Source organism: Xenopus laevis, chromosome 8S (genome assembly GCF_017654675.1).
Source record: "Xenopus laevis strain J_2021 chromosome 8S, Xenopus_laevis_v10.1, whole genome shotgun sequence".
In the NCBI taxonomy this organism is placed as follows: Eukaryota; Metazoa; Chordata; class Amphibia; order Anura; family Pipidae; genus Xenopus; species Xenopus laevis.
In genome coordinates this window covers 77633024-77705112 of record NC_054386.1, presented here as the reverse complement: position 1 = coordinate 77705112, position 72089 = coordinate 77633024, and the positions used below count along the sequence as shown (strand labels likewise).

General features: G+C 39.2%; 2 protein-coding genes across 5 annotated transcripts; both read right to left on the bottom strand.

Annotated features, from left to right (window-relative positions):
* Positions 1 to 2071: 2071 nt before the first annotated feature.
* On the bottom strand, positions 2072 to 22444 carry htatsf1.S (HIV-1 Tat specific factor 1 S homeolog). The gene is given in 9 exon segments (NM_001089621.1): positions 2072 to 2746; positions 4126 to 4263; positions 5721 to 5810; positions 14374 to 14476; positions 14690 to 14853; positions 16110 to 16264; positions 16362 to 16409; positions 19282 to 19492; positions 22098 to 22444. Coding segments are annotated over 9 exon segments (1359 nt in total). The 5' UTR covers positions 22266 to 22444; the 3' UTR covers positions 2072 to 2464.
* Positions 22445 to 37221: 14777 nt separating this feature from the next.
* brs3.S (bombesin like receptor 3 S homeolog) lies at positions 37222 to 69387 on the bottom strand. Of its 4 annotated transcripts, XM_041575132.1 has the most exons (6): positions 69223 to 69374; positions 64211 to 64389; positions 59468 to 59814; positions 44083 to 44464; positions 38825 to 39176; positions 37222 to 37806 (listed from the first exon to the last, which is right to left on the bottom strand). In XM_041575132.1, exons 4-6 carry the CDS (start codon positions 44283 to 44285, stop codon positions 37381 to 37383), a joined length of 981 nt encoding a protein of 326 aa, XP_041431066.1. In that variant the 5' UTR covers positions 44286 to 44464; positions 59468 to 59814; positions 64211 to 64389; positions 69223 to 69374; the 3' UTR covers positions 37222 to 37380. The 4 variants fall into 4 exon arrangements, with proteins under 4 accessions (XP_041431066.1, XP_041431065.1, XP_041431064.1 ...); XM_041575131.1 differs by lacking the exon at positions 59468 to 59814 and having other exon boundaries at positions 64211 to 64360; positions 69223 to 69387; XM_041575130.1 differs by lacking the exon at positions 59468 to 59814 and having other exon boundaries at positions 69223 to 69386.
* Between the last annotated feature and the right edge of the window lie 2702 nt (positions 69388 to 72089).

Here is a 72089-nt window from a genome sequence, read left to right as displayed (position 1 = left end):
TGGCAATGAAGAACACTATATTTCATACTTTACCTATTTAGATTAAAGGTTTACCAGATATTAGCTACAGTCATTTCATGCTAATGGAACCAATGAAATATGGTTCCATACATATATAATCAATTATATATCTTGAATCTTGTACCAAAAATGTAATTCAGGCTTCTCTCCCCTTGATAATTAACATTCCAAAAGGTCGGCAAGTAGATTTCAGGAACCCCTCTTAATTATTTGGAGTTTTGTTTATCATTGGCTGAGCTTTCAAAGTAGCAACTTTCTTTTAATATATAACATGCCTTATGGAAACAGTAGTATTTCAGCAGTGACATAAAGTTTATTGGATTAACAGAAAATATTAAAAATTCATCAAAACAAAATTACATAGGTGCATAAATTTGGCCACCCCAACAGATATTACATCAATACTTAGTTGAGCCTTTTGCAAATGTAACAGCCTCTAGACGCCTCCTATAGCCTTTGATGAGTGTCTGGATTCTGGATGGAGGTATTTTTGACCATTCGTCCATACAAAATCTCTCCAGTTCAGTTAAATTTGATGGCTGCCGAGCATGGACAGCCTGCTACAAATCATCCCATAGATTTTCGATGATATTCACGTCGGGGGACTGTGACGGCCATTCCAGAATATTGTACTTCTCCCTCTGCATAAATGCCTTTGTAGATATCCAAGTGTGTTTAGGGTCATTGTCTTGTTGGAATATCCAACCCCTGTGTAACTTCAACTTTGTGACTGATGCTTGAATTATTAACCTGAAAAATTTGTTGATATTGGGTTGGATTCATCCCACCCTCGACTTTAACAAGGGCCCCACTCCCTGAACTAGCCCCACAGCATGATGGAACCTCCACCAAATTTGACAGGAGGTAGCAGGTGTTTTTCTTGGAATGCTCTTCTTCCGCATGCAAAGCACTTTTTGTTATGACCAAATAACTCAATTTTTGTCTAAAAAAAAATAGCTTTTGCATACAAGAGACTCTGTTTGTGACTTGAGTGAAGAAAGGGCTTCTTTCTCATCACCTTGCCATACAGATGTTCTTTGTGCAAATTGAGCTGAATTGTAGAACGATGTACAGATACACCATCTGCAGCAAGATATTCTTGCAGGTCTTTGGAGGTGATCTTTGGGTTGTCTGTAACCACTCACAATCACAATGATTTCATAGGTAGGGCATAAGAAATGTACTTTAAATGGGATAATGATCGGTGGGAGGGTGAGCTATTGGTGGTGGGAGGCTACAGAGTTATCGAATGCAAGGGAATCATAGACCATTAGCCTCATACCCACTCTATTAGGTGCCGCCTATATAGCAGACATGTCCTCATAAAAGCCAATTAGGCTCAATACCGATCGCTATCACAGCGGACCTGGGAGCCGTGTGTTTCACTCATCTAAGAGAAATTCGAGACAAATAGTCGGTTAGTGCAACTGTAAAGGGTCGCTCCTCTCTCTTCCTTTTTTGTTCACCTTTGGTTCCCATTCAGCCTGATAGAGATTCTCAATTAGGAATGGCAAATATGGCAGGATACAGATAGGTAAAGCTGCTTAAGTCTTACTCAATATAATGTACCTAGAGCAAAAGGCGATTCTACTAAATGTCGACTTGGGGTGAATACTTTTGCATTTTTTTTTGCACTTTAAGTTTTGTGTCATAGTAAAAAATAATTTGCATTACTGCATATTGTATAAATCTTAATGAAAAAATGCCAGTTGAATCTATTTTTATTCCAGTTTAGAACACAACAAAATGTGGAAAATACCCCCAGAGCAAGGCACTGTAGATTAGCCTAACCTACTTGATTGAATTTAAGAGATAGATGCGCACAAGGGGAAGCATGCTACAAGTGCTCTCTAGCACATAATCCCGTAAGAAATCTATCTGGGTCTTTGTAAAGAAACTTGCCCTTTATCAAATAATTTAATGGAAATATAGCTGCACCAGAAAAATTTACAACAAACAAAGAGCATTTATTTTTGATGCAACTTTGCTACAAAAAAAGTGAACTAGTTCTTAAAGGTTTGTACATATAATAAAGACACAAAGGCATTCGTTTTTCAGTGCAGAAGCATTTCAGTGAAGCCTACTTTTTTTTTTTCAACAGATATAAACAAAATGATTTAAGTCTAGAACTTGAAAACAGATGTACATATTTGATTCCAGATATGCCTGAAACAACTTCATCTAGTAGGCTGTACAAAAAATCCAGGCCAAACTTTCTTACACACACACAGATTTTTCTAGTTTCATGTACGGCTATGAAATGTTGGAAATAGTTGCGCAAAATCTTTGTGGGTCTGTTCTATTTTTTACCCCCAAACGTCAATGAGCGCTTATTTCGAAGATGTGATGATGAGACGCATATAGACAGGTATCACACTTGGTTCACCCCAACATTACAAATAAAAACCACAAGAAAAAGCTAAAACGCATGCAGCCATTAACATTATGACTGTCCTTTGTTTTTTTCACTCTCTTCATCACTGCTACCAATATCACTATCAGTTGACTGAGCATCATCTTGGGGAAGAGCAGTCTGAACATTTTCTGCCTGATGAACATTGTTTTCCTTGTTAAATTCTGATGTGCTGCCATTGTCATTGTTTTCCACTGACTGTTTATTATTTGAAGGGGTCCCATCACTCTCCGATTTTTTATCCTCACTGCCAACCAGGAAGTTCTCCCAGCCTTTTAACCTTTCTTCTCTTTCTCGAGATGTTTCTTCAATCTGTCATAAGAAACATTTAGTTGTGAGGTGGGTTTTTTTTTATGAAAACCAATTATTTTTTAAAATGGGGAACAGTCGTTAAAATAAAAAAATGGTTCACTTACTTGAAAACTTTTAATGAAGACACTGGTCTATTGATTGTCATGGTAAAAGAAAAATATATTGTGCCTGTGTGTGTGTGCCTGTGTGTGTGTGTGTGTGTGTGTGTGTGTGTGTGCCTCTGTGTGTGTGTGTGTGTGTGTGCCTCTGTGTGTGTGTGTGTGTGTGTGCCTCTGTGTGTGTGTGTGTGTGTGTGCCTCTGTGTGTGTGTGTGTGTGTGCGCCTCTGTGTGTGTGTGTGTGCCTCTGTGTGTGTGTGTGTGTGCCTCTGTGTGTGTGTGTGTGTGCCTCTGTGTGCCTCTGTGTGCCTCTGTGTGTGTCTGTGTGCCTGTGTGCCTGTGTGCCTCTGTGTCTGTGTGCCTCTGTGTGTCTGTGCGCACGCGTGTGTCCTGACCATATACATACTGTTAAATACACCAAACTTGTTTTGTACATTTCTTAATATTGCATGCTTGTAAAACTAACCTACACCATATTTTTATCAAGCATCATAATAATAAAAACAGCACCAAGCAGAAGTAGAGGGCACAGGTCAGAGATCATCAATGTTATAGTATTATCATTATCAAAATATACAAGGGTGACTCACAGAAAACACACAGCAGACACCCATTAGAATAGTGGTCAGCTATAATAGCCAGTTTTCAGCAACACATCAATATATGTAAACAAAAAAATTACTGAAATATACATAAGAAAAGGGAAGGGTTAATGCAGTTGCAGACAGACATATAAATAATGTTGTACTATAAAACCCAGATTTTCAGGTAGCAGACTGTCAATTAAGTCTTCTCTGTACATTTATTGCAAATAAATAAAATCAAGCATCCTTTTTAGTAACCATAAATCATCGGTCATATCAGAGTGTACTGCTTATTGTTACAAGGTCACAAAAAATTGAAAATTTTTCGGAAAAAAATAAGATGGCGGCCGTGAACTCCCGAGGACAGAATCTGCACCAGGGGGTAAGTAAAAAGTTACGGGAGGGGGGGTCTACGTAGGGTAGGGTTTTTTTATGAAACGGGTTGAATTTTCCTTTAAAGGAAAACTATACCCACAAAATGAATACTTAAGTAACAGATCATATTAAGTGACATATTAAAGAATATATATTTAAGTGTATATTACACTTTTACATCTTTTCCCTTGATCCCCATGTTTAGGATATTCTCTGTGCTGCCTCAGAGATCACCTGACTAGTATAGTATAGTTTTCCTTTGAGAGTTTGAAATGTAGATTCAAGTACAACCCAGGAAAACACATACAAGTATTCAATCTTACCTGATAATCAGTTACCCCATCCCATGGTTCCACAGCAAGCTGACGGCCACCAAACCAGCGCCCATTCAGAGCCTGTATGCAAAGGTCGCCTTCGTTTGCTTCTTTGAATGCCACAGAGGCCACTCCATCAGGATGTTGCTAGAGAAAAATAGAAATAACTGACAAGAATGCCTAGCAAAAATGTAGGCTATAACTGATGTCGTTTTTGCAATGGACAGTACCAGGTCAGAGAAACAACCAACCGTTGACAATGAAAAGATTTATGCCATTGCAATCTCCAATAGCTTGTCTTCTTTCAAATATTGGACTTTCCCCTTTCTGGTGTTTGCCAACAGTCGGATTCGGCCGAATCCTTCTGCTCAGCCGAACCGAATCCTAATTTGCATATGCAAATTAGGGGCGGGAGGGAAATTGCATGACTTTTTGTCAGAATACAAGGAAGTAAAAAATGTTTTCCCCTTCCCACCCCTAATTTGCATATGCAAATTAGGGTTGGGTTCGGTATTCGGCCGAATCTTTCACGAAGGATTCGGCCGAACCCAAAAAAGTGGATTCGGTGCATCCCTAATATATATATATATATATATATATATATATATATATATATATATATATATATATATATATATATATATATATATATATATATATATATATATATATATATATATATATACACACACACACCCCCAAACTTAAGTTGCTTGCTGAACCAATTCCTTAAAATCTGTAGCTCAGACGTAAAAATTATTTTAATCACGCGATGCGCACGCAGTTCTTTTTGGCCCATTACGGTCGTAATTTGAATAAGCAAATTAGGTTTTGGATTCGGTTCAGTATTCAGCCTAATCTTTCATGAAGGATTTCACCAAATCCCAAAATAGTGGATTTGGTGCATTCCTACGTCTTTTACACATGTTCTGTTACACAGAAGATCGTATTACTTTGAAAATACATGCACACTGCTAAGAGAATCCTGCCATTTAATGTTGCATACACCGGAAGGGTTGCCATGGAAATCCTTTACACAACAGACCACATTATTCAAAAGACACCTATTTTATATACAAGACAATAAGTTATACAAATGTGTGACGTGATGTGCCTCTTAGGGTCAGGGTGCACTCTCAGATTCGGGGAGATTAGTCGCCCGGCGACAAATTCTCTTCTTCGGGGGGACTAATCTACCCAACTGCCTCCCGTCGGCTAGAATGTAAATCGCCGGCAGGATGGCACTCTGAGCGCTTCATTTTCCGAAGTCGCCAGAAGTTTCCACGGTAAACAAAGCGATCCGAGTACCATCCAGCCGGCGATCTACATTCTAGCCGGAAAAAGGCGAGTTCAGAGAGAATAGTAACCCCGTAAAAGAGGAGATTAGTCACCGGGCAACTAATTTCCCCGAATCTGAGCGCGTGCCCTGAACCTAAAGATCTATGCATGGGTAAAAAAAAAAGATGTTAAAAAGATGTGCTAAAATCAATCCTAGATAAAGCTTGCAGATAGCTATTGTTAGAGCAAGCACAGTAAGATAAAGACTACTTTTAAACTGAGCTTATATCAGAAAAGTAAAATGAAACCAATACCAAACAACTTACATCAAATATCAAGAGTTTCTTCACTTGGCCAAATTTTTCACATTCAGATCTAAGATCTTCTCGGATTTCATTTAATACCAAAGGATCTTCCTGTGAAAAAGGAAATGTTGTATAAACACAAAGAACTATAATTTGGTGTTTATTTAACAGGAAAGTTTTCAAATATGTGCTGTAGCTATGTGATATGATGTATATTCAGTTTAAAGGAATAGTTCAGTGTGAAAATAAAAACTGTGTAAATAGGCTGTGCAAAATAAAAAATGTTTCTAATATAGTTAGTTAGCCAAAAATGTAATGTATAAAGGCTGGAGTGACTGGATGTCTAATAAAACAGCCAGAATCCAACTTCCTGCTTTTCAGCTCTATAACTCTGAGTTAGTCAGCGACTTGAAGGGGGGCCACATGGTACATTTCTGTTCAGTAAGTTTGCAATTGATCCTCAGCATTCAGCTCAGATTCAAAAGCAACAGAAATGACCCCATGTGGCCCCCCCTCAAGTCTCTGATTGGTTACTGCCTGGTAACCAGGGTAACCAGTCAGTGTAAACCAAGAGAGCTGAAAAGCAGGAAGTAGTGTTCTGACTGACATGTTATACATCAAATCACTTCAGCCTTTATACATTGCATTTTTGGCTAACTAACTATATTAGAAACATTTTTTATTTTGCACAGCCTATTTATTTACCCAGTTTTTATTTTTACACTGAACAATTCCTTTAAAGGAATAGGTTTCCCAGAGATGGACGAAATTCTCACACAATATTTCTAAATTCAGAAAGTATAAGGGCAACTGCTAATACCTAGAACTTGTGCTATATCTACTTTAACTGGCCCAATAAGAGTCAGTTGCAAAAGGTGTGTATTTACTTGTATGCTGCCGAATATTAAATTACAACAAAAAAGTCACAATGGCAGTACAGGTATGGGATCCGTTATCCGGAAACAGTTACCCAGGAAGCTCAGAATTACGAATGGCTGTCTCCCATAGACGCCATTTTATCCAAATATTCTAATCTTTAAAAATGATTTCCTTTTTTTCTGTAATAATAAAACAGTAGCTTGTCCTTATTGGAAGCAAACCAGCCTATTGGGTTTATTTAATATTTATATGATTAAAGATCCGTTATCCGGAAAACCCCAGGTAATGAGCATTCTGGATAACAGGTCTCATACCTGTAGTATATATATTTTTTTTTTTTTAATTCACCAAGCAACTGTTGTTTTTTTGTTATTACACTGGAACAAGATGCAGTTTTGAGCTTCTTAGTATGGAAACATAGACTGAATGTAATGAAAGAGGTATGCTAAAAAGTTTACTTAACCTTTAAATTCTATCCAGGGCCTTTGTATTATAAAGAATTATAATATAAAGTGTATCATTCTATAGGTACTGATAAATGCTTTATAAAGAATATTTCTCAGATACAAGAACTACAGGTATGGGACCTGTTATCCAAAATGCTTGGGACCTGGGGTAGACCTTAAGTCTACTAGAAAATTATATAAACATTAAATAAACCCAATAGGCTGGTTTTGCATCAGCTAAGGATTCATTATATCTTAGTTTGGATTAGTAAAGAAGGCGAGGTGCTCTTGACCGCAGGGACGCCAGAAGGCGAGGCGCTCTTGACCGCAGGGACGCCAGAAGGCGAGGTGCTCTTGAACTCAGGGACGCCAGAAGGCGAGGTGCTCTTGAACTCAGGGACGCAAGAAGGCAAGGCTCTCTTGACCAAAGGGACACCAGAAGGACTCTTTGCAAATGCTTACTGTAAATTTGTATAGCATTTTTGGTAGCTGCTTCTAATGAGTGAAGTTTTGTTTACATGATTTGAACAATATATAGTGAATAAAGTACCCCCTTTTGTAAAATATAAGGATATTATAAGTTACCGAGGAGTTTCATGACCATATAAAAACACGAGGCCGAACATGGAACTCCGAGGTAACTTCTAATATCCTCATATTTTGCAACTGGGGGTACTTTATTTATTATAATACACAAGTTTCAGTGAGTCATGTGACAGAAATGACATCAGAACTCACCGTTTATAACTGATGACATCAGAACTCACCGTTTATAAGGCTATAATTTACAGGATATTCATGGCTTTTGTGTATTATATGTATATACATGCACCATGTGCCTCATCATATGGATAACCAAGCTGTACTCAGTGGAATAACCAAATATGGCTGCAGACTATGTCAAAGAAATGTCTAGGATTGGCTAGCACTGATGGCAAACTTCTGCACATTCCAACTATTGGACGTGGGGAGCAAAAGGTTAATAAGGACTGGGTTAGAAGGTTGGAATTAGCTTTTACAAGGAGAGATTTAAGTTGTTCTGTAGATGCCAGTGCTAAAAAAACATACAGAAGAATAAAATGTTTCTTCAGCAGAGAAAACAAAACATTTTTAGTTAGAGAGATTGGAAAGATGACAAATGATAGCAGCATTTAGCTTTTCAGTAAGATAATAAACACTTCTTCAAACTATTTGAAATATTTTTACAAAAAGACTACACACCTTGTTAACCCCTTGCCTCCCAGGTTCTCCTAGCCAGTGGCATGTAAACTGAAATCTGCTTAGGGGAATTTACAGACTGTGTCGCAAACAGAGAACCAAATTATTCTTCGTCATCAAAACCCACAGCTGTAATAAATACCTGACAGATAATTAACTGTTGGCCATAGATACCCAAATACAGGACTGCAATGCAATTCAGCGTTAGGAAATGGAGCACCTACTTCATAATTTCTAATTAGCAGCCCTAGACAACTGGAAGTTAAACAGGCTGCCCTACCCACATTCCTGAGGGTCATAAAAATATAAAATAATCTGGTTGGACTGGTACTTGCAAATCCAGAAATCACTTTGAACTGCCATCACTGAATTTTTTTTAATGAATTAAACAGTTGCAACAATTATTTAAGACCAGTAACCTCATTCATAATTATTTAAGATGAATAATCACAAAAGGTACAGACTATATTAAATGGATGTAATCAATGACCTGGATTCCCTTTGTATATAGTCAGACTGTAGTAAACCTTTAAATGACTGCATATATCACAATTTAATCCAACCAATAAAATCCATTAGCCCGCAGGTCACTAGGATATTTTATCATATCGTACTTTAACCAAATGATAAGTATATCTCTCAAGATCCAGACTTCTAAATCAGAACTGAAAAATAAATGGCTGAAATTTTCTTAATAAACCGGGTCGATCCACCAGCATTACACCAATGGCCAAATTTATCAAAGGTCAAAGTGAAAATTCGAATGAGTTTTTTTTTATTGCCAAAACTGTCAAATTCGACTAGGGAATTGATAAAAATTTGATTCGAGTTTGTAAAAAGTCTAATTTGATTTTCGAGATTTATCATACTCTGGCCCTTCAAGAACTCTAATTCGACTATTCGCCACCTAAAACCTGCCGCATTGCTGTTTTAGACTATGGAAGACATCCTGGGATCAATTTGGAGTTGTTTGCAACTTCCCCGACATCAGAGTTTTTTTGCACAGAAAAAACTCAAATTGAATTTGAAAAAGTCTAATCAAATTTAATTCTAATTCTTTTCAGTTTGCGGGTCGATCCTATACACCCGAAAATTAGATTTTTTTTTTTTTAATAGATTTAGATTGGTCGAATTTCGAGTTCATGGGAGTTTTAGAAAACTCGCATGAACTCAAATTATAGATATATATAGATAAATCTGCCCTCAAGACTACAAAATTATCTTTAGAAACAGCCCGCGGATCTGCCAGATATGACCAGATGGTCAAGCAGTATGGTTGCTCAACCTGGGCCTGTTCCTGGTTGTGGTGAGTTAATACCTGATCTGGGACCCACTATTTTTTTATATCTCCATCTTCATATGGTTAAAATTGCTCACCAACTTCTTCTCAACCAGCCTTTCATCTGCAAGCAAATACAGATAAGAGACCTGTTATCCAGATGGACCTGGGATTTTTGGATAAGGGTTTGGATCTTTCCATAATTTGGATCTCCTTAATTAAGTCTCATAGCCACATCTACTTAAAAAAAAAAACACATTATGTTTGTTTTGCCACCAGTAAGGATTAATTGTAGCTTAGATGGGATCAAATTCAATGTATGGTCTTATGTTTAGAAAGATAAAGGAAATAATTTTTTAAAAGATTATTTGTTTAAAATTGCGTCTAGGGGAGATGGCCTTCCTCTAATTCCCATAGTTTTCTGGATAACAGGTTTCCGGATAATGGATCTTGTACCTATTTATATGTTTATCACAAACACACATCATGCCATGGACACAAAGTCTTGAGCGGGCGGTTGAGGTGTTCAAACTTGTGTGGCTTCCCCCAGATTCTAATTTCTGTGATATGTTTAAGACTAATGCATTATTTAGGGGCAATTCAATTTATATATATCAACTAGAGAAATTAAATTCTTCATACTGCAGTTTTGTTAAAATACAACTTTTTTATTTTTATAGTGTGCAGTGTATAAGTGTACCTACATCTTTATCATATTTGCTTCATAACAACACACTGAGCTAACATTTTATTTAAAGCAGTGATTGCCAAACGTAGAAGGTACTTTGGCCAGTTAGGTACAGATTTGGGTAGAAAGTTGATTTAATCTCCTAGCTAGACCCCAAAAAACAGCTTGAGGGTCAACGAATGAAAAATTTGGGAGTGAATGATTTGCTATTGTACATGCTTTTGGAACTATGGCTAACTACCGGTAATATGACAACATTTTACTCAGGGAAGCACCAGGATAAAAGGCACGAACAACAAGTACATAGAGGTAGGAACTATGTTGCCAACAGCTCTATTGTTAATAGTGTCTTAGGAGGGCTAACTCCCCTGGGCACCCCACAAGGGCAGTGGTATGTAGGAAGAGCAGGAAAGCTTAGTGACATTCCCCTGTTATGTTTGTGGAGAATTGTTGTGCTTATAGTAGCAGTGGGATCTTAGCATACAGGAAGGGACAGTAGCTGTGGGACAGCTTAATCACTATATGGCATTAATAGCACTTTGATACCCGCTTTGGTATTCAGCTCTTGCATTTTAACTCCCAGAACCTTCTAACAGCTGAATCATGAATACCAGTTATCCATTATTTTTTCAAGATGTGTCTAGCATTGCGTGTAACAGTTTAATGTTAATAACACGAGGGAATGTACAACCCCTGCATCTAGGAATATGATTCTGAACTGCAGAATGCTGAAGTTGTATTTTTTCTTTTTTTAACTGATACGCCATCTAGTGGAGAATTTATGTTTGTGACTATTTAGATAAGACACAATTAAAAGGAACAGTATCCCCTTTTGCAAATGCAGATGGGCATACCATCAAAATAATGTTTAAACTGCAATTTCATATTAAAATGATTTCCAAAATAACAGACCACCTGCTTTAATCAGGTAGACAGCCTTGCAGCATGCTTGGTGGAATAAATATGTATTTCATAAGGAGGCTTCCTCTCATTCAAACTTCCACCCTAGGCACAGGCCTTCGAGTATGAGTACAGGTTAACAACTACTAATTGCTAAAAAAAATCTCAGTCCCCTGTGTGTAATGGCAAAAAAAGACCATAAGAGTTCAAAGGGATACTGTTATGGGGAAAACATTTTTTTCAAAATGAATCAGTTAATAGTGCTGCTCCAGCAGAATTCTGCACTGAAATCCATTTCTCATAATTTATATTTAATTTTGAAATCAGACATGGGGCTAGACATTTTGTCAATTTCCCAGCTGCCCAAAGTCATGTGACTTGTGCTCTGATAAACTTCAATCACTCTTTACTGCTGTACTGCAAGTTGGAGTGATATCACCCCCCTCCCTCCCCCCCCAGCAGCCAAAACAAAAGAACAATGGGAAGGTAACCAGATAGCAGCTCCCTAACACAAGATAACAGCTGCCTGGTAGATATAAGAACAACACTCAACAGTAAAAACCCATGTCCCACTGAGACTCCTCCAGTTACATTGAGAAGGAAAAACAGCAGCCTGCCAGAAAGCATTTCTCTCCTAAAGTGCAGGCACAAGTCACATGACTGGGGGCAGCTGGGAAATTGACAAAATGTCTAGCCCCTTGTCAGATTTCAAAATTGAATATAAAAAAATCTGTTTGTTCTTTTGAGAAATGGATTTCAGTGCAGAATTCTGCTGGAGTAGCACTATTAACTGATGCGTTTTGAAAAAAACATGTTTTCTGATGACAGGATCCCTTTAATATACTCTTGTATCTATTACATATTTCACCACAACCGAGCATACTGAAATTGTAAACATAGCCGCTTTCAGCAGGACTTATTTTTGTGGCAATTGTAAAATTGGCCCCTGGGTACGATTGGGTAACCTTCCAATCTTCCATGTCCTCGGTAAGATGACTGAGAGATCGTCAATTTCCGTGTAATTTCGCACATGTGCAGTTGTCGCAAACCGGCAAACTGCTCCAACTGCGCATGCGCCGAAATACCGATCCCCCACTCAGCTTACAGAGGAGCCGGAAGATGAATGTGTGGAACTGCGCTGACAGATACTGCGCAGAGGGGTAAGTATAAAGTATGGAGCATTTCCCCGAGGGGGGGGGGCAGTAAGCCTGGGGGGGGGGGAGGTAGGAAGGGAGGTCTACCTGGGGTGGGGGGTACTCTGTTTTTTACAAATGGGTTTAATTCTCCTTTAATTGTCGTACACAATGGCCAATTTATGCCATAAAGTGCCCTTGTGGGTTCATCTATGTTGTCAAATACCAGGAAAACTTGGGTGAGGATGCTGGTGCCATCAGAAACTATGAGGTGAGATTGAGAAATTTTAGTAAAGAACAAAAAGACAAGAGACATCTATGACTACTTTCGGCACATTTTTTTCACCATCATAACTCTCTGGAGGATTTGATGAGGGTGTTGGGATTGGAAAAAGTATCCTGTGGAAGTCAGCGTGGGAATTTAGAACGGACTTCTGAGAGCCGGTGGATTTTTAGACTGGAAACTGCGGTAAGTCTCTTAAAGTGGCTTAAATGAGGAATTAACTTTCACTGTGTTTTTATGGGTTTTTTTCCTTTCTTTTTTCATTATATATTACATTGATTGTTTGGTTATATTTTCAAACAAATGTGTGTATTTTGGGAGGGCAGTGACTTTGGGTATTCAATTTTGGGTATTCAATCTTGGAAGTTGCTTGCATCTGGTTTAGTTGCCCTTTAGTTTGGTGACGAGTGTATTCAGATGAAGAGTGACCTCCCTTGTTACATATGGAATTTCCGCTGTTATCGTGAGGTTTGAAACTGAAGAGCGTATCTATGTGTATGGTTTTGAAAGGAGGCTTTTGATTAGACATCCGTAGACCATGTCTCGCTTTTGCGGAGAGCCGGGTGCGGCAGTTTATTATATGGCGCAAAAAACTCCTATTTAAGGTTTCTGATAGCTTGTGACACTATCCTCTTTAAAAAAAGCTTTGGGCAAAATGCACATTGGGGCAAGTTCTTAATGGCAGTAAATAGGTGAGGTTCCGGTGATTTTGCGGTGCCAGTGGTTGCTGTAGTAGGCTGTTAACGTAAGTTAACCACTTTGGTAATTATGCTGTATGGCAACTATTATACTTTCTACATAAGCATGCTTTATTGTTCACTTGCACATCTATTTGGGAATCATTTTGAATCCCATTTTAATACCTGGGTACTTTAATAATTGGGGGGATAATTTGGATTTAACCTTCATTTAGATAATATAATAGAGCAACTTTTCACCTCATCACTGCTATCCTGATATTTTTAATACTTGTGTGTTTTTATGGTTTAAATAAATAAATAAAATGTGTTTAAATTTACATTCCCAGTGGTGAGACGCCTTTCTCTGGGATTTTTCTGATATTAATTGTGCATGTCTAAAGTCAGGGGGTGAAATCTTTTTGTAACCTGTGTGCAATGGCCCTGCGTATATCAGGCTATAGTGTGTTATTTTATATTAGTGCAAAGAAGTATTTGGACAAGGAATTATGGCATTCCATAGAGTACCAATAACGTATTAAATAACCCAATAGACTAATTCAGATTAGAAATATCCGTTTACAAACTGGTAATATAAGAAAGAGGGGCATATAAACAATTCTCCATGGTTTAGAAAAGTTCGCACTCAATTTCATTTATATTTTTTTAAATTACATTGTTTTGTTACCTAAGCACAAACACCAAATATGTATTCATTTTATGAATATGAATTCCTGACTTGTATAGATCAAAAATCCATAGTAGTATTCTAGCAAATTTAGATAGCAAGACATCCAAAAATTCATGTCCAACACATATAGGATTGATGTCCAGTACATATAGGATTACCAAATTATGTGGTGTGTAAGATCCAAAAATAAAACCAGTTAAAATAAAGTTTCATAGCTGTCACTTTGGCTACTGTTCAAAATCCTGCATTTTATGAGGGGTAAAGGCAAGAAAAATATGTTGACCAAAAGAAACCATATTTTTTGGGAAGTGCGCATTTTGGATAAGCAAGCCTTTCTACTCCTATATGTAAATCCACTCTACTGAGTGCTGTATGTGTTGCAGTTGGTCTGTGTACCTTTGTTTAATAGTGCAAATTACTATTCACATACCAAGTTATAAGAAAACCATAAAAAAAAAAAAACAAGTATGTTTTCCTTACCTCAAAGTCTTTTGGGTGAAACATATTTTTGATAATTACAACCCTTTCAAATCTCATTCGTGATGCATCATTTGCCTTCTTTTCGGGCCTCCAGTCCAGTTGTCTAAATAAATAAATCAACTGCATATAAGTTTAATGGAAATTAATATCCACCAGATATCCACCTGTATATTATTTACCCATTGTCCAACTATACTCCTATATGCTAAAACAATGTTCTGGCAGTTAAACATTTAATTCTGTATGTTATGAGAGGTTAAATATAGCAATAAGCATCAGTTGGGGGGGGGCAATCAGACTTAATAGAAGTACACACTTTTGCTGCATAGACATCTTCTTCCTGTAGTCTTTGCATTTCTTCTTCTTTTTGGTGGCATCATACGCCCCCTTCAGTTGAAACTTTGCATTTTCCACACGCAACTTGTAACCTCTTATCTCATACTCATCAAGAAGCTTCAAAGCAAGTTCCACAGATTCTCTCTACAGGAATAAGAGAGCATTGTTAACTATATTACATTCTAATGTCCAGTCTAAGGCTATGGGCACACAGGCTGAAGGTTCTTCCTTCTCAGCCTGCAATGTTCTTTTTTTGAATTGCTTCTACTTGTGTGCACTCACACACAGCAGAGGTCAGCCCAAATACGCAAAGGCCAACCTCCATTCCACTGCGTGTGAATGTACACAAGCGGGAGCAATTCAAATGGATGGGGCACAGAGTGGATCCGCCTCTCAGCCTGATGAGAGCAGTGGAACTTTCAGTCCATGAGTCCATAGCAAATGCAGTCTAACTTCTGTGGTACAAAGAGCTGGATTGTTTATGGCCTACGTGGTGGAGGGCTGATAATGGAAGCTAGGGGAAGCTTGACCTCTCCCTGTTTTTAAACCACACCCATGTTACCACAAGAACTTTTAAGCCAATGTCCACAGTAATCGTGGTAGCACACCAAAAAACCAAATGGTTGGTGCTCACTGCAGGTGCATATCACTCATTTTAAGCATTTTAAGTCATATTAAAACATACACTTAAATCCATATGCCGCCGCGCCTCCTCCTCCCCTGTGGATAGCACAGCAACCCCTCCAGCACATAATTAAACACAGGTACCATAGGGGAGGCAGAGTATGGCACACACAGGGAGCATAGGGGGAGAAAGAGTGTGGCGCACAAAGGGAGCATATGGCAGGCAGAGTATGGCACTCTCGGGGAACATAGGGCAGGTAGAGTATGGCAAACAGGGAAGATAGGGCAGGCAGAGTATGGCACACACAGGGAGCAAAGGGCAGGCAGAGTATGGCACACACAGGGAGCATATGGCAGGCAAAGTATGACACACACAGGGAACATAGGGCAGGCAGAGTATGACACACACAGGGGGCATAGGACAGGCAGAGTATGACACACACACAGGGAACATAGGGCACACACAGAGAGTATAGGGCAGACAGACACCAAAACTCTGTTTAGTGTTTGCAAAGTAGATAGATTAGCATTATACAAACCCTTCTCCCTTTTTTGTTAACCATTTGTTAGCCAAAGTCTATTATGTACGGTGTTCTGTACCAGTAAAATAATTATCTACCTTGCAAAAATCAAACATGGAGTAGCTTTAGTTTCCCTGTCTAGTCGAGTAGCTTTAATTTTCATGTTTAGCTCAAGAAATAATAAAGACCTTATGTTAAGTATGGGAGTACAAGGCACATAAGAAAAAAAAACAAAACAAAAAAAAAATAACTTACTTTGAGATAACAACATAGCCCATCCCCTTTCAGGTTTCCTTCTCTGTCTTTGTACAACTTTATTTTATAATCCTCAGAATGTGGATCACGCATTATAATACCACACTTAGACATAATCTCAGCAAATTCTTCATTTGTAGTGTCAGGAGGAAGCCCTACAAAGGACATATATACAAAAAAAATCAGATATTGCAATAAAAATAAAACACTTTTTCTCATCAAGTATGAGCCCATGGTAAAAACGTTTCCTACCTGTCACATAAACATTAGTGTTTCTCTGTTCTTCAACATTAAACCATCCTGTAAAGTAAATGAAAAAACATGCTAATTATTACCAAAACAACTGATACAATTATGCTTCAAACTATGTTTTAGAATAATATTCTCAGTTTTACCCATTATTTTAAACTCCATTTGTTCAAATAAATGTAGATAATAGTGTCACAATAGTATAAATCGTACAAAACAGTAAAAAAAAAAGCATAAATGTTAGAAAATCAAAAGAATGTAGTGGCAATCAATGTTACATTTAAGTATTTTTCTCTATGTGGAAGAACATTAGAAAAAAAAGGGGCATGCCCTTATTTGATATTTCAAAGCCAAACACAGCCTAGCTTTATATAAAATGTTACATTGTTCTATCAATCTGCAACAAAATGTAGATTAATTGTAACTGTGAATTTGATAAAAGACAAGTTAAAGCATCTGAACAAACAAACCTACACCATTATGTAGGGCGACACTTCAAGCTGGACAGAAACTATATGTCTGATCTGAATGCTAAACCATTAAAAATCTGTATCGATAGTCGAAGTACTGTCTCTTTAAAAAAAAAAAAACTTTGACTACCTACTTCGCCACTTAAAACCTACCAAGCACCAATGCTAGCCTATGGGGACCTTCCCCATAGGCTTTCTAAGTAATTTCTGATCGAAGGAAAATTGTTCGATCGATGGATTAAAATCCTTCGATCGAAGGAAAAAATGATCGAACGATTTTTCCTTCGATCGTTCGATTGAACTAAATGCGGTAAATCCTTCGACTTCTTAGTCGAAGGATTTTACTTCGATGGTCGAATATTGAAGGTTAATTAACCCTCGATATTCGACCTATAGTAAATGTGCCCCTAAATCTACTAGAATACCATGTAAACATTAAATAAACCCAACAGGCAGGTTTTGCTTCCAATAAGGATCTTCATTTATTTCGATTTAGATCTTCATTTGGAACAAGTACAAGGTGCTGTTTTATTATTACAGAGAAAAAGGAAATAATTTTTAAATATCCGGATTATTTGATTATAATGGAGTCTATGGGAGACGGTCTTTCCATAATTTGGAGCATTCTGGATAATGGCTTTCCAGATAACAGATCCCATACCTGTATTCAATACCATGCATGTTACTGTATTTGTAAACGTAGCTGCACAACCCAATATTCACACTAAACGCGCAATAGTGGTGCAGACCCCACAGACTGTTGGCACACGTGATACTCTGCAACAAAAGTATTCAAAGGAGCTGCATCAGGTGCACAGATGGTAATAATACATGTTATATATAGCGTTGAGGTTCCTTTAATATTTTGTGTTGCAATTTTAACTACCTGTATGTTTTTGGAGTATGGGAAGAAAGCATTTGAAAAAAATACAGTTCCTTGCAAATAGCACCCTGGCTGGAATTATACCCAGGATCCCAGTACAACGATCACTGAGAATAAATATATTAGGGGACTATATTAAAAAAAATATCTGATACCTTACGCACTGGCAGATCTTTTAAGAAGACACAAGGGCATCCCTCAAGATTAGCAAAAGAGGTCCAATCTCTCCTTGTTTCCCCGCACATTACGGCCCTAAATCCATCACAAAGTAACTGATGCCAAAGCAAAGGTGCTCAGAATATTTGTGCATTGCCCAGACAAACTCAGCTTTGCTTAATTGTATCCTTTCGACAATAAGCTAATCAAAGTGTTTCAGACAATCTCTCCTCAGTCTATAACTATCATGGTTGTCAACTTCGAAAAGCAGAAACGAATGAGCACACAAGGCACATAATGCACTATAAACAACTTTGATGTATCTTTAATATTTAAGATTATGGCTAATGTTTCTAATGATACAGTGGCCATTTAACAAAAGACTCGGCATTGTAACATTCCATTTCATGTGCCTCTTTTTTTTTTTGTAGACAGTGTTTTTTTGTAGAAGGTGCTGCATTATACCTCTGCAGTGTTCCTGGCCATTTCTCTTGCAGTTATTTTATTACGTTTACTTTCATGGTTATACCCTATTCAAACTTCTATTGTAACCGTCAACACCAAGGCCTAGAAAAGGAAAAGGCCAAAAAGGAACCAGTTTTGGGTAAAGATGGAAAGTGGAGTGCAACAACTAGCATCTTTGCCTTGGGTGCAAATACAAAAGGACTTGAAAAAAGCTGAATCACAGCTAAATCACAGTTAAAGATTTGAGGTATGGGTTGCGTTATACAGTGGAACCTCAATTTTAAGTACCCTGATTTTAAGTTTTCCCACATTTTACATTTTTTATTTGTTATCGCACCAATGTACAATGCATTTCAATGATTGCAATTCCCTGATTTTAAATAATGTTTTCCCGGATTTTACATCAAAATTTTGTCTTGGTGTTCCCAAAAATTGCAATTTGTCCTCTGCAAATATTATTATTAGTGAAATAAGGAGGTTTAACCTACCAACAAGATGTATATTTTGCCATGAATGTGCCTGTAAATGGTCAATTCCAATTAGTCTGCCCCTTATACAGTCCTGCACCAATCACTTATTGCTTTATGTTGTGTATGTGACAGAGAAGCCTTGCACATGCCACCCATAGTATAACATTATCGCTGCAATGCTTAACCCTTGTAATTAACAGATTATTGTTTCTCAAAGTAAAACAGACTCCTGTGCTTATATACTTTCAGTACTTGAAGAGAAAATTGCTTTAGCACATTTGCCTGATTTTACATCATTTTTTCCTGGTCCCCTTAAAAACGTAAACTGGGGCTTCCCTGTATCTTATGATTTTAGAGCTGGATAGCAGAGACAAACACAAAAAAGAAAGCATAGCCAGGTTCTTACTTTCTCCACAGACTAAAAAAAGCACTGATGGAAAATACACCACCTGTCTCTATAAGGCTTATGGTTACTTTACCTGGGTCTGCTTTTCTTTTTTCTCCTTTTGCTTTGGGTTCCCCTTGCTCAGTTTGCAGCTTCTGCTCTTCTTTAGGTTTCTTTTTTTCTTGTGCTTCGCTGGAGACTGGCATTTCCTTGGTTTTTGTAGCATCTGTATTAAGAGCATTGTCTGTACCCCCTGTGTCTACACCATAGTTTGCATGGTACATAGCCAAAAAGTCTTCTGTTATCTATTAAAAAACAAAAAGTAAAAAAAATATTGGAAAAATACAGACTATACCACCACTGTACAAAATCACATAAAAGAATAAGCCAGAGACTAGAACTACTGCAACAAAATTCTGGCCCAGTAAAACGAGTGAGTATGGCAAAAAGGCTACACCTCTTTGATTTTAGTGTATCAGTCTGCATTTTTCAAAATGCAACCTAAAGCCTTTAACGTTTTGCACGTTGAATTACACGGATATATTTGCAAAATATGGTTTGGAATAATACAAGCATATAGTCAACTTGCTCTACAGCCACTTATTATTATCTCTGGGTATTAGAACATACAGTACATGCACTGGCGCTGTTTGAAAAATGTATTCCTGTTGGTTCTGTATAGGCAAATATAACAAACAAATGCTGTAAATATTGAAAACAACAAGTAGTGTTTAGGATTTTTTGTATTAGTTAGAATTAGGATCAAAAGACGATGTGCTGACAAAAGAAAGTTAAGCAGTTTGGTCAAATTTAGGGGTTATTGTTATTTATACATCACCAATACATTTACACGGCACTTACACAGCATCAATCACATGAGTTGTTACCCCAGCAGAGTTTACAGTCAGCTCACATTTACACTCAGAAGGATCAATTTAATCAGGGAAAAAGGAAATCAGGAAACTGGAGGACCTGAAGGAAACCTACACAGACATAGATAGGACATACAAATTCCTTGCAGAACACCAGCAGTGCAAGGCAGAATTGCTACCTGCTGAGCAACTGTGTATGTTTAATTAGGTGGGTGTTTGCTATTTTCAGGCATTGCTACATAGAAACTTATATATCAGTTAAGGAGTGGTAACAATAGCGTACTGTAACTGCTTCAGTCACCCAAAGGGCCATATTTATATTCGTAATGGGGACATAAAACCATTATCTGGTGCCCATTTTTGATCCCACACTGATGCAGAAAACCTACTGTCAAACCTTGCAACAGAACGGCTGATGTTGCACTGGATCATAAGGCTAAGGAAAAAGTAAATATTGTACCAAGGCAGCCCAACCGACAGTTTATTAGGTATAACTCGTATACTGTTGGCTTGTACAGAAGGTGGATGTTGAGAACTGTTCCTCAGTAAGCGTTATAAAGAGCAATGGTTTAATCCAGGCAGTAAGTATATTTCATATTCCCTTTAAAATGTGTTTGCAGACAACCCGAAGTTTAGAAACAGGAGCACCAAAAAATTAAAGTGTATTAAAGGGGTTGTTCACCTTCAAAACACTTTTTTTCAATTCAGTTGTTTTTAGATTGTTCTCCACTTTTTTTCAATTACTTTCCTTTATTTTTTTACTGTTTTTCCAAAATCTAAGTTTAAAGTTAAATGTTCCTGTCTCTGGTGTTTGAGTCTGACAGCTCAGTAATTCAGGTGCAGACTCTAAATGGTTACAATTTTGCAACATTTAGTTGATACATTTCTCAGCAGCATCTCTGGAGTATTAGCAACTATTGTATGAATTCTAACAACTGCCTGTAATGAAACCCAGAGATAGAGTCCTGCAGCGGGTCGTGTACCCGCGGGTTATCCGCAAAAACCTGCGGTACCTTGCGGGTTGAGGGGAGAAGTTCTGGGTGCGGGTAAAGACGCTGGTCGGCGGTTCTGCGGGTTTGTGAGTCGGGCCGCGGGCCTTCTCAATAGCGATATTTACTCCTTTTTTCTGGTCACGGCTACTTCCGATGACCTCACTTCCGGTTTACAATGACAGCACTTCCTGATTCTTGATGGTCAGCGGATCACGGGTCCGGGTTGCGGATAAGGTACTTGCGGGTAGGTCGGGTAGCGAGTAAGAATGTTGGTTGCAGGTACGGGTCGGGTACGGGTCCCAAAAAATGGACCCACGCAGGACTCTACCGAGAGATTCTGCTCAACAGGGACAAATATAAGAAATGTATGAACTAAATGTATCCATTTAGAACAGTTTAGAAAATATTAGAAAAACGGTCACAAATAAAAAGTAGAAAGTCATTAAAAAAAAGTTATTTCTGGTGATCTATCTGAATACAACTAGTTGTTTGAAGATGAACAAACCCTTTAAAGTAATTGAAATATAATGTACTGTTGCCCTACACTGAAACACTACTATAGTTTATATAAACAAGCTGTTGTGTGGCCATGGGGGCAGCCATTCAAAGCTGAAAAAAGGCACAGGATACACAGCAGATATCAGATAAGCTCTGTAGTATACAATGGGATTCTCAAGAACGTATCTCTTATCTACTGTGTATCCTGTGCTTGAACGGCTGCCCCCATGGCTACACAGCAGTTTCTTTATATAAACTATAGTAGTGCTTCTGAAGCAAAAACATCAGTTTTACCATAGCTGTGCAACACTACATTATAATGTCATTCCTTTAAAATATTGTAAGTGTTGGTGTTACTGTTCCTTTAAGGCATAAATGCTAAGGTTCATGCAGCACACATGGGTAGTGTGAGGCCTCCAATCTCACATGCTGCCGACAGAGGGACACTGGGAGTTGTAGTACAACATCTGAAAGGCCTTCACTTGCTTGGGAATAATTCAATGTAAGAAACCAGCATTGTATAACGATTTGCACAATCTTCCCCTTACTTTTGGGAACCAGGCCTTCTTCTCCACGTCCCACTCATACTCGGTGCCATCACTAGGGTCCCGGAACGTGTAAGGATCCTGACCATCTCCCGCTTCCCGTTCTCCATACAGCTCCTGAAGTCGTAACTGCTCATAAAAGGCCTCGTTCGATCCCGTGTCGTCACACATTCCCCCGGTTGAAGTGAATCTGCAAAAGCCGACTGAGAACTGAAACAACCCCCAAGCAACAAAACTGTATCTTACAGGAGTATTACAGGATTACTTTCCCCGGTTGCTAGTGCGCGTGCGCAGATGCTTTTCGTAAACGTGCGTGCGCGTAAACTTTGACGGCCGAAAACCAACAGCGCTCCGTGCGTGCGCTTCGGGGTTTTTTCTACGCATGCGTAGACCGCGTCTCAGGGTAACTACAGATGTGCTAATGAGATAAGAGCGGCGACTAACAGGCAGATAAGGAAGGCTTCGTGTATCCAGATAAGGAGTGAGAATCGTAATATGTTGCTCAAAAAGTAATATTTAGAAATTGCACGATGGCTAGTTTAAGTTAAAGGGGTGGTTCACCTTTAAGGTAACTTTTATTATGTCCTAGAACGGCCAGTGCTAAGCAACTTTACAATTGGTTTTCATAATTTATTTTTTTATCGTTATTTGCCTTTTTCTTCTGACTCTGCAGCTTTCAAGTGGGCGTCGCTGACTCCCACTTTTTTTAACCAGATGCATAATATAAAAAGGAAATGTGTAGGGCTAAGTTCCATGGGAGATGTTGTAGGATGTTGTAGGATGGTGTGGGATGCACAAAATGCATCCTACAAGTGGGATGTAGCCACACAGGTTAAAATATAATAGGAGTGATACAAAGATCTGATGGGTAAACCACAAGTAACATTCGCTGTCCGACACGACACACCTGTCTGATGGGAAAGCAACATGCTGCGTCTTCATCAGACTAGATAAAAACTAAAAGTATTGGAAAGTCTTTTTTGCTTATTGAAATATATTGATTGTCGGACATTAACACATGAACAAAAGACCCCTTCCATCTAGGGGATCAGGTCTAGTAGCATCCTACCAAATCTTGTGCTGTTTAATGGCAAGATCAAACCTGACCCACAAAATCTGATCAAAATCTCCTGCATTTACTGTAAACTCTTTTGGGCAGGGTCCTCTTCATCTTCTGCATGTTTTTGCATATATTGTACAATTCTGTGGAATATGTCGGTGTTTATAAATATATGTTAGTAATAATACGGTTATGCATAGGTGTCAAGACCGCCGGGAGCGCGAGGAGTCGCGTCCGCTCCCGGCGGCGAAGAATCCAAAATGGCGGCGCCCAGGCAACCCACGTGGGTTCCGGCGCCGTGACGTCAGCGCGGCGCGGCGGGCGCGCTGACGCTGGCGCAAGGGCGCCAAATTCGAATATAAAAGGACGCCTGAGGCGCCAAGATGGCGCCCGAAAATAGGATTCTGTTCCCTGAGTATTCCTGGGTTCCCTTGCTGTTTCCTCTGCTTATCTGCCTGATTCCTTGTTGTGACCCCTTGCCTGGACCTGGACTTCGCTGATTCTCTGCCTGCCATTGACCCCCTGCCTGGCCTTGGACTTTGTTTGTATTCTGCCTGTCTTTTGACCTGTGCCTGGACTTTGATTATTCTCTTGCCTTACCCCTGGATACCACGACCCTGATTCCTCGTGAGGGGCTTCCTCCTAGATCCAGACTACTCCCCAGAGGGGGCTCCCGGCTCCCTGACATTATTTTCGGGCCATGGATCCTTCTGAGGAAGCCACACCTCATGTCGGACGAGCGCTCCGCGGACTGGCATCCCGCATGGAGGACTACGAAAACCAGCAGGTTCGCATTGGGCAAGCACTCGATGTCCTGCTAGCTCAAGTGCCTTCTGCGCCCTCCACTGCTCCACCTACTGGAGATCCCCCCATGGCGGCAGCCCCTACGAACACAAGCTACCCGACAGGTGAGCCTCGCATTCCACCTCCCCCTCGTTTCAGTGGGGACCCACAAGCCTGCAGGGGATTTGCCACGCAATGCCAAATTCAATTTGAGTTCCAACCCACACAGTTTCCAAGTGAGCGTTCCAAGGTGGGGTATGTGATGTCTCGATTGGAAGGCAAGCCACTGGAGTGGGCAACGTCTCTTTGGGAGAAGAATTCCCCGCTGACTTTTGATGTTAAAGACTTTCTCCAAGCTTTTCGTAAAGTCTTTGATGCTCCAGGTCGGGTTACGAACGCCCCTGGCCGTCTCTTGCAGCTCCGGCAGGGAAGCCGCAGTGTCAATGAGTATGCTATAGACTTCCGAACACTGATGGCGGAGACTTCCTGGTGTGATGACGCTTACAAGGCTGTATACTACCAAGGCCTATCCATCCGCATCAAAGATGATCTCGTCTCCAGAGAGACTCCTGACACCCTGGAAGGGCTGATCGCTCTATCCATTAAGGTGGACACTCGTCTCAGAGAGCACCAGGTGGAGAGAGAGCGCAGCAGACGATTTTCTCCCATGTTGGCCCCTCGCTTTCAAAGGCCGATTCTGCAAACACCCGCTGTTCCTGTGACTCATGTGTCGACGTCTCCCTTGGAGGAACCTATGCAAGTAGGAAAGACTCGCCTCTCCGAGCAGGAAAGACTCCGAAGACGTATGGCAGGTCTCTGTTTATACTGTGGTGGGCATTCCCATTTTGCCAACGCCTGTCCTGCCAAAGCCAAGAGTTTTGTACCCCGAGGTATGTCTCAGGTTTCTCATGTAGGGGGCATCACTCGAGGACCTCAGGAGAAGTATCAAGAAAATTCACGCAGACTTCTCCTTCCTTTGCAGATTCACCTGGCAAGTAAGTCTATCTTCGAAAGGGCCTTCCTCGACTCCGGAGCGGATGGCAATTTCATGGATGCCTTTTTTGCCGAACGCATGAAGATTCCCCTGCTTCCATTGTCTTCACCCCTGCGAATTACCGCCATAGATGACAAACCCCTGGAGTTTGAATTCGTCACAAAGTTCACGGCGGAACTATCTGTACAAGTTGGGGCGCTGCATCAAGAAAAACTTTCATTCTTCATCATCCCCTGTCCTTCTACTCCAGTAATATTGGGTCTTCCGTGGTTACGTCTGCATAACCCCACCATAGACTGGTCCACTGGGCAGATCTCTCGTTGGAGTTTATTTTGCCTGCAACATTGCCTTCCGCCAAAACCCCTCGAGAAGGTGAATGTCTCCTCTGCGGAATTAAAGACTTTGCCCTCCACTTACAAGGGATTTTCCGATGTGTTTTGTAAAAAGTCTGCAGAGTTCCTTCCCCCACATCGCTCCTACGACTGTCCGGTTGAACTCCTGCCAGGAGCTATGCCCCCCAGAGGGCGCACCTACCCTCTCTCTCCTGCAGAGACTACCGCTATGAAGGAGTACATCCAAGAAAATCTCCAGCGGGGGTTTATCCGCCCTTCTACCTCTCCTGCAGGGGCTGGGTTCTTCTTTGTGGAGAAGAAGGACGGAGGCCTTCGGCCTTGTATAGACTATCGGGGTCTGAATAAGATCACCGTGAAGAACAGGTACCCCCTGCCCCTGATTGCTGAGCTCTTTGACCAGCTGAAAGGGGCAAAGATTTTCTCCAAGTTGGATCTCCGGGGGGCCTACAACCTCATTCGCATCCGGGAGGGTGACGAATGGAAGACGGCATTCAACACTCGGGATGGGCACTATGAATATCTCGTTATGCCCTTCGGCCTATGCAATGCCCCTGCCGTCTTCCAGGAGTTTGTTAATGATGTGTTCCGAGATCTCCTAGGAAGGTTCGTAGTCGTATACTTGGACGACATCCTGATCTTTTCCAAGGACCTTGTAAGTCATCGCTCCCAGGTGAAGGAGGTACTCTCTCGTCTGAGGAAGAACTCTCTCTTCGCCAAGTTGGAGAAGTGTGTCTTCGAGGTATCCAAGATCCCCTTCCTAGGATACATTATCTCTCCAGAGGGATTTGAGATGGACCCCGTGAAAGTGTCGGCCATCCAGGAGTGGCCTCTCCCTTTGAGTACCAAGGCAATCCAGAGATTCATCGGATTTGCTAATTATTATCGACAGTTCATCCGGGGGTTCTCTTCCCGCATTGCACCTATTCTAGCCCTCATCCGGAAAGGGGGTAAACCCAGCCTGTGGCCTCCATCTGCCATAGAAGCTTTTCAGTCCTTGAAAGAGGCCTTCACTTCCGCTCCTGTTCTCCGACATCCCAATCCTGCACTACCCTTCTGCATCGAAGTTGATGCTTCTGAAGTCGGAGCCGGAGCTATCCTGTCTCAGAGACACTCCACTGATGGGAAATTGCACCCCTGTGCGTTTTTCTCCAAGAAGTTCTCATCCGCAGAGCAGAACTATGATGTCGGGAATCGGGAACTCTTGGCAGTCAAGCTTGCCCTTGAAGAATGGCGTCACCTCCTGGAGGGCTCTGAAATTCCTGTCCAGATTTTCACAGATCACAAGAATCTGGAGTTTATACAGTCCCTCAAGAGGCTAAATCCCAGGCAAGCCAGGTGGGCCCTTTTCTTTTCCCGATTTAACTTTGTTTTGACCTATCGCCCAGGTTCCAAGAATCTGAAGGCCGACGCCTTGTCTCGTAGCTTCACTCCGGTGGACCGTGACCCTGAGAGGCAAGAACCAATCATTCCACCAGTCAAGATCATTGCCTCTCTGTATCCCCAATTTGCCGACCAGATTCTGGCTGGGCAGTCCTTGGCTCCTCAAGATACTCCGATTGGCATGGCCTTCGTCCCTCCAGAACTTCGCCTGGCCATCCTACAACAAACCCACTGCTCCAGGCAAGCTGGACATCCTGGTCCGGCCAAGACCCTTGAACTCTTGAGGCGCCTAGTCTGGTGGCCTGATATCCGCAAGGATGTAAAGGACTTTGTGGCTGCTTGTAATGTCTGCGCCACTTCTAAGCCTAGCCATTCCCGCCCCAGCGGGTTGTTACAGCCTTTGCCGGTTCCCTCTCGTCCATGGACGCACCTCTCTATGGACTTTATTGTCGAACTTCCTCCCTCCGGTGGGAATACTGTGATCTGGGTTGTTATTGACCGCTTCAGCAAAATGGCCCATTTCATTCCTTTGAAGAAGTTACCCTCTGCGGTGGAATTATCCCAACTCTTTATTAAGTACATCTTCCGCCTGCATGGTTTCCCGGTGGAGATCGTCTCCGACAGAGGCACCCAGTTTACCGCCAAGTTCTGGCGTTCCCTATGTAAAGATTTGGGAATAACACTTCAATTTTCGTCTGCCTACCACCCGCAGACGAATGGGGCAGCTGAACGTGTGAACCAAGCCTTAGAACAGTTCCTGAGGAACCACGTGTCTCTTTGCCAGGACGATTGGTCTGACCTCCTCCCGTGGGCGGAGTTTGCTCATAATAATGCATGTCATTCCTCCACAGGAAGGTCTCCGTTTATGGTGGTGTATGGACAGCACCCTCAAGCCTTTCCTCAGGACTTCGTGTTGTCGGACGTCCCGGCTGCAGATGATCTGGCAGCCCATATGCTTGCTATTTGGGCTGCAACCAAGTCTAATCTGGAGAAGAGTGCTCTAGTCCACAAGACTTTCGCGGATCGCCGTAGAAGGCCCTCTCCTCCCTACAAGGTGGGTGATAGTGTCTGGCTCTCTTCCAGGAATATTCGCTTGAAGGTGCCATCTCCCAAGTTGGGTCCGAAGTTCCTGGGTCCATTCCCCATCTTGGAGATAATTAACCCCGTAGCCATCAGACTTCAACTCCCACCAGAGATGAGAATCCCCAACGTGTTCCACGTTTCCCTGGTGAAGCCCACCATCTCTAACCGTTTCTCTGATGTCCAATCTCCTCCTCCTGCCATCTCTGTGGAGGGTCAACAAGAATTCGAGGTGGAGAGAATCCTTGATTCCAGAATCTCCAGAGGGTCCCTTCAGTACCTCATCCATTGGAAGGGCTTTGGCCCCGAAGAATGCTCTTGGGAGGGACACCGTGATGTGCATGCTCCTCGTTTGGTAAGAGACTTCCACTCCAAGTTTCCCCAGAAACCAAGTCCCGGTGGTCCTGAGGCCCCCCGTGAGGGGGGGGGTACTGTCAAGACCGCCGGGAGCGCGAGGAGTCGCGTCCGCTCCCGGCGGCGAAGAATCCAAAATGGCGGCGCCCAGGCAACCCACGTGGGTTCCGACGCCGGCGCCGTGACGTCAGCGCGGCGCGACTGTCGCGGGCGCGCTGGTGCAAGGGCGCCAAATTCGAATATAAAAGGACGCCTGAGGCGCCAAGATGGCGCCCGAAAATAGGATTCTGTTCCCTGAGTATTCCTGGGTTCCCTTGCTGTTTCCTCTGCTTATCTGCCTGATTCCTTGTTGTGACCCCTTGCCTGGACCTGGACTTCGCTGATTCTCTGCCTGCCATTGACCCCCTGCCTGGCCTTGGACTTTGTTTGTATTCTGCCTGTCTTTTGACCTGTGCCTGGACTTTGATTATTCTCTTGCCTTACCCCTGGATACCACGACCCTGATTCCTCGTGAGGGGCTTCCTCCTAGATCCGGACTACTCCCCAGAGGGGGCTCCCGGCTCCCTGACAATAGGGTTGCCACATGTCTGGTATTGACCTGGACAGCCCGGGTTTCAGAAGGGCTGCCCAGGTCGAGAAAGTCTACCCGGTTTCCCAAATAAGGAAAAATGGGTAGGATCCCACTTGATTGATATGGCCCCGCCCATGATGTATTTTGCCCTACCCTATGACATCACTGACCCGCCCCTGTGATGTCACAGTCCCGTCCCCTCTCCAGATGGTGAGCCACAGAAAGGTGGCAACTTTAGTTATGAACCTGTTGTGCAAAATGCTCAGGACCTGGGTTTTCTGGATAAGGGATCTGTAATTTGGATCGCCATGCTTTAAGTCTGCTAAAAAAAATTATTTAAACCTAAAATAAACACAATAGGTGTGCCTTCAATAACTATTAATTACATTTTAGCAGCAATTACAAGCTACTATTTTATTATTATAGAGAAAAAAGAACCCTCAACACAATGCTTCCCATTAATGTCATCTATAAACCTGTACAGTGCATTCAGGTCAGGTGTATGATTCAACATTAATAACCATGATAATAGCAGACGGCTTTCCTCTAGACAGGTTAGAATTCTAGAGATACATGCCAAAATAAGGTGCTCTGAAATATGGCTGATGACGTAGATTTTTGTAATAATTTTTGTAAATCCCATTGATTACACTTTCTGCTCCTTCAATAGGAGAATGTATTTTAAAATACTCAGAATAATGGGAAATGCCTTAAGCATAGTAGTCATGTTGGTTTTGTATGTTTTTATACAATCATCTTCTATAAGCAAACAAAAAGGACAGCTTTCCTCATACCAGTAGCACTGATCTGTCTCACCTCTTCTGACAGATTGCTTTTTACCACTCTGTAGCGTAAAAAAGGTTCTAAAGGTGGCCATACACGGAGAGATCCGCTCGTTTGGCGATGTTGCCAAATGAGCGGATCTCTCCCCGATTTGCCCACCTTGAGCTGGGCAATATCGGGCTGATCCGATCGTGGGCCCTAAGGCCCAACGATCGGATCCTAACGGTGGCTTTAAGGGCGGTGGGATCGCGGGACTGCATCAACGAACAGACTTTCGGCCACATCACGATCGGGGAAGCCCATCGATTGGCCCCATACACGGGCCAATAAGCTGCCGACTCGGTTGGTTTGGAAATGTGAAATAGTGCTCATAGCAGCAGTGCTGTTCTTGTTTAGGAGTTATAGCCAACTGCCACTATAAAATAAGATCTTTGCTGCAACTAAAAGTTGTGTTACTATATGGGTTCCTACTTCAGATAGTTTGGATGGCCAGCACGACTCTACACATTTTGCTTCTTTAGGGCAGTTTTAGTCTTCTATTTCAAAGGAACCTTTCTACTCATGTCTATGTCAGTTGTCTTTTAGTCTGTATTGATATTGTAGTTCCTCTCTAAAGTCTTTCACTTACCTTATTTCTGCAATAAATGGTGTTTGTATTGGAATTGATATTATGCATAGTTCACTTTCTGAATATACTTCTGTGTAGATTTGTTTCCCTGAATGGCAGTAAATAGTGATGGGCGAATTTGTCCGTTTCACTTCGCCTGCGGAGAAACGTGGGAATTCAGCGCATATTTGCACCTGGCGAATAAATTCGCCAATCACTAGCAGTAAAATTAATTTGCTTCACTCTAACGCAGGTGTCTGCTTATATTTTTTTATCTCTTGTCATTTTAAGACATGTTTAAACCCTGGATGAGGAAAGGAGTGACAATATATGTTAGGTACCCCCCAGTGAATCCACTGCTGCATTTTTCCCTGGGTTGGTGACCATTTTAGATAAAAACATGCACCAGCCTGAGGAAAAACGAAATGCACTGCAGTTCCACAATCCTTTCCATCCTTCTCCTTATGACCATGGGATATCTCTCAAAACCCAGGTCTTTACTACATACCTATATGTCTTTTCCCTTTGTTCGGATTCTTGCTTTTCCACTTCTAACCTTATTTAAATTGCCACTCTTCATATCTTCCTTTTCACTTGTTCTTTCTATGGTTCTGTTGTCACCCCCACTCACAACTTGTTTTCTTCTTCCTATGCCCTTTTATGTGTCATTCTGTAGTACTAACTTTCTTCACAACCATGATATAGTGGACCTATGCAATCTTATTTTTAACCAGCACACTCTTCTGAAACAGCTCAATGTAGAATTACAAATGATCTTCAGGTTGCCCAATCTAAAGGTTACTTCTCTATTGTAATCTTTCTAGACTTGTCATCTGCATTTGATTCCATTGAAAATTCTCTTCTTATGTAAATTCTGTATTTCCTTCGTATTTGTAATAAAAGTATATCCTACTATTACTTATCTATCCCATTCTTCTGTATTTTATGATAATAAAACCTCACTCAAGGGCATCCCTTACTCATGTAATCATTTTAACACCAAAACCTAGCCGTACTTTTCTCTTTACTAATACTTAAAATCAGTGTCAGACTGGGGTGTCCATGTCCCACAGGGGCTACAACATGAAGGGCCCTCCATGCCATACCACAGGGACCAGACCTAGGTCAGTGTTTTTTCCCCATATACTGCTTGGGGATAAACCAATCCCTACAATATTGCTCATATACCTTGGGCTTCGCCCTTTTGATTTAAGTTTCAGTTCTCAATGGCATCGCTTGTAGTACTAATTTGTTGGAAATGTTAGGGTCCACTGATCTTACTAAAATTTCATCTTATTAGTCACTACAAGCAAAAACTGACCCCTTTACAATAGTCTGTAAAAAATGTTATTTATAAAAATAAATGTTATTTTGCTACTTCTCTGTAAAACCAGATCAATATAATAATTAGGGTAGGTTTTGTGGTGTGTTTCTTTCTTATGGTCCATATTTTTCCACTATCATGATCCTCTGCCTGCTCTACTTCTTTCAGTGTTAATCCTATTTACCATAAATGCTGCTTGTCACACATTAGATAATGTCCTTAACCTCCATCAGTCTAGCCTTAGAGAAAACTTTATCTTGGACACTCTGGGTCTTTCTTTATCTCTTATATGCAGCCTTTTAGAATTTATGACATCTGCTACTTCAGTGGGTGTATCCTGGTTTTCTATATTTGCAGAAAAAATCTAATTGTTTGTTTTGATATTTATTTGTATATTTTAACTTTATTAAACAATAATGTTGGATTAATATCAGTTTCCTTATTACATGTATAATCCCCCTTTACTTGCTTTATCTCTATTAAAAGGAACTGACACATGTTTTTTATGTCAGGCATCTCATTATATACTTACAACATAATAAACAGAAACCATAAGGTGCAGTATGTAAAATTAGTAGACATTATTTGTCTGTACATTTAAATACAGGTATGGGATCTGTTATCCGTAAACCTGTTATCCAGAAAATGACAAATTACGAAATTAACATCTCCCATACACTCCATTATAATCAAATAATCCAAATTTTTAAAAATGATTCCCTTTTTCTCTGCAATAGTAAAACAGTACTGTATCCAAACTAAGATATAAGTAATACTTTTTGGAAGCAGAACCAGCCTATTGGGTTTATTAAATGTCTACATGATTTTATAGTAGGGTTAACTACCGGGTGTCAGTGTCCCACAGGGGCTACAACATGAAGGGCCCTCCACGCCATAGCACAGGGAAGATCCAAATAATGAAAAGATCCGTTATTCAAAAAAACCCAGGTCCTGAGCATTCTGGATAACAGGTCCCATACCTGTATAATGTGCTCCTACTCTACACAGGTAACATCTCTGTTTTGTTAATGTAAGGTTTTTAAGCAGGCTGCTTGGCTAAGAACTGCCATGCAGAGACATAGAAGGCTTTACTGCCTACTAGTAAGTTTAATATGCAAAGCTTTTGGTGTTTAAAGTTGTTGAATCACATTTGTAATTTATGTTCATTTAATTTATGTTCATGTTTCATGTAACACTGTGACCTGACTGATTCCAGACCCCTGGCTATTTACAACCTACTCTAATTCATTTTATTTTCTCTACAATTGATCTCTATCTAGCTGTAACTTCCTAATTTATTGCCATTGAATATGATCTTACAGTATATCTGCTGTGCCTTTCCAGCTTTCATTTGTACTTTGCCTGACGAAGGGGTCTTGGTGCTCCGAATACTTGCAATGGATTTTTATAGTCATTCAATATAGGTATCACTTCTTCAATACTTTTTGTATTTGTTTTTGGTTTTTTATTTGTTACTGATATGTGTTTGAATGTTATTCCATTTCAGATTACAATTTCTGGTGTAGAGGACAAATGGGTCTTTGGCCCCTCTATAAAACAACTACATTGTAGATATGATGAAAAGTAGTACTGTTTTAACCAGCTAGTGGTAGTCAGCAAGGATTTATTGCAGAGCACTAGTATAAATGTGTCACAATGTCTAAGAAATGCTATTATACGTCCACCTATTATATTGTTTGAGGGACTTAATATGTATATACTTGAAACAGAGAATTTACACCGGTTTGATGTAGTCCCCTGTGAAACGCAAGTATGTGTAGACTGGTTTTTGTATGGGACCGAAGATGACTACATGCTCTGTGGGTTGTGTGGATGTTACCTCAGATACAGGAATGCCAGGTAGTTACCTGGTTGCACCAAACCCTCATAGTAATAGTCATAGCAAGGATTCCCCCAATTGGACAGGGTTTTGTACCAACCCTCTGCTTCTGTTGGGGAAGGCTACAGTGAACAATAGATGCAGTTTAAGTCAGTTGTTTATTTTATTCTGTGTAGGAAGCCAAGATTTCCACCTTGAATAAATATTTTGTAATAATCGTGCCATGCTGGGGTGTTGAGCATGAGCAAAGTGTTCATTTCATTAAGGGAATTCAGGAAGCATAACAAATACTGATTTACAAACATAAGTGCCAATAACAACCAATAAGCAATTACAGTATAATTGACCTGTTAGTTTATCACCAATATACCACATCAATTTGGCTAGGTTAGAGAAATATATTTATTGTATTAAGCACTGCATAGCATCACTGTAGAAGAAAAAATAACAACCATTTATTTAACAACATTTTGATGCATTTTGTGCAATTGTTGGATTTATAGCTCACAACAGTCACTGATCAAGCCCAAAATGGCACTATTTGGGATGCACCAAAAAAAGGATTTGGCCGAATCCTTCTGCCTGTCTGAACTGAATCCTAATTTGCAAATGCAAATTAGTGGCGGGAGGGAAATCACGTGACTTTTTGTCACAAAACAAGTAAAAATTGTTTTCCCCTTCCCACCCCTAATTTGCATATGCATATTCAGTTTGGTGTTCGGCTGAATCTTTTGCAAAGGATTCGGGGGGTTCGGCCGAATCCAAAATAGTGGATTCGGTGCATCCCTAGGCACTATACAGGCAAGTAATAAAATATGTTTAATAAAGCGAGATGCTGTTATTACAGTTACTGAATACGCTGCAAATGACTGCATGCTGGATGTGGCACAGATCCATTTCATTTTCCCATTCACATCCATAATAAAAAAATGAAGAACGGTCAACAGACATTAGGCCTCACAGGGCAGGGTACAAAGAAAAAAAATGGTCAGATGTTTTTTACAGGTTTGCACCCTGCCCTGCACTTTGCAGAAACACCTCAGATTTTTTTGTGCTGCAAAGATTCATCATACCAAAAATCACATGTCAAAACGTTGGGCTTGCAAGGACCTCCTTAGCAAACGTAGTCTGGATTAATCAGATCAATCAATTCATTTTAGGCACAATCAAATTATATAGACTAAAAATAATAGGTTGCAATTTAGAAATCCTTAATATATTTTTCTTTGCTTAAAATAGGGTTTCCTTTTTTGTACTACAGGTATGGACCTGTTATCCAGAATGCTTGGGACCTGGGGTTTTCCGGATAACGGATCTTTCCATAATTTGGATCTTCATACCTTAAATTTACTAGTATATCATTTAAACATTACCGTAAATAACCCCAATAGGCTGGTTTTGCTTCCTATAAGAATTCATTATATCTTAGTAATTATATCAAGTACAAGCTACTGTTTTATTATTACAGAGAAAAAGGAAATCATTTTTAAAAATTTGTATTATTTGGGTAAAATGGAGTCTAAGGGAGATGGCCTTTCCGTAACTCAGAGCTTTCTGGATAATGGGTTTCTGGATAACGGATCCGATACCTGTACTAGAAAAAAGTTAGCGTTGAGGTAGAGTTGGTGGGCTGAATATGTATTTGCTGGCAGTATCATACATTTTGCTTTAAATATTTAGGGGCCCATTTACTTAGCTCGAGTGAAGGAATAGAGGAAAAATAGTTCGAATTTCGAATGTTTTTTTTGGATACTTTGACCATCAAATGGGCTACTTCGACCATCGACTACGACCTTCGACTTCGAATCGAACGATTCAAACTAAAAATCGTTTGACTATTCGACCATTTGATAGTCGAAGTACTGTCTCTTTAAAAAATTCTTCGACCCCCTAGTTCGCCACCTAAAACCTACCGAGGCCAATGTTAGCCTATGGGGAAGGTCCCCATAGGCTTCCTAACAATTTTCTGATCGAAGGAATATCGTTCGATTCGAAGGATTTAATCGTTCGATCAAACGATTATTCCTTCGATAGTTCGATCATAGGAATATCGCTAAATCCTTCGACTTCGATATTCGAAGTCGAAGGATTTTACTTCGACAGTCGAATATCGAGGGTTAATTAACCCTCGATATTCGACCATAGGTAAATGTGCCCCTAAATGGTCAATTTGAGTCACTTAAAAACAACAACAATATATTTTTATGTTGCTGAGAAGTTCTTAATTTTCCAGTATTTACAAATGAAAATAGTCTAGTCAGCAAGCATACAGGACCATGAATATGTGTTCAATAGAGTTCTTTGTAAGTCTGTACAAGGGGGAAGCAATATGTTACACGGACATATTAATACATACTGTATAAATTATATATTGCACATTCTCATAAATATTAGAAAGGGAACTGATTGGAAACATTAGGCCAATGCAGAATTCTAAAGCAATTTTTTTTTCACCTAAAAGTGTTTGTGTTTACAGACATGCAAAATCCATTATAATCTATGGCAAAATGTTAGCAAGTTTTCCAGCATTCTATATTGATTTGAATAGGGTTTTTGCATCAGAGTAAGGTGGGGGTTTTTTTTGGTTTTTTTTTTGCTAATAATACTAAATCGTGAAAAACACTTCCTTCCAGCTGGTGTGTAGATGTAGAATAGATAATATTTACATATTATTCATTTTCCTAAAATAAAGCACTGTCCTGCTATTTAACCAAACTTTATAACTTTTGTGTCAGATTAACTCATCCGTTATCTGCAGTGATCTTACAGACATATCTGGTGTAAATGCTTATTGCCCATTTTCTGCAGTGATCTTACAGGCATGTCTAGGGTTTACCTATACCTCCCACTTTTCCTGTCTTTCACAGGACAGTCCCGAATTTGACAGCTCAACCTGCAGTCCCAGATTGTTATTAAAATGTCCCAACTTTCACTTTGATCTTCTGCACTGGACAGCAAGAAAAAGATACAACGTTTCTAAAACATAATTGGGTTATATGTGGCAGGTGCACTTAGATACTTTTGTTACAATTTAAGATAAGCACAGAAGCAAACTTAACAATTTAAGATAAGCAGGTCTCTTGGGGAAACTGTGACTTGCAACTTAAGGGCAGAGACACAAGTAGAGATTCAGTCGCCCGGCGACAAATTCTCTTTTCTTCGGGTGACTAATCTCCCCAAACTGCCTTCCTGCAGGCTAGAATCGAAATCGCTGGCGGGATGGCACTCGGAGCGGTTCATTTTCCAAAGTTGCCTCACAAGGAAACTGCGGGCAACGTCGGAAAACGAAGCGAGCCGAGTGCCATTCCGCTGGCGATTTAGATTCTAGCCGGCAGGAAGGCATTGCGTGGAAATTAGTCGCCCAAAGAAGAATCGATTTGTCGCTGGGCGACTAATCTTCCCAAATCTCCACGTGTGTCGCTGCCCTAAAGGGCAATTCACCTTCATTAGCAAAACTGTAATAACACATAAAATCTACAGAAATGTTTTTAAACTTTCATAACCTACCAAATTTTGTAAAATTAACATGGTAATTAGGGTGTGTGGCTCCATGCAGCAAATCTTTTTTTCCCTCTTTCTGTTTCCAAAATGTTTGGAGATATGTTTATACCATTTTCATCCATTTTCTGTAGCATGTATGGGATTAATGCAATTCTTGGATTCCATTGCCTGCTAGCATATCTTGATCTTGATCTTACTAAATTATCAGCTCTAACGTTTTCATTAGACAACTGCATTGTGGAATTGGGGAATAAGTTGCCCTATTAAATAAAGTTGGCTTTTCAACAGACACTAGAAATCTTTTGGAAATCTAAAAAATGTGTGCTTAATGTGGGTATTATCTGTTTTTCTGTAAAGGTGGCCATAGACGAAAAGATCCGCTCGTTTGGCGACATCGCCAAACGAGCCGATCTTTCCCCGATATGCCATGGCTATATCGGGGGTAATCTGAACGATCGGCCCTACGGCCGAACGATCAGATTACGATGAGAGCGCAATGGGCTCCGCCGGACAAAAAAATTTAGTTTCTGACTCTCCGCACACAATCTGAAAATCGTACGAATCCTCGATTCGTACGATAGGATCTTTGCGTCTATGGCCACCTTAACAGATAATACTCCTTATAGAGAAAGAGTTAACACACTTGATATGATGAGTTATCTGCTATCGTTTAGACTAACGCTATCATTCTCTTTTTTCATGTCATAACCACTCAGTAAAGTAAAACTAATTTCAGACATCTGTATATTGCCCTTAGTAGCTGCAATCCCAGTTGTTGTACTGCTGTGGGTTGGGCTTGTTTGAGACTGGGGAGGCTGCTCTGGGCAGCAATAAACTTGCTTTTTAAAATGCTGCCTAAAGCTCCTGCTAAGCCAATAAAGTGCAAAGGGGTTGACACAAGAATTGCTAAAAGCCAAAATCCGTGCAAAAATCGTGGCTGACAGGTGAAGCATGGATGAATTCACTGCTGAGTGATATGTAAAGGATCGGTACAAGTAGAGAATATGGTTAGGAAGCCAGCAAAATGCAAAGAGAGCCACCAACACAAGCACAGTCTTTGCCACTCTTTTTCGCGATTCAATCTAGGAAGAAAGAGAGAAAAATCAGGTATTTCTAAATTAGGAGGAAACTTCTCATGTCTAATATAAGCCTGATTTCCCATAACTGAGTGAATTTCCAACAGATGCACCAACTCCTGGCTAGAAGCTTACTTATCTTTTTACTTTTGGTGTGTTCTGGCTCTTCTTTGCTCAGTTTTACACTCCTGTCACAATGAGTTATAGCCCTGAGCAAAGAAGTATCAAGAGATGCCTCCTGCATCAGTAAATTAAGCTTCTGGTATTCGGTCTGGCAAGACACTCTTGTTGCAAACTCATGATATTAGCAATGTGCCTGTCTTTATCACGTTCCCCCCACATTTCAATAATCCTTGTTTAAAACAAAAATGTGACTGTGAATCTAGGCAACAAAACAATAGAAGTGAATCCTAATGAAACTGTCCCCATAAAACTGACTTCAAAATTATTGAACCCCTTTTAGATTAATCCTGGTAAAGTTGATTTAGGGGGTTATTTATCAAAGTCCGAATTTATCTCAATATCAAATCCACTCTGATTTTTTACGCTTATTTATTATTACATTTTGCTGAAAATTTGCTTTGCGGTAAAATAGATCACGATTCCTTCAGATTTTTTGATACGATTTTCACAATTTTTGGGGTATTACATCAAAAAATCATTCGGAATTCTCCCATTGACTTATATGCAACCTCGACAGGTCTGAGATGCCGGATTTTCAGATTCTGACTTTTCCTTGGGGTTTAATAAATTCCGAAAAATTCGTGATTTTTTTAAAAGTCCGATTTTATTTAAAGAAAATCACAAATTTTTCGTGACTTTTGCATTCGGAGTTTAGTAAATAACCCCCTATGTGTGCAAAGAACATGTTTTTTCCAAATCTCCTGAAAATCTCCTGATTTATAAATCATTTCTCAACCTTTTTGATCATAAGTTAGTTTGCACCCCAACTATAACTCGTGTTGTTGCCGTTTGTTTTTTATCCAGTTATCAGCCGCGTATGAATGGAATGAGCATGACCAACCTGTTTACGGGCATGGGTGTGTTCTTCAGCTGGCATGTTGAACGTACTTCTGTATAGAGTTTTCGCTATAAGTATGTAATATGCCGAGATAATAGACAAGGGAATAATATAGAACACTAAGAAGCACATCAGCGAATGTGTCTCTTGCAGTAGCTTTTCAGAAACAGGATAAGGGGCACATGTTTTGAAGGACATATTCTTGTCAGGGCTGGTGAATTCATACAAATCCGAAAACACTGCCTCAGGGGCAGCAAGTAGCATGGAGATAATCCAAACACAAACAGCTTTGCCGCACGTCTTCAAAACAGCATCTGATGTCTGCAGTTCCAGTGGCTTCACAATTGCTTTATACCTGTGCACAAAATCAATGGGTTAATGTGAGTATTCACTTCTATAAAATACACAGAATGTGAAGGATAATGAGTATATTGATCAATAGTAAAAAATAACTCCACTGGGGCAGGGACTGATGAGAATTATGTATAATCTCTGTAAAGCCGATTTGGAATATGTTGGTGTTATAAAATAAAGTTATAATAATAATATAGAGTACTGAATGAACAATGACAATAGACAGATGCAGCAGCGGTGCTGAGAGAGAACAGTGTCTTTGTGCTCGGAGACAGAAAGATGGTTAACTCCTTCCGATCCCCACTCGAAAGCAAAGTGCATGTTGTAAGCATAGCAGGGAAGAGGGCTCATTTACAATTATATATGATAAATCATGTGCTCTTGCTTATAGCAACTAATCTATAAGTAGTTTTGATTAGTTACTACTAGTACCGTATATACCCGAGTATAAGCCGAGTTTTTTCAGCATCCAAAATGTGCTGAAAAAGTCTACCTCGGCTTATACTCGGGTCAGGGGTACCGGACCCAAGTAGCTGAGATTGCAGTCACTTTTAATCATTCCTATACCAACAGTTCACTTGGGGAGAGACTGCAATATCCCACAATGCCCTCTGTTGGTTATATGAAAGAATAACAGTGCGCCCTCTGTTGGTTATATGAAAGAATAACAGTGACTGCAATATCGCACAGCGCCCTCTGTTGGTTATATGAAAGAATAACAGTGACTGCAATATCGCACAGCGCCATCTGTTGGTTATATGAAAGAATAACAGTGACTGCAATATCACACAGCGCCATCTGTTGGTTATATGAAAGAATAACAGTGACTGCAATATCACACAGCACCCTCTGTTGGTTATATGAAAGAATAACAGTGACTGCAATATCACACAGCACCCTCTGTTGGTTATATGAAAGAATAACAGTGACTGCAATATCACACAGCGCCCTCTGTTGGTTATATGAAAGAATAACAGTGACTGCAATATCACACAGCACCCTCTGTTGGTTATATGAAAGAATAACAGTGACTGCAATATCACACAGCGCCCTCTGTTGGTTATACGAAAGATTAACAGTGATGGCAATATCACACAGCACCCTCTGCACATGGTAGTGGGACAGTGGGACAATGCACACAGTAATCCGTTTGGCAATTCTCTGTCACCATCAACTTTGCAAAGAAGTCCGGTTGATCGCTGGGGGGGTCGCTTTGGCAGAATGTGCGCTGCTGGGAGACAGGGCTGTAGTTGTGTCTAGGCTTATACTAGAGTCAATAAATTAGGTAACTCGGCTTATACTCGGGTCGGCTTATACTCGAGTATATACGGGAGTAAAAATAAAGTAAATAAAATAAAAGATCTTACTGGTTGCTATGTGTAATTGTAAATTAGCCCGAACCCTTTTTTGAAACTGCATACAAAACCAAGCTGAAACCGTCCGAAATCAAGATCTGATCCTAGAGGGAGGTGCTCTAATCAAAAAAGGAAAATTATGAAAATAATTAACAAGGCTATACACGCCGGTGCTGTTATTTTTCATTTAAGGCCACAAACTGTGTACAAATAAAGCTTTGTGTGTGTAGCTACTTCCAAAAGTTACCTTCAACCTCTAGAGTTAATTTATTCAGAAACTCATAAAGCACTCAATAATTATTTTTCAACAATTTCATGACATCCCTAAATACATTAAAGGGGTGGTTCACCTTCAAACAACTAGTTGTTTTCAGATGGATCACCAGAAATAAAGATTTTTTCCACGTACTTTCTATGTGTTACTGGTTTTTCTAATATTGAAGTGTAAAGTGTCATTTTACACCTTCTGAAGCAGCTCTGAGAGGGGGGGGGGCGACCCTGTAAACTTTGAAACTCTGAGTTTCATTACAGGCAGCTGTTGGAATTTATACAATAGTTGCTAATATTCCAAAAGATGCTGCTGAGAAATGTATCAACTCAAAATTGTTTAAAGTCTGCACCTGAAATACTGAGCTGCCAGACTCAAACACCAGAGACAAGAACATTCAACTTTAAACTAAGATTTTGGTAAAATAGTAAAAAAGAAATAAAAAAATCTTTATTTCTGGGGAACAACTGAATTAAAAAAAGTGTTTGGAAGGTGAACAACACCTTTAAGGAGGTTATTTACTAAAATCCAAATTTTTCTCATTATTTAATTAAAAAAAAGTCTGCCCAAACTTATTTATCATTAAAAAAAACTCAACAGAATTAGTTAGGAAAAAAACTCAAAAAATTCGAGTTTTGTGGAAAAAAAACTATTTTATGCCTGAAACACTAACATTTTTGTGATATTTCTCTAAACCCATAATTTTTTTAGATTTTTGGACAAAACTCAGGACAGACCATGATATCTTCAAATTCGAAATGGGACATTTGGCATTGACTTTTACAGGACTTTGACAGGTTGATAGAGTATTTTCGCTTTTGGATTTTTAGCAGCCTCGGGGTATAATAAATCTCAGAAAAAAAAATTTGCACTAAAATTTCAAGCTATCTACTTAAAAAAACATTTTTTTTTTATTCTGACTTTAATAAATAACCCCCTAAATCTCAGAAGTCTAAGAATCTGTTAGGGGCAGATATGCTAAGCTCGAGTGAATAGTTTGAATGCAAAAATATTCGAATTTTGAAGTATTTTTTTTGGTACTTCGACCATCAAACTGGTCAAATCGAATGATTCGAACGATTCAAAGTAAAAATCGTTCGACTATTCGATAATCGAAGTACTGTCTCTTTAAAAAAAACTTAGACTTCATACTTCGCCACATTAAAGCTACCGAAGTACAATGTTAGTCTATGGGGACCTTCCAGAGCACTTTTCTAAGTTTTTTTTTGATCGAATAAAAATCATTCGATCGATCGCTTAAAATCATTACAATCGTTCGATTCTAAGGATTTTATCATTCGATCGAACGATTTTTATTCGATCGTTCGATCAAATGTTTTGCGCTAAAATCCTCAAATAAGAAGGATATTACTTTGAGGGTTTTTTAACCCTCAAAATTCGACTCTTGATAAATCTGCCCCTTAGTGTTAGAATACAACACTATTCTCATATATCATTAACAATTTTATACTGAATTAAACGCAGTATGCTCACTACAAAATACCTTAAGGACAGTGTAGTACACATGAATAGTTTTTTTTAACCCCACATTATATAAATCAACAATTAACGTATACAAAGATTTCCAATATTTTCCTATATATCCCCCCTGCTACACTCGTGTATAAACTGACATGTATGCTGTGTAAGAGACTGCCCCATGGCTTTACGCAGATGTCAAATAAAGCTTTATGTAAGGTTGGGACCCTCCTTGTAAAATGTGTTAATTTAATAGAGGGACACAGTCTACATTTATTCAGGTGACTAATTTCAGGTACTTAATATTAAACCCAGATTAGTGCAGTTTGGTGATTTGCCTGTAGGGAGCAGTCCTGAAACTCCACCACTGGAGCAGAGACCTCCCTTGCTATCTTTGGTCCAGGCATTTCTTTACATCAGTCTTATGCCAGTGGACTGGCTTGTTTGTTACAGCATGTGGTTCCAGTTCCCAGCTATCTGCACCCTTCTTGGTACAGTAACTGAAGTGCATTGACTACCTTGCCCATAGAGTTTAGAAAGGATAAAATACTACTTTTTAATGTATTAATGGGGACCTGTCGCAAAAATGAAATTATAATATAAGATTCCTCACACTGAAGTAAGAAACTTTCTAAATACAATCAATTAAATATTCTGCAGTGTTTCTGAAATAATTAAGCTTATATTCTCTATTCCTCTCTCGGCATCTGTTTCTCTTCATTTTGTCCTCATGCAGCAGTTGGGTGTCAGATGAATGATCCAATATATCTTATAGGGGGCTTCCTTTCCTAGCAGATGAATTAGAGTTCACTCAAATAATGATTCTAGTACAAAATCCAACAAAATAACTGCCATTTTCACAAATCCTGCATGTAGAGAGACATGATGTCTGGGGATTTTAATAGTGAGCTCTAATACATCTTCTAGGCAAAAGGAGCCTCCTATAAGATATATTGGATCATTCATCTGACACCCAACCCAACTCCTGAATGAAGACAGAGACAGATGCTGAGAGAGGAAAAGTGAAGATAAACTTGATTATAGACTTGATAGACTTGAGATGGTACAGAATTTATAATTCATTGTAGAAAGTTTCTTATTTCAGTATGCTGAAGCTAATATTACATTTTCTCGATAGTTCCCCTTTAGGGTCAGGCCACACGAGCAGGTTCGGGGAGATTAGTCGCCCAGCGACAAATCGCCTCTTCTTCGGGGCGACAATCTCCCCGAACTGCCTGCCCCCGCTGGCTAAAATGAAAATTGCCTGTGGCAATTCACACGCGGCACTTCATTTTCCAAAGTCGCCAGAAATTTCCTTGTGAGGCAACTTCAGACAACTTAGGAAAACGAAGAATTGCCACGGGCGATTTTCATTTTAGATAGCAGATAGCAGGGGAAAGGCAGTTTGGGGAGATTGTCGCCCCAAAGAAGAGGCGATTTGTCGCTGGGTGACTAATCTCCCCAAATCTGCTCGTGTGACCTGTCCCTTAAGTGAAACACAACATAGGAATGAATGGAGTGCATCTGACAACAGGTGTGGGATCTAAAATTTGAAACAGCATGCCTCAAGCCCACTAAAAACACTGAAAATGAAAAAAAAAAACAAAAGGATTGTTTTGCCTTCAATATTGATGTAAAAGGAACATTGTCTTTATTACAGATAAAAAAGATTAGGAAATAAGGCATTGTCTTATTTTTAAAGTTTCCATATTAGTACATGTCATACATTTCCAAAAGCAGAATAATGAGTCATTAATATTAAACATGATAATAACAAGTGTATTCCCTATAGAATATTCTCCCACCTGTCAGCACTGAGGACCGTCAAAGTGAAGACTGACACTCCAACCGAAGTCAGCTGTATGAAGGATAAAATCTTGCATCCCATTCTCCCAAACAGCCATGTATCTACCATGTAACGAGAAGCATCCACTGGAACACATGTCAACAGAAGCAGCAGGTCTCCAAAAGCAAGGCTGGTGATAAAAATATTAGGAACCGTCTGCATGGATTTGATTTTAAAAAATACTTTGATAAGTATGGTGTTCCCAAGGAGACCGACTGAAATGATCACGGCGTATGTGACAGAAATTGTTGCCAATACTTCAAGCCTGGGGGATAAATCTGCACTTTCTTCCTGGTACAAAGCATCGCTCCCATTTGAGAGTCGGAGATGAGCGGCGTTTCCTGTAGCAGATGACAATGTCTTGTTTAGGGTTAAATAACCTTCAGACATTTTTTTTTATGTAGATGTAATTCTCAAAATGTGTTCCTTTTAGCAACAAATGGATGTGCTGCTGCCTACCCGTAAGTCCTGCCTTACAGTCTCACGCATAGTTGTGGAGTTGTTCCCTCTATGCAAACTCCCTGCTTGCAGCTTCAAGGATCAATGCAGGGGAGGTGCTGAATATTTGTATTCACTTCGTTTGTATTCAAGTAAGAGAATCTTGGCAAATGTACTGTTTACATCATGCCTACACTACAGTAGATTTATCAAGGGTCGAATTTCGAGGGATTAAATCCCTCGAAATTCGACTGGGGAATAGAATTGAATAGGGAATTCGGGCGAATTTACACACTGGCGAATGGGCGAATATTCGCCCGGCGAATAGTCGAGCGATCGAATATTCGATCAAAGGATTTTCATTCGATCGAATGCCTTTTTATTCGATCTAAAACGTAGAAAAAAAAGCCTATGGGACTTTCCCATAGGCTTTTAAAGCAATTCGGTAGGTTTAATCTGGCGAAGTAGGCAGTCGAATGATTTTTAAAAGAGACAGTACTTCAACTATCGAATGGGCGAATAGTCAAACCCTTTTTTCACTCGATCTATTCGAATCATTCTACTCAGGCGATTTTACGCCAATTCGATAGTCGAGGAGCACAAAAACTCCTCGAAATTCGAGTTTTTTTCCCTCTATTCCGAGCTTAGTAAATGTGCCCCTACGTCTTTATTTCAGGGTGTTGGTCAATACATCATATTGTCCTGATTTAACAAATCAGCAGAATACTTTATCTTTGTGTGACTACAAACTATACATTTTTATTTACTAAAACCATTGATCAATTTTTATTACTAGGGGAGAGGATGAATGCATTTTATGTAACTGTTTAGTGTGCTTGTTAATGTATATTAACAAATTATTGAAATATTGCAGGTGTTATCCATATAAATTACATTAGTGAAAGAAACTGCATATCACCATAATTATAATACAAAAAAAAACACATATTTGTATCATTACCAAATACTGGTTTAAAATCGGTTATCTGGAAACCTGATATCCAGAAAGCTCCGAATTGCAGGCCGTCTCCCACAGACTCCACTATAATCAAATAATCGATATTTTTAAAAATGAATTCTATCTTTTTTTATGTAATAATAAAACAGTAGCTTGTACTTGATCCAAACCAAGATATAATTAATCCTTATTGGAAGCAAAACCAGCCTTTTGGGTTTATTTAATGTTTACATAATGTTCTAGTAGACTTACGGTATGGAAAGATCCATTATCCGGAAAAAACAGCAGGTCCCGAGGATTCAGGATAATATGTCAACATTTTAAAGAATCGATGTATTTGTTATACTGGTATAGGATATGTTATTGTTATCCACAAAGCTTCAAATTATGGGACTCCATAGACTCCATTTTAATAAAATAATTTTAATTTTTAAAAATGATTTCCTTTTTCTCTGTAATAAAACAGTACTTAGTACTTGATCCCAACTAAGATATAATTAATGCATTTTGCAGGCAAAACAATCTTTTTTTTAGTAGACTATGGGGCAGATTTACATAGGGTCAAATATCAAAAGGTAATTAACCCTCAATATTCGACTTCATTTCAATGATTTTTCTTCGACCTTCCCCATAGGCTAACATGGCACCTCGGTAGGTTTTAGGTGGCGAAGTAGGGGGTCGAAGTTTTTTTTAAAGAGACAGTACTTCGACTATCGAATGGTCGAATAGTAGAGCGATTTTTAGTTCGAATCGTTCGATTAGAAGTCGAAGTTGTAGTCGAAGGTCGAAGTAGCCAAAAAAATCATTCGAAATTCAAAGTTTTTTTTATTCTATTCCTTCATTGGAGCTAAGTAAATGGGCCCCTTAAAGTATGCACCCTTATCCAGAAAACCCTAGGTCCTGAACATTCTAAATAACAGGTCCCTTATCTGTACTTTTGTCTGTGAAGCTTTGAGAAAAAATGATTTTGTAGTACCACACAATATACTTTCAAACTTTGGCCTCACTACCTCCACAGAAGTCATTATTATATGCATGTAATTATTATCGGCATGCAGAATGATAATAAGTATTTCGCTGACCATGCAATTTACAGCCATTTTGTAAGTAGTCTTAACTTTATGGGGGAAATTCACTAACAGGCGAAAATTCGCCAGCGACTGCTTCGCCAGGCACAACTTCGCACAGAGAACGCAAATTCATTAAGTTGCGAAGTTTCATCAACGGCACCCAACGCTTGCAAAGTTGCGCTAGCATTACTACACCAGGCATAGTGAAGTTACACTAGCGTTAGATAATTTGCATACGGCGGGAAGTTACATTTCAATGGACGTATATGTTGCAGCAAATACATTACACTACACAAGCCCAGGGAACCTTAATAAAAGAAAATAGAGTTGTTATATTGCCCTACACATAAGCCCACAGTATAGTTTATGTGCCATATGTTAGCAAATGTAGGGGGGGATGAGGGTACCCAAAAAAAAATTACGATCTTTTTCAGCCTATCACCCTGTAAAACGGAAAAGACGCCAGCGTTTTTTGGGGCTTGGAAAAAATTTCAACTTGTTTGGACCAAGTTCTATCTACTCTATTGCACTTCGCCTGGTCTTAGGTGACGAAGGCAAGTCTGGTGATAGAGGTAACGTTCAGTAAAATCAAAAATTTTGTGAATTTGCGTAGTAACGCTCTTTCGCCAGAGCGAAATTTCGCCTGGTGTTAAGAGTGCGAAGTTGCGCCAGAGTCTATCGCCTTCGCCAGCGTGATTACGCCAGCGCCCGTTAGTAAATCGACAAATTCCCGAAATGACGTCACACTGGCGAATTTTCACCAGCGTTAGCCACTTCGCCCTTTAGTAAATTTGCCCCTATATGTTTTCTGCATCTCGTTTGGTACCTGGTTGATAGCATCCCTCTTGCCGTAACAACCATGCAGCAGTTTGCAAGGGTTAAAAACATTGAATATAAAGGGGCAGATTTATCAAAGGTCAAGGTGAATTTTCAAATGAAAAAAAATCGAATTTCGAGCTATTTTTTGTGTACTTCGACTAAGGTATAGTCCAAATTCGATTCGAATTTGAAAAAAATGTAAAAAACTGTACTGCCTCTTTAAAAATTCGAATTCGATCATTCGCCATCTAAAACCTGACGAATTGCTGTTTTAGCCTATGGGGGACCTCCTAGAACCTATTTGGACCAAGTCCTATCTACTCTATTGCACTTCGCCTGGTCTTAGGTGACGAAGGCAAGTCTGGTGATAGAGGTAACGTTCAGTAAAATCAAAAATTTTGTGAATTTGCGTAGTAACGCTCTTTCGCCAGAGCGAAATTTCGCCTGGCGTTAAGAGTGCGAAGTTGCGCCAGAGTCTATCGCCTTCGCCAGCGTGATTACGCCAGCGCCTGTTAGTAAATCGACAATGTCCCAAAATGACGTCACACTGGCGAATTTTCACCAGCGTTAGCCACTTCGCCCTTTAGTAAATTTGCCCCTATATGTTTTCTGCATCTCATTTGGTACCTGGTTGATAGCATCCCTCTTGCCGTAACAACCATGCAGCAGTTTGCAAGGGTTAGAAACATTGAATATAAAGGGGCAGATTTATCAAAGGTCAAGGTGAATTTTCAAATGAAAAAAAATCTAATTTCGAGCTATTTTTTGTGTACTTCGACTAAGGTATAGTCCAAATTCGATTCGAATTTGAAAAAAATGTAAAAAAATGTACTGCCTCTTTAAAAATTCGAATTCGATCATTCGCCATCTAAAACCTGACGAATTGCTGTTTTAGCTTATGGGGGACCTCCTAGAAACTATTTGGAGTCAATTGGTGGACTTTTGGGGAAAAACTTTGAATTGAATTTGATCGAGTGTGCTATTCCTTCAATTCATACAATTCGAATACAGGTTTATTCGATTGAAAATGGACCTATTCGACCAAAAAAAACCTTTGACTTGATTTCGGTTGGTCTTTTTGAATTCAGATTTCGACGTTTTTTCAATTTGAAATTCAACTATTGATAAATATGCCCCAAATTGTTTATTTCTTGTATTCCATTGCTCATAATGTCCTTGTGCCTGCTATTGTAACTGAGGGGCAAGTAGTACTCACAGGCACAATAAAGTCCTGAATTTTACACCTGTCAACTAAAAGATGTTGAATGCTTATGCTCACATGATGCCGGATGTGACACATATGGGGTGACTTTTTCTGGGCACAGTTACACTGCAATTTTTTGGGGGAAAAATCCACTGCATTATGGATAAAATATAGGTATATTTGCACTTTACTGTATTGGCTAAATGAGCCAATACTTCAAGCTGGAGCAGTGATGTAAACTAATTTAGTTATATTTAAATGTGCTAAAGTCATTTTAGCAGCATGAGTGGTCGCAGCAGAAGGGTTTAAATTGAATTGAGTGGTGAAAAGGAGAAAAGCGAGAGATGAGTAAATGAGTCAATACTTCATGCTGGGGCAGGGATGCAAACTAATTTAGTTGTATTTTAATGTGCTAAAGTCGTATTAACACACGGACAGCCTCAGAGGAAGGGTTTAAAGTGGACCTGTCACCCAAAAAAAATTATTCAAAATCCTATTTTATCATATTAGTCAAGCAAAATGAACTTTAATTACACTATATAAGTTATTTGAATCTTGTTCCTTCAGTCTGGGAATTTAAAATTATAGCATGCAGACACTGTTATTAAGTCTTGCATCATCTCAAAATTTTGTCTGTACACCAGAAAGGGGGACCCGATGTTCACCCCCATGCCCTGGCTACACAATTAAACGAGAAGAATTAAAAGAGAATGAGGAATGTGTGGAGAGCAGTGACATCTAGGAAGTGCTGAATAGAAAGTGAAAGTAATTGTCTGCCCCGCCTCTAGGCATAGAGGAGGGGCAGACAATATTTGATTGACAGCTGAGATATTCAAATGAGTGTACTACAGCTATGAATGCTTTAATAAAAAATAGAAATTGGATTTCATGTTTCATTTGAAAAGGACTTTTATTATACAGATTTTTGTGTCTGGATGACAGGTCCATTTTAAAGCTGAAGTGAGTGGTGAAAAGGAGAAAGCAAGATGTTAGAAAAAAGAAAAAACAGTACAGGGGAATATACTGTATGGACATTAGCATTTTTAAGGGAAATGTCTAATGATTTAAACCTGCTCTGAATGTGTGCAATGAAAGTGGACAAAGTTAATTAAAGGTCCAAGACAGCAATCTTAAATTGTGGCTGTAAAATAATTTATTGGAAAGGGGATTTCAAATCAGGGGTGGACTGGGGGGCCCACCAGGGCTGCCGTCTCAGGGGCCCCCTGCTGCAACTGCAAACTCCCCTATGAGAGACGGGGGTTTTTTCCCAGTCTGGCCCTGGGGGTTACTAATGGGCAGAAGAACTATAATGACTTTAGTTTTACTTTGGTTAAATTTTAGATAAGTAGAGGATACCAAAGAAGATACTTATAAAATGCAGTAGAAACATCAGGGCATGGAGGGTAAGACGAGTATATGCAAATAGTTGTACAGTTCCAATTAGACTGCAAAATCTATTGACCAGGGACCTCTGTTTCTCTTTATTGACTATTAGTTGTATGTATCTGCAGGTTCAATGTATTCCCTTATTTATCGTACAGCACTGAAATGAATGGGCCTATGGAACATAAATGTACTTATATGGACCAATGTCTGAGACCAGTCTTTTTTGTACTTTCTTCCCTCTTTTGTGTTGGACACAGAAGCTGTGCTCAGTTGTATTTGGATACAGGATTTGTAGGTGGATTAATATTTCCAGATGATACTATATTGGTAGCACAAGCTCTGAACTCCCTGTAATACTAGTCTCTGTACGTCTCTGTACTTTTGCTAGGTAAAATCATGACTATTAATTTCTTTCTGTTTAATAATCAATGCTACCTACATTAAGGAAGGTGGGAAATACTGATATCCAGTAAATGATCAAGTAGGTGCTACTTTTGAGCCAATATGTGGATTAAGTACCAATGCTCTGGCATGGCTCTGATGATGTAAATTAGTGTTTAAGTTACATCCTAATGCAGAATATTGGCTTCACAGACTTCTGGTTAAAGCTGAAAATAATTTTTTGATTAATATATTGAGGCGAACCATGGTGTCTTGCGAACAAAAACTTTTTGAAAAGAATGGCAGATACTACTGGATAAAGCCCACCTCTAATTAAAGGTATTTCATTGGGCAGTTCCTCCAGGGATGTAGGAATTGCTCAACTTTTTTTATTGAGAAATCACAGGATTTGTAAAGCAGATTTAGACAAAAATTGTACTCTATGGTTTTATGAGGCTTTCACTAAGTTTGTGTTCGGAGCGGTGGTAATGTTCTATATTGCAGACACAAAGCAAAGTCAAAGCAGAGTTTTGATAAATACTGGACAGTGTTTTGGCTGAAAAAGTACAGGTATGGTCATCCCCCAAGTATGTTGTCTAGATGAATGAAAAATGTATAACGATTGGCTAGTTTGTCGCCATTATTCATATGGAAAGGTTGTATTGCACAGCTGGCTAAATAAAATAAGAATAAGCTAAAATGTATTCAACAGGATGAACAATGTAAAGATAGCCAATATACATGACAAATTAATGAAAACAAAAAGTGGAAAAGAATACAAATTAAAAGTGTTAAAAATACTCTAACTAATTCCCTAATAGCTAAGTAGTACAGCTGAGGGCATATGCAAATGTAAAAAAGTCTGTTTGGGACAAAGGAAGATAATGTTAAATTTCTATTTCATAAAAACCTGAACTGGGAACAGAAGCACCTTAAGGTTTAAATAAAAGAATGAAATATTGGTATATATAAATATATGTGAAAAATTAGAAATTCCAGCTGTTATAAATTAGTAGCCTTTAAAGGGGAAGGAAACCTAGTTGGCGCAAAAACCCTCCCCCCCTTCCTTCCCCTTTAAAGAGATACTGACATCAGAAAATAATAATTTTGCCATATAAGTATTTGCCTGATGTTTTTAAAGTTGCTGTACGTGTTAGCCAGTAAAAATTTTATAGGGCAACAAAAGTGGTATAAAGGTGATACCTTTATTGGCTAACTAATATAATCATAGCAACCTTTCAGAACATTTTAGTTCACTTTTCAAGCTGATTACAATGAAGCTGTGGTTTTCTCTGGTATATATACAACATTCAGCTCATAGGTCAAATGACCAACAGTTGAAATTAGGGCTGAATTATTGGAGTGTAGAATCAAAGGAATTCCATATGATCTCTTAGTCCATATCCAGACATGTTGGTATTTCTGACCTGGTGCAGGCCTTTCTTAGTCCACATAATTAGCCATAAATCCAAGGCCCAGGTTTAGAGAATTGAAAGTTTCCATTAATTTGTATTCCCATACTTTTCTATCATTACCTGTTTTAAAATTGCCCTTAAGAACCAAAATTCTTAAATCCTTTATGGAGTGATGAGGGTCATTGAAATGATTTCCTATTGGTGTGTCCAGTTTTTTATTGGTTACAGTGAAAAGTGAATCGGGGCTTGAAAAAGGAACTAAAATGTCCTGATGCTTTTACATTACCTTTCTTACCCCCATGGTTCTTTATGAGGGGGGCTGCCATACTTGTGCAGCAGGAGTCCGTTAGCATTAGAAACTCACAGGTTAAGAATGGACAGTCAAGTTGGCAAAACAGTCAGGTTTAGGAACTTCAAGGGGCATATTTATCAAGGGTCGAATTTTGAATTTGAAAAAGTTCGAAATTTGAATTGAAAAAGACCAACCGAAATTAAGTTGGAGTTTTTTTTTTGGCCACATAGGTCAGTTCTCGTTCGAATAGGTCCTTATTCAGCCAAATTTGAATCCTACGAATCTAAGTAATATCGCATTAGATCGAATTAGAACGTTTTCCCCCCAAAAAACTTCGATATAAAGCATAAAATGGCCAATTGTTATTGAGATATATAAACCTGCATGTAGTATTTGTTATAACCTGATACTAATAATGGGAATGCACATTCCAAAATAAAAATTATTGTTTTCATTAATTTGTATTCAACACTTTAACAGGTGTCATTATACTATTTAACTTGTGCATATAAAAAAAGTCGTCTCGTGATTTTACATACCGTTCTTTTGCGGGTGGGTTGTTTTTTTTTTTTTTTTGGTGTGGGGTATGGAGTAATATGTGGCTTACATTTGTGTGATAGAATAAAGCACAATGGCAACAACAAATCTATATAATCAAATCTTAAATGCAGTTATACTTACACAGAATTATAACTTACACAGAAACAAACAAGCTATATAAGATAAAAAAAACAAAGAATAGTTTTATTGTAAAGGTAATTTTTTTTATAATGTTTGTTCTTTGCTAAATATATTTTTATAACACGCAGTTGAAATGTGTTAATAAAGCATATGCTACGCTGTGTAGGAGAGCAAACCATATGCTGGAAGTAGTAGTAAAGCAACATCTTGAGAGCCACAAAATGCAGATTCCTGCCCTCCTTTAATGCACAGCGTGTGGGATTCATTTTGTCTTCCGAACAGTCTATGAATCTAACATTAAAATGACACCCACACTTCAGGATTAAGCTCCGCTAGTGTCGTTTGTCCACCCACACATGCTCAGTCGGTTTATATATGAGCAATACATATATGATGCAATTATTACAGTGTACTTTGTTGTTTCCGTTGAGATTTCAGAACCCCAACCTGTGACTATGCCCCGGATGTAACCATCAGTTGGAACACTGATCCATTAGCTGTGTGTGAGAACAAAGAAATGCCCCCCCAAACACAGTACAAATTAATTAAATAGAAAATTATACATGAAATAGGGTTTTCAAAACCATTTTCACCAGGTCTGGACTGGGAGTCAAAATAGGCCCTGCCATTCCAAATACACAGAGGCCCAAACAGCCCCCTACCAGCCCACTTAATGGTAACTTTCTATGGAACCATACAGCAACCCCTCTGGCATGTGCCAGAACCCACAGATTGCGAGTCTGGGCCTGATTATCAGAAATTACATGGGACAATTATTATTTTTACTTTAGAGTGATGAATAGAGGGGAAAAAGAGCTGTTTGTAAACCAGTGGCAATGTAATTATAGTTACCAGATATCAACTATTTAGCCTGCTGAGGAAACTCAATTGACTTTGGGCAGTAGAACATTGGGAGTTTTTGATTTCCTAATGATGTAAGTGGGAAGCTCCTTGGGTCACCCCTGAACTTTGATTCTCTGCAAAAAATGCTAAACATTGCATTGATTTTAATGAGCTTGACATTTGCTCCCTACAAAAAAACGTGTTGCTGTAGTTTGCGGCAGGGTCAGCTTCATCCCATCCACCTTCTTTCCTAACCTTGCAGAGCACCAAAAATAGTGTTTTCAGTGCTCACTTACTGGGTTTGCAGGGAAACAGATCAATGAAACTCGGAAACAGTGTCAGTGAGGAGAAGTGGTAAGGGAGGAGTAAAGCTCATAACTGTCAGACAGAATTTGGAAAGGGAAGTCATTTCCGGCGATCTGTGATAGCTGTGTAGGTGAGGTTCCATGTGAATAAATGTTAAAAGGAATAACTTTAGACAAATCGATAAAGCAAAATGATTTAGGAATAATGGTAGATAGTTAGACTTGTCTGTAGTATTGACTTGACATAATTTAAAATGCCTTTAAAATATTAGCAAACATAAAGGGGCATTTGGGGTTTAGGGTATTTAAACATAATAAACACACTGTAACTCATTGGCTATGCCAGATATTGAATATGGGGTGTATTTTGTGCTTATATACAAAAACACATAGAAGAAATGAAAAAAATGACAACCAAACTGGAAAAAACACTTGACAGAAGGTAATTGAAAGGATGAAGTCAAGAAATAATTATTTCCCCCCTAGAATTGGCACTATGTGTGGTTTCTTTTGATCAGTTGCTAAGATCCATTACCAGACAGATGGGTAAATATTCATTGTTTCTGCAGCATTGTTCAGCCTCAAAAGTATTTTATATCCATACCTGCAAACATTGCAGGGGATGTAATACCATTCAAATGAGCAAAATATATGTAGTTTTCCAACATACTTCAACCTAATCCTTGAACATTTTCTATATTTGGAATTCAACACTGCGTGCATAATTAAGGGCAGGACTTCACGGGCGATTTTGCAGCGATCCAACGGACTGCACAAAATCGCAGGCGTCACGTTGGATGCGACGGAAACAAGGTAAGTAATTCAATTGTCGCATCGTGTCGCATCAACAATGCGGCACGATCCGACACTGCCATTACTTACCTTGTTTCCATTGCATCCGACGTGACGCCTGCGATTTTGTGCAGTGCGTTGGATCGCTGCAAAATCGCCCGTGAAGTCCTGAAATTTATATACCGTATATACTCGCGTATAAGCCGAGATTTTCAGCACCCAAAATATGCTTGAAAATCCTACCTCGGCTTATACGCGGGTCAGCTGCCTTACCGGTAAATTTGTAGCGATGAATCCCCCTCCCAGCCGCGAAGAAAGAGCAACAGCGCAAGTGTCATCTAGGCGTAATAAGGCAAACCCCGCCTCTGCCTGCCCCACATGACAGCTTTGTTGAACTGCGCTTGCGCGTCTCCTCCTCCATTCCGTGATTCGCGAGTGCGCGCACCGTCTTCTCTAGTCCCGTGCGCCGTTGAGTGATCCTCCTGGGCCAAAGCCCTAACACCTTCCCCCGGAGGAGCCATGGCTGAGCAGACGTACTCCTGGTAAGTGAGGCTGCGGGTGAGGAGGATGAGGGGGGAGGGAACAGGCCAGTTGAGACGCGCTGTGTTTGTTATGGGCACTTGCAGGGATGCCATGTTTGCGGCCCTCCATCTGTTGTCCAGCTATCACTTTCACCAGCGCATTCACGGCTCCTGCATGTTGTAGTGAGGCATCCCAGCCGCACGCTGACGTCATCAGCTCAGCGCCGGCTGCAGGAAGCAGTATCCCCGGCTCTCCCCTTCTTATACACGAGTACCGTATATACGGTATATCTCTCAGTCTGAATTGAACTTGAACTTGTTAAGGGTTATTTTAAGGGTTATTTCCTGCTTCGTTTGCTCATTTCTCGGGCCAGGTAATACATTTCAGTGATGCAGTGATCATGGCTTGATTTTTAACATTAAACCGACTGTTTGATATTTCTGAGACTTTTCTGAGTTGTGTCTAGGCTTATACGCGAGTCAATACGTTTTTCTGGTTTTCATAGGTAAAATTAGGTACCTCGGCTTATACGCGGGTCGGCTTATACACGAGTATATACGGTACTCCATAGCTGATTAGCAATTCAGTGCTGAAACACTCCAATAAAGGGCACAAAGTTTGTCCAGGTATGCTAACCAGTAGCAATGAACAATATTAGACAGGTGACCAGTAATACCAGTTGATTGATTGCTTTTGGTGATTAAATCAGTAGCAACCAATCAATTAGAGTCACAATACATTTGACTAAAGATTGTCCAGTAAAGGTTTGCTTATGAACCACTGCATTATGCTGTTTAGGCTCAAAATACGAAGTTAATTTATGGGAAAGCATTTCACAATAAACCAAGATGGTGCTTCATAGGTATATTTTCTCTTTAAACCATTCCCATTTTTACAAATAGCACAATAGATGTAACCAGTCACTTATGATAATACTCCTACTCCTACTCCTGGGTTCGCTTCTGTTCTTTTAACAAAGCTGCGCACAATAACTTGACAGAATGTCAGGATAAATGCAGTGTAATAGGAGAGTGCATCTGAACAAAAAAAAGAAACTAAGAAAATTATACATCTTCTTTCAGAATGACAAGCTAAACAATGCTGCATTTGAAAAACATAGGGGCACATTTACTATTGGTCGAATATCGAGGGTTGATTAACCCTCGATATTCGACCGTCTAAGTAAAATCCTTCGAATATCGAAGTCGAAGGATTTACCGCATTTGGTTCGATCGAACGATCGAAGGAAAAATCCTTCGAATTGAACGATTCGAAGGATTTTAATTCATCGATCGAACGATTTTCCTTAAATAAAAAAAATACTTAGAAAGCTTATGGGGACCTTCACCATAGGCTAACATTGGTGCTCGGTAGGTTTTAGGTAGCGAAGTAGGTGGTCGAAGTTTTTTTTTAAAGAGACAGTACTTCGACTATCGAATAGTCGAACGATTTTTAGTTCGAATCGTTCGATTAGAAGTCGTAGTCGAAGGTTGAAGTAGCCAATTCGATGTTCGAAGTAGCCAAAAAAAACGTCGAAATTTTTTTCCTTCTAATCCTTCACTCGAGCTAATTAACCCTCGATATTCGACTGGGAATTAAAATCTTTCGACTTTGAATATCGAAGTCGAAGGATTTTAGCGCAAATAGTATAATCGAAGGATTATTCCTTAGATCGAACGATAAAATCCTTCGAATCAAACGATTCGAAGGATTTAAATCCAACGATCGAAGGAATATCCTTCGATCAAAAAAAATTAGGCAAGCCTATGGGGACCTTCCCCATAGGCTAACATTGAGTTTGGTAGCTTTTCGATGGCGAACTAGGGGGTCGAAGTTTTTTTGTAAAGAGACAGTACTTCGACTATCGAATAGTCGAATAGTCGAACGATTCAAAGTCGTAGTCGAAGGTCGTAGTAGCCCATTCGATGGTCGAAGTAGCCCAAAAAACACTTCGAAATTTTAAGTTTTTTTACTTCGAATCCTTCACTCGAAGTTAGTGAATCGGCCCCAAAATGTGTAGCCTCATAGAGCTTTCAGTTTTTTGTAAACCCCCATTTGAAAGCTGAAAAGAATCAGAAGAAGGCAAATAAAAAAAAAATCAAGACCAATTGTAAAGTTGCTTAGAATTGGCAATTCTATAAATTAAGTTAACTTAAAGGTGAACTACCCCTTTACGCTTTTATATGAATGTAAGAACTTTTTGGGTTATGCTACTTTATATGTAGCACCAATTTATTGCCGTCAAGTTACATGTTTTCACTCGTTTACAATCTGCTACATGTGTTGGTTCACACGGTGTCTATGCAGTGATGATGACAGTTGGTATATGTCAATGTTTTTCTGATACTTATTTATCTACTCTAGAACAGATGTCCTTGGGAGGATCTGGCAGAGAGACAAATTCTTCTGTGCAAAAACAACTAAGTGCTACTAAAGATGGGAATTCACAAATGTTGCCATAGCAGCAGAAATTGTAAATGTTCACTGCTTTAAAATATTCAAAAGTGTGGAAAGTGGGCTATTGAAATTATTCGTTATATAATCTAAAATTCAGCTGGTTTGCTGTGTCATTTAATTTATGCACCTGAGGAAGGCTAATGGGCTGAAACATGTAGGGGCACATTTACTTAGCTCGAGTGAAGGAATAGAATAAAAAATACTTCAAATTTCGAATGGTTTTTTCTTGGCTACTTCGACCATTGAACTGGCTACTTCGAATTCGAATTGGACGATTCAAACTAAAAATCGTGTGACTATTCGACCATTCGATAGTTGAAGTACTTTCTCTTTAAAAAAACTTCGACCACCTACTTCGCCACCTAAAACCCACCGAGCATCATTGTTAGCCTATGGGGAACGTCTCCATAGGCTTTCTAACATATTTCTAATCAAAGGAAAAACGTTTGATCGACGGATTAAAATCGAAGGATTTTACTTTGACGGTCGAATATCAAGGGTCATGCGACCCGTAGTGCATGACATTCCTGCAATAATTGACTTTTAATTTACTATGATGTCATAAGACACGTTATGCTCTCCAGTTATTATCTTCTTCTATTTAGAATCTTATGCAATACACATGGTGGTTGCCACCTGTTGAGAAGCACTAAACACAAACATATACTTGAACAAAAGGACAATTTCTCACTGTATTGATAATCTGAATTCAAGTATTCCTTTTAGATTTCAAATGAGGGAACCATGCCTTGTCTTCACTCCAACTGAAGAAGTATTCAGATCACGGCAGTTTTACTTGTGCCGTATTTTATGTCTCATAATGGACCTAATGTGACTTTCCTGTAACATACCACCATATAACATTAAAAATCACAAGCTCTCCATCATAGTTTTTATATAATGGAAGAATGGCCAGCATTGCATCACAGTAGTTAGCACTACTGCCTTGTAGTGCTGGGTCCTAGCTTCAATTCCTTCAAGAAGTTTGTTCTCCCTGTACTTGCATGGGTTTTTCTACAAGCACTCCAGTTTTTTTCCACATTCCAACATAAAGACAGGGTAACTGGTTTCTGGTTAAACTGACAATAGTGTGTGTGAATGTGATAGGGACCTATGACTATAAACTCCCGGGAATGATATGAATGATACATAGGGGGTTATTTATCAAGGCCTAATATCAAACTTTGAGCAACTCCGAATTCCCGAATGGACCTTATTTATGAAGAAAAAAGCCCGAAAAATAGGGTTGGGCAAACTTCTGAGCTTTCCCCGAAAATTGTTCGAAGTTTTCCTGCAAAAACAAAGATTTTTTCAGAGTTTTCTGAGTCTTTTGCGCCGAAACCCTGAAATCATCGGATATCGGTACGAACATCAGCGCAGACACTGGAACCTTCCCCATTGACTTATACAGGACCTCGAGAACTTTTAGATGCCAGTGTTTTGGATTCTGAGTTTTTAGGACTTTAATAAATCTCGAAAAAAAATTATTTTATTTTTTTTGCTCTGAAAACTACAAATTATTTGAGGTTTGGATATACGGAGCTTGATAAATAACCCCCATAATGTCTGTAATGTGCTATGCTATAAGCTGGTACCATATGAATAAAAAATATTAATTTGCCAATGCAATATCAAACTCTAGACTTTATATTATATCTGCACAAAATCCAGATGACTTAATTTACAAGTATATATTTTTCATATATCATAAGAAAGCATTATACCTACTGACTGTAGGGGTACCTTAGCCCTCTTACACTAAAGTAGTAGTAACTCTTTACCGTGAGTTTAATATGACCCATTCCACTATGGGAAAATGGCTCCTTTCCTTACAAAGAGCTCCAGGAGTAGTTAGACCCTGCTAGGTTCCAATTCTGATAACTGCAGAAAAAGCAAATGTGATTCCACTCTGTTAGATCCTGGGTTTTAGTACACATCAGAGGTCTCAGGATACAAAAATGAAAAGCTTATTTTAAAAAAAAAAGCTTGTTATTCATAATGCAAGAAATTAAAAAAAAACATTTTCATTGTGCGTTGAAATCCAAAAATGACAGTATCCTTCTCGTATTATAGGTTATGGTTGCTTGATTTTGAGAATCCAAATAAGGACCGTTCATTAATATTCCACCTACATAAAACAAACAATAGTTGCAATTATCAAGTGTTCTTCGATCAAACGATGTACTAATACTGAACAATGAATTTTAAAGGGAATTTTAAAGTGTATATAGAGGATATTACCCCTCCCAAATTTATAGGCTATATAATTTTCCTAGTTTTTTTTCCTAGTTCCTAATCAATGACTGAGTAAACTTACTTGCATTCGACTACAGGCCAGTGCTCCTCTTCTTTTTTTTTTTTTTTTTTTTCAAAGTGTTTTTATTAGTTTTCAAAGCATGTTTTACATATTTTAAACAATTAGCACATCCAAGCATGGATGTACAATAATTTTTTGGTGTTAAAAGGACATGCATATAAAGAAGAAAAAAAGAGAAATAATAAAAGAAGGAAAAGAAAATGAATTCAAAGTTAACATAACAATATATTCCTATGTATAATGTCACAATGTATAAAATCAAGTCTCGAGATCAGTTCAGAGTATTGATAAGAGGAGAGAAAAATTCAACAGACTAGGCTTGATTACCTTAGGTAAGATGTCAAAAGTCTATCAGTACGGTGATTCCTGGGGGGCGAGTGTGTAGGTGGTCCAGTTCCGTGCAGCATGTTTTGAATATGATTATTTGTTTCAAGTAGGAGCGAGTTGCCCCGTAGAATTTCTGTGTCATACCACGTCGTATTCATGAAGGTGTAGGTGGTTAAATATCTGAGTGGTATGGGGAGACTGCCAATGTAAGTGATCCATGTGGAGAAAAATTTTCCGGCTTGTTGCTCTTTTTTTGTCGTGGCTTCAAGCCAGTCCATATGAAATATGTGGTGTAATTTCTGTTTCATAAGTGTGATTGATGGGGCCTCCACAGATAACCATTGGTGTAGAATTGTCTTCCGAGATGCCGCCGCCAACCTAGCCGCCAAATGTCTCTCCCCTTTATTTAAATTCGGGTAATGGTGAACAGTGCTAAACAAGGCCCAATCTATAGTAGGTTGAATCGGTTTGTTCACAATTTGTGTCCAATAAGCGGTTACTTCCAGCCAAAAGAATTGTATTCGAGGACATGACCAGAGCATGTGGAAAAGATCTGCCTTAGGGGCCGTGCATCTAGTGCACCCGTCTGAGGGGAGGGTTCCCATCTTAAATTGTTTTTCAGGTGTTAGTTAGGAACTATAAAGCCATTTCTTGATATCTGCTGCTAGGCAGTAACTGAGTTATGCGTATGTGAGATTTTAAGATTTCGGCGGTAGGAATTTGTGGCGTAAGAGTTGTCCATTTCAGATAGAGGGATTTGTCAGAGTCTAAGTTTATGTTAGTCCATAGCAGGTGGTATATGCATGCAGTCGAGCGTATGGTAGTTTTCTCTTTCAAAAGATTGTCAATTACGTTACTATCGGCAGTGTCTTTAATTTTGTGGATCGTATTTCTAGCGAAATGTAAGATTTGCATACTAAGAAATATGTGAGAGTTTGTATCTGGAAATTTATCTTTTAGTTCCACTGGGGAGAGTAGGTTTCGGTTGTTGTTGGTAAGGTGTCGTACTGTATCTAATCCTGCATCTCGCCAACCGTATAGAACCGGATTTGATAGTCCCATAGGGAAGTCCTTGTTTCCTAGCCATGTCAGATATGGCGAATGGCATGGGGGCAGTCGATGTCTTGTACGTAGGGATTGCCAAGTTTTGTATGTGTCTATAAACAACGGGTTATCTTTTAGAGAATGGGGAATCGCTGAGAGTGGGGAGTGGAGAAGGTAATTTAAAGTGAGGCCCTCTGTTTGGGACTGGTCTAGATCTGTATCGGCAAACCAATTCCTATGTGTTAACCAATCTCCTGCATATCTAAGTAGTGCTGCTTCATTGTATTCCTTAACATTTGGCAGATTGACTCCCCCTAAGTGTTTTGGTTGTTGTAGTTTAAATATGCTGATTCTGGAGCGTTTATTCTGCCAAATAAAGGTGCGAAATATATGATTGATACGTTTTAAATCAGTTGGTTTGATGCGATATGGTAACATTTGCAATGTATACAGTAGTTTGGGGAACAGAATCATTTTAATAAAGTGGATTCTACCCAAAAAAGTTAAATTAATATGCTTCCACTGTTGTGTGTCTTGCTGTATCTTATCTATAATCGATCGAATGTTCAATTTATAGGTGTCTTTGTGGTGTTTAGGTATTTTTATGCCTAAGTATGTTATGTAATGTTGAGCTTTTTTAAAGGGAAAATCAGTGGGCCAAGTATGTAATGAGGTATCGTGGAGTTGGAGAGCCTCAGATTTTCCTGTATTGATTCGAAAGCCTGCTATGCGTCCAAATCTGTGTATGATCGACAAAATGGTTGGGATTTCCGTGTGAGGGTCTTGTATAAAAAGCACTCCTCTTCTTTAAAAACACATCCAAGCCAACCCTATCCTACCCTCATCCAAATCCATGTTGCTGCCCACATTGATTTATATTCCCATGTCTGACCTACCCATGTCTGATGTCATCAGAAGTTACTATTCCCTGGAGAAAGGAGATGGAGATGGAAGGGCAGCTCTTAGCTGCACAATACATCAGGCTGGTATGTTTTTCAAAGAGCAGAGCTAAGAGCACTGAACCAGAGTAAACCTTGTTCTGCATTAAGATCCCACCAAACTGTGGTTGCAATAGGATTTTTCTCTTAGTATTTAATCAATGGATAATTTTTTTAAATAATCATGATATTTTCTACTTAATATGGGTGATCAGTTTAGAAAGGATGGCCTTGAAACCTAATACAGATTGAATCATAATTTTAGATATATCTTTAAGTAGGTTAGTTAAGTGGCCAGTTTATTTTGTATGTGTCCATCATGTGGCCTGCAGCTCAACTATTTGCCATGTACATTTATATTTTATGGTAACCAGATTTACAGTATGCCCATCCATTTAAAACCAAACACCAATAATAAAAACTTTTATTAGGGATAATTCTAAATCTGTGTATTCTGCATTTTGCCCCAGAGGACATTTGTCAGATTTTAAGTGCCGACTTATAGGGGCAGATTTATCAAGGGTCGAATTGAAAATTCGAAGTAAAAAAAATTAGAATTTCGAGCTATTTTTATGTACTTTGACTAGGGAATACTCCAAATTCGAATCGCAATTAGAAAATTAGAATATCACAATTTATCATGTACTGTCTCTTTAGAACTTTGACCATTCGCCATCTAAAACCTGCCGAATTGCTGTTTTAGCCTATGGGGGACCTCCTAGAACCTATTTGGAGTCAATTGGTTGACTTTGAATTTGAATTCGATCGAATAGGGTCTTACTTCGATTCCAACGATCGAATACAGCCTATTCACCCGCAGTAAAAACCTTTTATATATTTAATACATTTCGGTTGGTCTTTTTTTATTCGAATTTTGAAGTTATGGGAGTTCAAAAAAACTCCCATTACTTCAAAATTTGACCCTTGATAAATCTGCCCCTTAAACAGGTGAAAATGAAAAATCTGGAAGTTATAGTAATAGTTCCCCATGTTTGGTCTAAATTGCAGCCCAAATTACTATGGCTAATACTTGACATATTTGGGCAACAAGTTAGTTTTATTTCAATCAGAAATTTTTACTTTCTCTGAGCTCAGACTACAATTTTCTGAGGGGAGCTTTATTTCGTGTTATAATGGCATTATTCTTATCAGCAGAACTATTTGTTAAAAGAGAACTAAAGCTTAAAGCTATGGGCACACAGGCTGCTGCGTATTTTTGCAGGCTGAGAGAAGGAGATCTGCTCCACTGATTTGAATCCAATCAGTCTGTGTGCATTTACACACAGCAGAGCTGAAGCTGAGGTCAGTGTTTGGGCTGACATCAGCCAGGATCATTGCTGCTATTGAGAAGCTGAAATGTTCGATATATTCAATATGTTTAATATATAAAGTATGGCATTTTTAGCCATATTAGTTTTTAGGGTTTAGTTCTCCTTTAAGGTATTTTATTAATGCCAAAGCATTGTCTACTGTTATTTACAGTAGCTACCCAACCCCCACCTCTCACCTCTTAGGTTCTCTCCGAGCACCAGAATAAGAAACATATGCCAATATTAATCATCACACAAAGTTAACAAAAAACTAAAATGAAATGTAGGATATGCACTAAGGCTGAGGATACAGAGGACATACGGAACAAAACACAAGCTAAAAGAAGCAGACCCTACACCCTGTGTGCTCTCAGCCTAAACTCTAAAATACAGTATATGTAAGTTTGTTTACAAGCAGAACTGCTGATATATTTTTCATATGATAGGTATTTTATTAACTAATTTTGAGAATAATGTTATTTTTTAAAGGATGCCCAGCTGTGGCTAGATATAACTCCCCATATTCCTCAAGCTTACAATATTCCTCATGTCACCCACCCCACTCCAGCTATATGCAGTTCAGCTTACCATTTCCAGTACTGGTTCCATCTTTGAAACCCGAGAGGCTGCATGCGTTAGATGTAGAAGCAGATGCTGTAGACATGGTTGACTGGAATGAATCTGATGGCAATTTGTTTGCTCGGCCTATTTCGCTTCAATTCTTCATTACTCAGTGTGCTCCAATTTGAAATGTAATACAAAAATAACTAGTAAGAAAGTAGTATAGAGTTCATTAGAAAATTGAAAATCATTGTCCTATAGAATGACCTTCAAAAGGCCCATAAAACTCTTTTATGCTGTCACTATATAAACCGGATCTATACAGTGTGGACTTGTGGCCTTCATCATGTTGTATGAAGGTATAGAGACTAGCAATTTCAACACTGGCAAGAATTATAGTACATTCTTGTAGTCATATCTATGGAACCAACATTCAACAACAATTCTTATTGAGCAACCCTATTTTTCCATGAAATCACCTGTCTCTTTTGTATGACTTGACCTGTGACACCAATGGATGTCCATCAGTGTTGCCACTGGGCAAAATACCAAATTGGTACCAATTGCAGGGCAACCTGGTGAAAAGACAGGCTCCTCAATAATCTTCATAAAATAGCAGAATTTGATTAAAAGGGGCTTGGCCAGGTTCTCACTGCTAATGCTATCAGTATATGCCCAGTAGACAAACCAAACTATTCTCTGCTGTATATCAACTGTGGTATTTCTATCTAACTGTATACTGACAATTCTTCAGTTGTGACCTTATTTCAACAAAGTCAAAGGCAGTGTCATAATTACTATGCATTCACCTGCAGGGTTAATTGTAACTGACGTATTACTACTCCACTGTAATGTCATCCTGGTGAGCTTAAGTCCCCTACGGGAAACATATTCTTCTTAAAGGGAAAGTAAAGTCTAAAATAGAATAAGGCTAGAAATGCTGCATTTTGTGTACTAAACATAAACATGAACTTACTGCACCAGAAGCCTAATAAAACAAATGATTTATGCTTTCAAAGTTGCCACAGGGGGTCACCATCTTGTAACTTTGTTTAACATCTTTGCAAGGCCAAGACTGTGCACTTGTTCAGTGTGGTCTGGGCTGCTTAGAGATCGTCATAAATTATCAAATCAGCACAAGTCAAATAATATCTGCCAGAAGCTGATACAGCAGACTGCACTGGGTCCTGTGTTGTCATGTAATCTAATGTGGATTTTACAGTTTTGGTATTGTTTAATACAAACTTTCTCCAACTCTGCAGAACCAGTGGTTGCAGCAAAATAATCCTCCAAATACAATCCCAGTTTATCTGTTTAAATCTGGCTCCATTATCTTTGTCCCTGCAGCTGGAGTTGGAAACAGTAAAGGGGATGTAAAGGCAAAAATAAAATCCAATACAAATCTCTACACAATCCCCGACTGCTGGGAAACAAACAAAGCTGCGTGAGTTCTGCATGGCTGGGAAGTAAGGCGGGGGCTCCCCCTGCTGTTCATAAGTATGATTGTTTTTCTGCCCAGCAGTTATGTACCGTCTGACAATTCCTATCCACAGCAGTAAATGAAGGGAGAATTTCACTGCATACAGTCAGGTTTCTTATGAAAACTGTAGAAATGTTTAGATCAAAGTATATTGGAGATAGGTTTCTTTTTCATTAAAGAAAGTAAAAATGGGATTTTATTTTTTTGCCTTTACATACCCTTTAATAAAATGCTAATTAGCACAGCTATCATTAGTCAGGTGCTTTATGGCATAGGACAGGCAAAATACTTGGAATGGACACTTGAAACTCTCGTGCTAAACTATAATTCTTGCTTGTTACAGTGTCACTTTGCACGGATAATAATAACTGGCACCATTAAGCAAAACACATTACCCAAGTATTGTGCCAAGTTTATCTTCTGTGAGGTTCATAAATTCAGACTTAAATCTATGGAAGAATAACTTTTTTTACTACAATTTTTATATAGGAAGAACATACATAGACAGAAATGCAACAAACATTGCTATTTTTTTCATTTACAAAAATATTGTAAGCAGTTTAAAGATTTATATAGCGACATTATGACATCTGATAAACATTCCAGTTGCCACACCAGGTTGGGAAAGTGATTTGCTGGTCTGAATGGGCAGTTATATGTTAAAAAAAAACAATAGCCACTCACAGATCCCACAGACAGGCAAAGTAAAGGAGCTGCAGACGTTATTTTAGGCAAACAATAGATGTACACAATGCCTTAAGCATTTTGCGCACTTAGGCACTTACAGTGCCTACATGCGTGAAACGCATAAGGCTTTGTGCACCATCTATTATTTTCCTAAAATAAAGCCATCAGTTTCCATGGTTGATATCTCTACCTTGAGCTGTAGGTCTGGGGCATAAACTTTTATAAACAAAAGTTTTAAATTTCAGAGCCTTCTGCAGAAATTCTTATGGGAGGGGGTAATGTCTGGTTTATGGCCAATTTATGCAGGTTTGGACTTCTTTCTACAGAAGGTGAATGAAACCAGATGTGCAGCATTGTTGACTGGCAAGTCCCCTTTTGTTATTGAAGTCCAGCATACATTGTAGTGGGAGGACTTATCGGTCTCAGGCTGGCTCCAACGGGCATCACCTCCACTGTGATCCCAACAGTCGAACGTAGAAACAGGTTTAAGCAAAAAACGGAGCACAGGGGAAGCCAAAATCTGTGAATTAAAAAGTGAGATTTATTGCATAATCTTTCAAAGTCCACATGCCTCAAACATCCAGTGGGCTGCATGCTTAACGCATTTCGTGGCTACCTGTCACTTCCTCAGAGCTTCTGAGGAAGTGGCAGGTAGCCACGAAACGCATTAAGCGTGCAGCCAAAGGGATGTTTGAGGCATGCAAACTTTTAAAGATTATGCAATAAATTTCACTTTTTTTATTCATGGATTTTGGCTTCCCCGGTGCTCCCTTTTGTTATTGAGCCATAGAATCTTAACATTATAAATGTATACATTATATATCAACAATTTTACAAATGAAATATAAAAAGAAAAGCAGACTTGAACGTTTCAGCAGAGCTACTGCATATGGCTATGGCTATGCTATGGTAAAAGCACAGAAATGTGTGTCAGGAAGGATACATAACTCAATGACACCACATGTCAAGTATTTTCAAAATAAAAAACCTCTGACTGCATAATAATACACAAAGGACCATTCAGAGGGACTAAGAGATGCACAAAAAACCATAGACGAAAAGAGGAAACACTATTTATGAAAGAAACATTTATCAAGAACACAGATTGTAATTCCAACTCAATGGTTACACATTCACAATCAATCCCCAACTTGTTGTTCACTGTAGCCTGAAACAGATCTGTTAGGAAAGCATTTTACAAACATCTTCCACTGAGACCGATGAGATTGATGACCAGTATGTGTAAAGGTTTTTTGAATATATAGATACTTTATAAATAAATGATGATAATAAGAACATCAATAATAACATTGTGATAACAAAAATTCTGTATTCATATATATTCGCTGTAGATGAACAAACCTAACTAGTGATGGGTGAATTTGTAGAGTTTTGCTTCGCTGAAAAATTAGCAAATTTCCCGCGAAATTCGCAAAACGGTGAAAAATTTGCGAAACAACATGTTTTTTTGACGCGGCATCCTTTTTTTTGACGCCAGCGCAAATTAGCTGGCGAAAATGCTCACAGCGGTTTTGCAAATTTATTCACCGGCAGGAATTAGCCGGTGGAGAATCACGGGAATTCTCCGCAAATTCGCGTCTGGCGAATAAATTCGCCCAGCACTAAACCTAACAAATCAGATATATATACAGTATGTTCATCAAATCTTTCTATACAAATGTTTATTTTTACGCATTATAATATATCTCCACATACTTTAAAGTGAGAGGGAATGAAGCTATAAATTAATAGGTTACACTGGAAAATTACTGTAATTCAGGTGCCTCAAAATGTAGTTTACAAAGAATTTATTCTTGCAAATTATCTCATTCTTGTTGACTTATAAACCCACATCCATCACAAGATGTACAGGATGTCTGCCTTAGAGATATACTTAAATTGCTTGTATAAGAGATGTATTTAAACGGTATCAATCTGTTGTTAAGCTACATATAGGAACTTGTAATTCTATAGGAAGTAAAGGGATTCAAATAGTAAATAAATGGTTTACACCTTATTGTTCGTTTTTACATATTACACAGCAGATTGTTCATGATTCACATCACGTGCCGCTCAGATGGAGCTTACAATCTTAGGTCCTTATCACATTTACACATACTATGATCAGTTTCAGCAAAAGAAGGAACAGTAACACCCAAAGATTAAAGTGCTTGAAAGTAATGAAAATATCATGTACTGTTGCCCTGCAATGGTAAAACAGATCTGTTTGCTTCACAAACACAATTACAGTTCATATAAACAAGCTGCTGTGTAGCAATGGCGGAAATTAAAAAAAGACTATATGGCACAGGTTGAATAGTGGATAACAGATAACACCATTATGTTGTACAGAGCTTATCTGCTATCTACTGTGTAACCTGAGCCTTTTCTCCTTTGAATGTCTGCTCCCATTTCTACACAGCAGCTTATTTATATAAACAAAAGTAGTGTTTCTGAAGCAAACACAGTAGTTTTACCAGTGCAGGGCAACACTGCATTATATTTTTATTACAATTTCATTTTTTAATGTTACTGTTCCCTAATCAGTCTGTATGTAATTGGACAGAATCATTTTGAGGACATCCACACAGACATAGTAGAATAATATTCTTTTAACATAAACAATGCACTTAAACAACAATAGATACAGAGTGATGATACAGATCATTGTAAAACACATAAAAATAAAATTATACATGCATGTTTTATATCCCCCTCCAGTAGCCATGCAGATCATGGGGGGATTGAAGAACTTTGGGCAGGGAAGCACTACCTTACTGTATAAAATATACGTTATCTGAAGCAAATACGCTATGATCCTAGGGAGTTAGTTTTAAACCAGAAAAAAATTAAACTTGAAGTATATACTTACATTTTTCCTCACTCTATAAAGCCATGCTGACATGCAAGTGCCAAGCCCCAGCGTAAAAGACTGTGAAGTGTGTGTATCTCCTGAGCCAGCTCTGTGAGAATGCAGGAACTCAAGCAAATCAAATGACCTATTGTCTCTGTCTCTCAACTCTGAGAAGTGCAGTTTTATTGGCTTTGCGTAACTTATTGTGCAATAATTTATGAGGCATGCTCAGTTCTGTGTTACATAAAAGAAAAAAAATTTGGAAAGAACATAACAGACAAGCAGTGTGAGAGGAACCTTTAATACATTTCATAGCAATACTGGTGTCACGTTCAGCACCCTATATCCAGAACCAGTGCTAGGCTCCCTGGTCTTTGCTCTTGCTTCTGCCTTTAACAGTCGCCTTTCACCTCGGGAGAAGCCCTCGGCTAATTGGAATGCTGCCAGGTCTTACTAAAAGAGGAGCAAAGCTACAAATTCTGGACAAGCAAAGGGACACGATTGTCTCACCAATGATATTGGATGGAAGAACACAACTTGGAAGGCAGGCCAGTCAACACAGCCTGGAACAGGCAGGCCGGGCCAGCACAAGCAGAGTTAGATTAGTCAGACAGGCCGGAATCAGGATTGGAGAGCGTAGGATAGTCAGAAAGGCAGGAATCAGGATTGGAGAGCGCAGCAGACAGGCAAGGATCAGCTTGGAGAGGTCAGAATAAACAGGCAGGCAAGGGTCAGGATACAGAGTTCAGAATAGTCAGGCAAAGCAAGGGTCAAACACCAGAGGATAAATAGGAATCATTTAAGAATAGCACCAGGAACAAACTCATTAAACCTAACAACGGGCAATGTGTTTAATTACAAAGGCCCTTTAAATAGTTTGAATTTCGCACCGTTGCACAATGACGTCATCATGCCGGCGCATAAACCTAGGAGCGCTCGGCCGCACACACCATAAGGAAACCTGCGCTGAAGGGAACCGGACGAAGACACGGCGGGTGCCCTGCATGCAACAGGACAAGCCACTGGACCACCAGGGTAAACGTTCGTTACAAATGGATATCATAGACATAGAGGATCACACAGTTGATTGATTTTTCTAAAAGAATAACTAGGCTACAGCAAAGCTCTGAAGCTTTCCTTTAATTTCAAAACTCTTTAGATTACCTGCACTTATGGATTCTACTTAATTCCACTTTAAGAAATCATTCAATTATTATCTTTTTACCTTCTGTTTTTTTTCCCTACAATTCTAAGCCTCCGAATATTAGTTCTTTGCATTATGCTCAGTTCTGCAGTTCTGCTCCTCTTAGGGAAGAAATATATGAACCCTTATGCACCCCTGCTGTCAACTACCAAAGAGGTAAAAAAAAATTAAAATTTTCTTGCCACAGCCGATAGAGTTATAGCAATTTCTATCTCTTCAATCAGATGTCTCATGCAAAATTATTTATAAATGTTCTTGTACCAGGTGTTTTATTCAAAAGCACAAGCATATTCTGAAGACACAACAAACTCATTAAATTACAACAAACAGATTCTGTGTATACCATGTGAATACCAAAGAACACAGTGAGTCTGCAAACATACAAGTCTAGTGGGAATATATGTAAAAGAAAATAATTTTGACTTTGCAGAAATTTCATGATAGTTTTGTAAACCCACAAAACTCATGTAGTGATACATCCAGCTGTGGAAAACACATGTAGAATGTTATATTGTGGGCTAGGGCACAGCATATGTTATTGAATTTCTTAAACTAAAAAATGAATACAACTACAGTACCCCCCACAACTCCAGGGGTGGGGGGCAAGGAAAAAGGAAGCACAGTGCTTGCACTCACTTCTGCACCTCCCCTCCAGCCTACAGGCCTATCTGTACCTGCAATGAGTGAGTAGTCATGTGGGAAAGGCGTGGGGTGTCTAGGGCCTCCAGTTGCCTCCCACCCCATTAGCAGGATCCAGCACCTAGAAATGTCACCCCCATACTCCTGCCGTGTACCAATTGCTGGATCCAGAGCAGCGCGGAGTAGCAATGGTTCTGGTGAGGGGAGCAGGCCTGGGTCGATTAGGGCTGGGTCCTCCTGGTGTTTTTTTCCTGGTGTCACATAGAAAATGTTTTTGAAACAGCGCCTAAAGCAAACAGAGAAAGCAAAAATAAGAGAAACAGAAATATAGTAATTTAGATTATTTCTGTGCTGGAAAAAAAAATACTTTCCTTTTTGTTCCAGTTGTGTATATAATTGGATCAAGTTTTTTCAGAGGCCTTTGCCAAGTTTGGCTAAAATGCCTACTTACAAGATTGTAGTAGAATTAACACATGTAGTAGTGGTCACCAGTATTCTCCCCTTCTCCACAGGCCACTGTTAGGCTCCAAGATAAGGATAAGTCTCATAGTATAATACTGATTTATTTAAAAGGCTTAAAAAACTTTAAAATATTTCACTCACGTTTATTTCCATGAGTTTTAGTCACATATACATAAGTCTTTAGCAGGTGTCACCAGTCGATTCCCAAAGGAGAAGATTTGCTGGCGTTGCTTTCACTCGTGGTGTTTCTTAATCCAATTATATATACGACCGAAACAAAAAGTTGTGTTTTTTAAAGGGAAACTCACACTGGTGACTTTTTTTCCAGCACAGGGTGCTCCAGAAATAACCTAAATTACTATATTTCTGTTTCTGTTATTTTTGCTTTCTCTGTTTGCTTTAAGCGCTGTTTCAAAAGCATTTTCTATGTGACACCAGGAAAAAAACACCAGGAGGACTAGTAGCGATCGTAGAGGGGGGCGGGCCCTGGTGCATGACGCACACCCCCTGCTCCCCCGGTAGTTCCGCCACTGAGGAGGACCCAGCCCTAACCGACCCAGGCCTGCTCCCCTCACCAGAA

What these genes read in the sequence shown, in the direction of transcription:
- brs3.S (XM_041575131.1), bottom strand. Translation starts at nt 64,286, where the DNA reads ATGTCTACAGCATCTGCTTCTACATCTAACGCATGCAGCCTCTCGGGT. An exon ending in TGGAACCAGTACTGGAAATG is followed by an intron (nt 44,465 to 64,210) that starts GTAAGCTGAACT and finishes CATCTGCTACAG; the next exon opens with GAAACGCCGCTCATCTCCGA. An exon ending in ACGGTCCTCAGTGCTGACAG is followed by an intron (nt 39,177 to 44,082) that starts GTGGGAGAATAT and finishes TTTTGTGCACAG; the next exon opens with GTATAAAGCAATTGTGAAGC.